This window comes from Coenobita brevimanus, chromosome 101 (assembly GCF_032717465.1).
Source record: "Coenobita brevimanus isolate Jiangsu-jjx chromosome 101, ASM3271746v2, whole genome shotgun sequence".
Lineage (NCBI taxonomy): Eukaryota > Metazoa > Arthropoda > Malacostraca > Decapoda > Coenobitidae > Coenobita > Coenobita brevimanus.
Window position 1 is genome coordinate 24602187 of NC_137054.1, and position 72089 is coordinate 24674275.

Genomic DNA, 72089 nt, shown 5'->3' on the forward strand with positions numbered 1-72089 from the left:
CGTCACACACGAGTACGATGCAGCAGAGGAACAGCAGGGCCTGAGCAGGTAGGGCACAGCCACAAAGGCAAGCACGTGGGCAGCTTTAGCGACGAGCACGCAGTCATGACAGTAGGTGGCAGGAAGTGGGAAGGATGCAGGGGCGTTCTACCGGATATCAGGAGAACTATGCGCCAAAACACAGCTGCTCGTTACCACGCGGCAAATTCAAAGTAGGATTGAAAACTTTTTTTTTTTTTTTTTTTTTTTTTGCATTTTTTAACGTTTTTTTTTTTGGCCATTTTTGGTGTCTGAGGACCTGAGCCCAAAGTGTCCGGGTCTTGGGGCGTCCAGGACTTGGGTATCCGGGTCTTATAGGGATTATTGTATTACTTTACATGCATTCAATAGAATGAAAAATATGTAATGACGTGATGCGATGCTATGTATGGTTAAGTTTACGGAGTGTCTTAGAAGAGGAATGAACTTACACATAGCTGGTAAAGTAAGTTATTCGGGCAGAAAAAAAGTTAGCTGAGGATTATCATGCAAATATTTGTCTACTTAGATTTTAAATGTCTTAGTCGGAGATACTGTTCATGGTATCTGAGGATAATCTGTTCCAGATATTTACGACTCTGTTGAAGAAGTATTTTGCTTCATGGGATTGGAAACGTTTTCCAATAATTTTGCAGCCATTACTCCTGGTTTGACTAGACTGGTCTATTTCAAAATATTATTTCATGTTTAAGTTGTCATATCCCTTCATGATTTTGAAAACTTCAATAAGGTCTCCTCTTAACCGTCTCACGCACGGTTAAGTTTTAGTAAGTTTTCCAGTGTATGATTTTATTCCACCCTCTCCCTGCCTGCCCCCCCATGCGCTGCTGAACACATGTATTCTCGTCTTATTTTCCCCACCCAAACATCTATACATTGCCATGAAATTTACACCATCTTATTCACCGATGTTTGTTCTAGCCGATAAGCCAAAAAAAAAGAAAAAAGAAAAAGAAAAGAAAGAAAAGTACATTAGGCCATGGTGAATAAACATTTCAGAACATCAATCTCACTTTCCAACATCCTACTTTGAATGTTTTCCATCATACAAAAATAATGTTATTAAAAGTTTTGATAGAGAATTTCATCAGCTTTCTAATGAGATTTGTCCAGTTGTGATACGATTTGTAGTTTTCGGGAAATAACAAAAAACTAAAAGCCATTAAAAAAAACTGATTTTTATTCAGGGAGCTCTACCGCAGAAGTTTTCTCGCACAGGTTATGTTTTTATTTCATGATCTTGTGTAGAATGTAGAATTTCATGAGCTTTCTCATGGTAACCGCAGATTTTTCATGCACCTCATAGTTTCCAAGAAAATCGCAAAAAACTGCTGGGTACCCACGCCTGTGCCGCACTTTTGTCATGCACACAATAACAGTTATATTCCCGCCTAAGTAACAACGATTTTTCATCAAAGATATTACATTATGTCCTGTACATACGTAGAATTCACTGATCTTTATCATGGTTCTTACAAGAAATTGATACGTCCAATACTTTTCAAGTAAATGGATGACAAACATAGAATACTCCTCCTCGCCTGCAAATGAGATAAAAACACTCTCTTGCCTTGTCTCACCCACACCTACATATTTTCGCTTGCTTGGTTTTATTATTATTATTTTTTTTTTTTTAACGCAAAATATACACTTAAAGTATCATAAGCCTTTGGATTGTGCTCTCAGAAACTCGACATGACCACTAGTCCTTTTGTTAGGTACTGATACTGAAGCTGAACTTTCTCCATCTCATATGTGTATATATAAAAACAATACTTATTTGTGTAAAAAATATAGAAATATAGAAATAGGTCAATATACAAATCAACAAAATACGGATAACTCACTTCCTCCAGAGGTGTTGAGATGATGGCAGGACCTTGAAGGGTTTGAAGATGAGGAGTTACATAGTGTGTGTGTGTGTGTGTGTGTGTGTGTCGTATTTTGTTCTCTCCTCCTTGCGCCACAATTGCCTAGCACATGCAATGCACACGATAGATTTCTCCACGAACATTTGCTGCACGACATACGTATATAGCCTATAGGTGGCTGTGTGGCGTATTTCATGTCTCTGATCCTTGCGCTACATTTGTGCTAAGTCAGTCAATGCATGCAATATTTTTGAGTGAACACTCCCTGCACTGTTTTATACGTATGTTTCACACTAAACTATAAGCAATATAGCACTCTTTCACAGTAAACTAGATGCAATATGGCACTGTCTGAGATTGGTACAATACTATTTCACTGAAGTCTGTGATTGTGTGGCGTTTTTGTTGTCTCCGATCGTTGTGCTAGGTTTCACTAAATCAATGCACACAATATTTCTCGACGAACACACACTGCACTATTCTATACATATTTTTCACAATAAACCATATGCAATGTAAAACACTATCACATGATTCCATCCCAACCTCCTCTATTATTCCCTTCCCAACTCTATGGCGTACATGACCGCCTGTTCCCTTAGCGACTGTAGCATATCTCTATGTTGTACATAATGCCTGCCATGGTAGGCGAGTTATTTCACAAATTCAGGCACTAAATGTTTCGCAAACGTAAGTACTGGCTTCACAATAAAGGTAAAATACTCACATCATTTACAGGCAGGGTGAAGCCGACTGGAAACCCCGCTATGACAAACCGGACCCCTGCCTTTAAGCCTAACAACTGATAACGGGCCCCAGTGCTTGACAAACAATATATCTATGTTCCATTAACACAATCACTTCACAGTATAGTAAAAAACACTTTACAATCATAATGTTTCATTAATGGCTTCTGCCTTGGGTGGGAGGAGGAAAATGGCAGATTTAAAGAGACGACTGACAGCAGCACTACCCTTCAGCCCAGCTGGTCGTGAGGTACTGAGGTTTTTCTGCTGTGCATTGTTTCATCAGAGTATTTACTTTGGAGGCAAGACTGGAATGCTAGAATGCACCAAAATTTGATGCAAATCAGCTGAGAACTTATTTTGGGGCAAATTTTTTTCTGCTTTTTCGCGTGATTCGCGTGAATGTGCGTTTATCAGAAAAAACAAAAATGGAATGCAATTCATGTCAATGTGCCTGGGAGGGTTAATCCATGTTTTGTTAGGATAAATAATTTAAGTTCTTCAAGGGGTCCTCATATGGATTAATTTTCAGTTGTGGTATAATTTTTGTGATTATTCACTGTTTTTTTCGCTAGTTTTTCTATGTCCTTTCTGTAGTATGGAGACCAGAACTGCGCACAATACTCGAGATGGAGGTGCACTAGCATGCTGTGCAAGGAAAATATGACTTTCTCCGATTTATACTCAAAAGTTCTTCCAATAAAACCCACCAGCTTATACGCAAATATAACCACCTCAGTGCTCTGCTTACTCGGTTGTAGGTCATTTGATATTATCACACCAAGACTTTTCATTGTCCGTACTTGATAACTGGATATTGTTCATTATGTAATTTGCATGGACGTTGTTATTTCCAATATGAAGTATTCTGCATTATTTTGCGTTGAATTTCATTTGTCATTTTTCTGCCTAGCTTGCCAAAGTATTATGGTCATTTTGTAACTGCTGCCACTGTAACTTTGAAGTTACTTTATTGGTTATTTTAGTATCGTCTGCAAATTTGGATATTTTCCAATTTAGAACCTCTTCTATGTCGTGTAGATTTTAAAAAGTATCAGACCCAGTACTGAGTGCTGGGGAACACTGCTAATCACATTACGCCATTTGAATTCATTTCCGTTTATCACAACTCGCTGTTTTTGGTCTGAAATCCAGTCTTGTAACCATTTCTTTGTATTTCCTTTTATTCCAAGGGTTTTTATTTTACTTACGAGATGCTTGTGAGGGACAGTGTCAAGTGCTTTTTGAAAGTCGAGGTAAATTATATCTACTGCTCTTGAGTCTTCATATGATTAGTAAACATCATGGAAGAAGTCCAGTAAGTTAATCAAGCATGAACAACGATGTCTGAATTTGTGCTGCAAGTCTATAATTATATTATTTTCTTCTAGATAATTAACTATATTATCTCTTATGGTTGTTTCCATTAATCTGTACACTACTGATGTGAAGCTGATTGGTCTGTAATTTCCTGGGTGTGACATACATATTTCCTTTTTTTGAATATTGGTGTTACATTTGCATATTTCCATTTGCATGGGACTTTCCTAGTGTAATGCTGGGTAGAATTAGGCTCGACTTCTCGTACCTATTTCACCCAAAGTGGAGCGGGGTCCTCTTTCGAGACCGGAGCTAGTGCAATAAAGAGAGGCAGGACATAAAAACCTTCGGCAACACCATACACGTATATTACCACAGTCAGACACAGGACACTTCAGCAGATATTACAACACAATATAGAGCAATACAAAAACCTTATCTAAGATATGTGTATCTCGCAGGATACTAGCTTTCTAGATACTAATGACAATACAATACTAGGAGTGCAGTAAATACAGGTGCGCGCGGAGCGCGTAAGGGGGGAGGGGGGGAGGGGGTTTGGTGATCCACTAGGAGGAGGTAGGGGACACGCGGAGAGTGACTTAAAACGGCGAGGAGAAAGTTATGGTAATATTGGAGGATGCCCGATATTAGCAAGGGAGTTTAGGTGTTTTCTGTTGGCGAAGATTCTTTGACAAATAACTCTGATTCTTACTTTGGCTTTAACCCGCCCAGTCCCGGCCACTTTTTGACCACTGGTACCCCCCAATCCCGGGCAATTTTTGACCTTTTTTTTTTTTGCTAAAACTTTCGCTTTTGGTGAGAAACATCGAAAATTTATAGAGAAATCGCTCACCTGAGGTTTAAAATACTCATTACAGGTAGGAGAGCCTCCTTACTTTACTGGGTTTTCTATCAGGCTGGCGCCAAAGAAAACGAGTTCTATGGGAGGATAACTATTTCACACCACTCATAAACGGTATTTATTTATTTACTGTTACGAATTTATATGTAGTACAAAAGTATATTGGTTTTCAAGCAGTAATATAGGCATTATAAGCATTGTTTCACTCGCTAATACCTGACCTTTTTTTGCCACATTACCTGATCATCATTTCTAACTGTTTCTTCCTCTAATGCTATGTAAAGTTTGTCCTCCACATTGTCATTGATTGGGGAATCACTCTGGCCCTGAATTTCGTACCGTGGCATGACATGGCTATACTGGCCAGATCACTGATAACAGGTGAATTGCTGAGAAAAGGGCATGCAGGGGGGGGGAGGAGGTCATGCTGGGTAAGGCATTGTCTCTGCCTGGCATCTTGTTGAGGCAGGTGTCCCGTGTATACGTACCAAAAATGACTCGCGAAAATTGAAAATTGTGGAAATTATGAACCTTGCAATTGCAGGACGTTGAAGTACGTCCTCGGGATTAGCTGTGACAAAACGTGAGGACGTGGAAGTACGTCCTCGGGACGGCACGGGTTAAGAGCGTGAGCGAGGAACGGAGAGGGTTTTTAAGAGTAGCGTGAGGAGGGAGGGAATATCGTTAATACTCCCCTTTCTTGATATTTAGGGTGGGAACATGTTTCTGTAGGCACAGGCTTTTTAATTACACATCTTCTAAATATGATATGTAGACTCTCGCTTCACAACGCGTAACAAAGTCGGAATACTTGTAAATACTATTTCACAATATTACTTAGAGACTAGCCAATAGAACTCCGATAATATTTTAGTCTTTCTTCTGGTTCTGGAGATATGTCTTTAGAAAGATTCGGGGTGACACTCGCACGTATTTTCATCTTTAGATCTCAATCCACATTCTCGTCCTTCAACTGGATATTGTGTTCTGATTTACCCCAATAGAGATTGCATAAATTCATTGCACAATACTTATTCTAAAAGAGAGGGAGTCGCACTTAACCTACTTCACGATTGTTAAAGGGTCACCGGTATTTCCTCATAGGGAGAAACAAGGACACGTCATCGGTGATCCGGTCGGACTGAGGACGTCGTCAGGGCGGGGCGAGCTGAGAGGGCACGGGGCGGCTCGCGAGGGCGTCCTCTCGCGTCCGGGGGCTTCCGGGCCGGGCTCCAGCGTAAGGCCCGTAGGACTGGGGCCGAAGAGGTCTAGGAACCTCTGGGTCAGGTCCCGGCGTCGCGGGGGCGTGGTGAGGTCTCGCCCGGGTGTCCTAGGGAGGGCCGGAAGAGGCGACAGGCTGCGGTCTCCCGCGACCAGAGGCGCCGTCAGGGGAGGGCTGCGGCAGCGGTTGTCACGAGGGCCCGACAGGTGTGTCTGCTCGAAGGACAAACGTAGGGAACAGAGACCGGGGGAAACAGGGAGGTCTTTCCGGGATATTCTGGAACGAGACCCCTGAGGTTCAGTCTCCGGTTGGGGGGACGTCCCTTTCCTAACTACGCCCTGGGAGCGACCATCGATCGTCTCCGCCTGGACACTGGGGGAGCGACCATTGATCGTCTCTACCCGAATATTGTGGGAGCGACCATTGATCGTCTCGACCGGAGTGCTAAGGGAGCGACCGTTGATCGTCTCTACCTGGACACTGGGGGAGCGACCATTGATCGTCTCTACCCGAGTACTGTGGGAGCGACCATCGATCTTCTCGACCGGAGGGCCAAGGGAGCGACCATTGATCGTCTCTACCTGGACACTGGGGGAGCGACCATCAATCGTCTCTACCTGAATACTGTGGGAGCGACCATTGATCGTCTCGACCGGAGGGCTAAGGGAGCGACCACTGATCGTCTCTACCTGGACCTTGGGGGAGCGACCATTGATCGTCTCTACCCGAACACTGTGGGAGCGACCATTGATCGTCTTGACCGGAGTACTAAGGGAGCGACCATTGATCGTCTCTACCTGGACGTTGTGGGAGCGACCATTGATCGTCTCGACCAGAGCCCTAAGGGAGCGACAATTGATCGTCTCTACCTGGGAATTGTGGGAGCGACCATTGATCGTCTCGACCGAATCTCTGTGGGAGCGACCATAGATCGTCTCTACCAAATCACTGTGGGAGCGACCATAGATCGTCTCTACCAGAGGGGCGCTGCCTGGAGTGTTATTTCTGACTCCACCCCTAGCTAACTCAGTGATTCCGCCACGCAAAGGTAGTGTCTTTCGCCTACGGTGGCGGCGGCGTGGTGGTTGAATGTCACAGGGGCGCACGGCCCGGGCTGACATGTGTCGTTGTTGCCCGGAGTGGTGGTGGCTAGTGGCGGCTACCCCGTGGGGTCCGAGTGGGGGTGTCGGCATTCTCGTGGGCGAACTCCGTTGTTTCTGGTTCGCCCTGTTGTCGGGGATACTATGGTATTTTCCGAGAGTTTCTTCGGAGTACCGTATATGCGTCTGTTAAAGCCACGCATTTCACCTAGTATTCAACGATTTAATGAATAAGGCAGAGAGCGGCAGCATCAACGAATTTTTTGCTTCTTTTAGAATTCTAGGTGATATTTTATCAGGGCCAGGGGTTTTATTTATGTTTGTACTATTTATGGCTGAAAGGATATCACTATTGTGGATAGTATGGTTACTGAGGACGGTGAAGCTTTGTTTATGGGTGACAGTAAGCTTTTGGTGGTGGTTTCTACTGTAAAAACAGATACAAAATAATCGTTAAGAATGTTCATCATTTCAACCTCATTTTCTGTGTTTGTCATTGTTCATTTCTATAGGGGCTGTTGATGTAATCATAACCTTTTTCTTTCTAATGTAACTGAAAAATTCTTTAGTATTTGATTTGCATGTATTAGCAATGTGGATCTCCAGTGCTCTCTTGCTCTGATAAGTCTTTTCGATATGCAACATAGATTTTTGTACTGTAATTTATCATCATTATTTTGTGTAGTTTTATATTTATGGTAAGCCTGTTTTTTTACTATTAAGCAACTTTTAATTTCCCTTGACCACCACTTTGGTTTACTATTACCAGCTGGGTGCTTGTTACATTGTGGCACACATGACTTTACCACTTCATTAAATTTTTTGGTGGAAATTTCCCACATTCTGTTTATGTCATCACATTCAGTTATCTTATTCCAATCTGTAGTTGTAAGTAATGCTCTGAGCTGGTTGAAATCCGCCCTTCGATAGTCTGGGGCATTTTCGTTTCTCTCTGTTTCTTTCACTTTTTCAGCAGCAGTATTAAACTTTATAATTCGATAATCGCTGGAACTAAACTTAGGTCCAATTTCAACATTGTTTACTGGGTTATCATCTGGTGTTAAGATGATGTCTAGGATACTGTTTCCTCTTATTGGGTATTCTACATGTTGGTAAAGGGCACCTTCTTGATGTTTCATATAATACTCTTGTCCTGAATGTGCAGTTAGTGATTCACCCCACTTTGTTACTGGTAGATTAAAGTCACCCAAAATTATGCTATTGACAAAATATTTCTGCAAATTGATCATAAAGTTTTTCATTTGTGTCAGTTGTCTATGCTGGAGGACGATAAACGAAACATATTTATTTTGTGTGATTTAATATTCATTTGAACATAAGTACCATCTATGTTGGTCATACTGGGTTTGGATAGCACAAGGGGGTGGAGACTAATTTTCATGTTAGTAAAACACTGCCACCAGCTTAGTGTGATTCCTCACAGCTGAAAATATTGTACCCTGCTATTAAGTATACCACTAAAAAGTCACGGTCAAATGTGTTAATCCACGACTCTGTGATGCCAACAATGTCATAATTTTCTAGGTAAATATGAGATTCTAAATTCTCAAACTTGTTGCGTAGACTACAGTATATGCATTAACAGAGCAGACCCTAATTCTGTCCCAAACAGTTGATGAACTTACTTTACAGGTATTTACGTTGAATTTACTGCTCCCGGACACTCTGCATTTTTTATTTGAAGAAAGCAAGTTTCTCATGTAAAAGTCTGCTTAGCTGTGCCGCCCTACTGAGTTCAAATGGAGACCATCTTTCTGGAAATGAGAATGTTGCTCATAGAACTGGTCCCACAGATTGACAAAGTCAACTCTTTCATATGTGGAGACAGATCTGAGATGGTTATTTGTTCTGAAGGCATTATCATAAAAAGTATTCTCTTCCTTGATCCTTGGGAGTATGCCGGATATTATTACGTTAGTGGAAATAGCTTTAAATTGCTTGATCATCTCATGATATTTTGCTAGCAGTTCCTCCAACATGTTGTGCTTCAAATCATTTGTACCAGTTTGAATACATAAAGAGTTTTATCATTTGCATCTTTTGTATCCTCATCACAGGCTTCTATTATATCACATGGTCCACTTGGAAAACAGTACATCTTTCTGCTGCTGGGGGCACATCCACAAAATTCCTCCAGTTGACCGGGTACAATGGAATCCCCAATAAGACTTGTTTCTTCAGTCTCATTAACCACTTCAGCAAAGATCTGGTAACGATTGTAGGTAGTTATGTGGAAGTATCTCCTCATACATTTTACTGGTTTTGTGCCATTACTTATCGTAGTAAAGGGGACTTCACTTGGCTAGGGAAGTACAGAATCGCTGGGTGAGGAAGAAGCACTATAATTTGCAACTGCTTGGTGGGCGGAGGCTAGTATGGGTACAGTTTGTATGCATCTTCCCTCTTGAGTGTTGTTGCTGACTCCTACGTTTGCTGCTACGAACTCTTTCAGTATCTCAACTCTGCCTTGAGTTCCATGTGATTTCTCCGTGATTCAGCTAAACCAGTTTCTAGATTTCTCCTTATGATACTTTGTTTGCATACTGGTGTCGAAAAGTAATCCGAAAAATACTGAGAAGCAAAACAACCAGTGCACTCCTGGCCGATCTTCAGTACAGATGGCAATTTGCAGCAATATTTTCAAAATACCACAAATTGAAAAAAGAAAAAGAAAATTCAACTGGCTAAGGGATCTTATTACAAATTAATAATTTACTCTGTCATTGAAATATTGAAATTCTAGGGAGATTCACTTTCTGTATAATAACTTCCTTTACTAGTGTAAAATGAATAGAAAATCTACTTGCTCTGATACTGTCTAGCTTACCATGAATTGTAGAAATACACCATAAACTTATTCACTGGGAAAAAAATAATAATAATAACAATGCAATGGAAGAAAAAATCAAAATAAAACTTAGCTTCACTCAGTAAACAATTGCTGAAAGTTAAATAGAGGGGGACAGGGCGACGTGGAGGGGATTTTTTTTTTTTGTGGCCACCCTGTATGGGACTATGGCATCTGGGAATAGATAGACAGAGAGATAGATAAACCTTAGCTTTTTTACAGCTACATCCAAAGCAAAGCCAATGTTAAAGGTAAAATACAGTCCATTACGGATGATGGGATCATCTGTAAGCAAGGAAGGATATTTGTCAAGCACTAAATAAAAACTTCCATTGAGTTTTTACAAAAGAAAGTGATTTTGAAAGTGATGATATGAACCATGCATGCCCACACGGATTACCAGATTTACAAATATCAGAAAAAGAAGTACAGGAAGACTTAAGTAAATTAGACAAAGAAAAATCAAATGGTCCTGACGAAATTTCAGGTCGGGTGCTACGTGACTGTGTGGTAGACCACTGTATTTAATATTCAAGGAATCCTTAGGTCAAGGTAAACTACCCGATATTTGGAAGGAAGTGAATATTCTTCCCTTATTCAAGAAAGGGTGTAAACAGAATCCACTCAATTACTGACCAGTATTCCAGACCAGTGTTGTAAGATACGGTACTACGAGTAGTGAAGCTGATAACAAGTTTGGGCAAAACATCTTGAAGAACACAGTATGATAACAGAGAGGCAGTTTGGTATTAGAAAGGGAAAATCATGTGTTACCAATCTATTAAGCTACTATGATAGAGTACAAAAACTTTACAGAAAAGAGAAGGATGGATGCACAGTATCTATTTTGATACGAAGCATTTGACATTTGACAGAGTACTGCACGAAAGACTTTTATGGAAACTGTACCATCAAGGAGGTATCCAAGGCAGTCTGTACTGTAGGATGCAGGATTTTCACAGAGAACAGGAAATGAGAATAGTATTAAGGCGAAATTATTCATTATGGAGGGAAGTGGTTTCAACGACTAGTGTTGTAAGATACTAGAAAAGCTGACAAGGGAAGTTAAGGTAAAACATCTAGAAGAATACGGTATGATAACAGAATGGCAGTTCGGTTTTAGGAAGGGAAAATTATCTTACTAATCTTTTAAGTTATTACGACAGAGTTACAGAAACATTACAGGAAAGAGAAGGATGGGTAGGCAGTATCTATTTAGATTTTAAGAAAGCATTTGACAGAGTACCGCACGAAAGACTTTTATGGAAACTGTACCATCAAGGAGGTATCCAAGGCAATCTCCACTGTTGGATGCATGATTTTCTCAGAAAAAGGGAAATGAGAACAATATTAAGTGGAAATAACTCATCATGGAGGGAAGTGACCAGTGGAGTGCCACAGGGCTCAGTGCTGGCACCAATTATGTTTTTAGTATTATATAAATGACATAGACAGTAACATTGGAAATGGTAGCTATCTGATTATGTTTGTGGATGATGCAAAAATTCAAAGGAAAATTACTAACATAGATTTTTGCAAAGAGCTGCAAGAGGAATTGAACAAGCTTCATGAATGAATGGAATTGAATGTGGATAAGTGTCATGTAATTAAATTTGGTAAAAGTGAGAAAAGACGAGATTGGGATTATAAGTTAGGAAGATCACCCCTACACATATCAGAAAAGAAGAAGGACCTAGGAGTAATTATCAATATCAGACTATCAACAGATGATCACATCAGTGGGAAGGTATGAAACATATATACACTGCTTGCTAATATGAGAACAGCATTCACATATATAAATGAAGATACGCTGAGGAAGATAATAACATCATTCATCAGACCAACCCTGGAGTATGCATTAGTAGTCTGGAATCCTCATCTAAAAAAACACATAGATAAGACTGAAAAAGTACAAAGGGCCTCTACAAGATGGATACCAAGCTTAAGAGATCTAAGCTATGGAGAAAGACTGGAAATATTGAATCTACCAACGCAGCAGGAAAGAAGGAGATGGTGAGACATGATTATGGTATATAAATACATCTCAGGGAAAGGGAAGATAGACATAAGTAATTATATATAATTTGGTGAAGCGTCACCAAGAGGACATTGTAAAAAAAATGCAAAAAAGAGAGAAGTGATAAATATGTAAGGGAATTCAGTTTCCCAAATAGGGCAATTGATCAGTGGAATGCACTACCAAATGAAGTAGTGTGTGCCAAAACTATTCATAAAGTCAGGGATATATATGATGAAAATGGTTTAATACACGGGACAGTACCAGCTTGACTCATTCTTGTAAAGATACAATAAGGTAAGAACACGCACAACTAAAGGTCAAGTACAGTGCCTCTGAGTGGTGACAGGAACTGGTGATATACTTGACGACAAGTCCATCTCAAAGCTAGAAGAACTCGTGTTCCTTTCGCGATCTCATCAGGCTGGTAGACTTAGTTTGTTTTTTCCATATACCTTATCACTGTAATGTTGGGAGAGCAGGGGAAGAGGTAACAAAGTTTGCCTCTGAGTCTGGTCAGATTCTAGTGTTGTAGTCTTCCATTTGCTAGCTTTACATGCTACCACTGAACTAACAGCTCCCCACTATAATAGGTATACTTTCATGACGCATTATGTATTTTAGTCTTACTAATACCAAGCAATTTCATTCAATGACAAAGAACATCCTAATAATACAGGTGTTAATAGAGATGATCAAAGTCTGAGTAACAAATAGTTGTCTTAAATGCAGGAGAATGACCCTACAAGGTCTCTGATAGAGTGAAAATGGATAGTAAAGGGATAATTCAAGTGTGACAAGTATACCCTGTTCACTCAGCTCTGCAGGCTAGAGCCAAGAAACGTTTGAATTAAGGCTACTCATTGGTTAATGCAACACTGAGGAGCATGGTAAATCTACAGCTCTTCTTATTTTAACATATATGTGTTAATATTTGTAAACTCCTTGCAATATGAGCAGCCACTTTATATATGGAATAGTTTCTGATGCTGAAAAGGTCAAAGTTAGCTTTAAAAAATGCTTGCAATATAAGCAGCCAGTTTAAATATGGAAAAATTTCCAAAGCTAAAAAGGTCAAAGTTAGCTTTAAAAGTTTACCGTTATCAAGGAAAATTAAAGCTGACTATAAAGTTTTATATAGCAATGAGTGACTTTTGAAGTAAATCCAGGCATGTTTATAGAGCAACATGCGGACATAGGTGTACACTGTGGTTGGATAATTTATTTCAAACGACACTCATCTTTTATAAAACTTCATAATCTTGAATTTTCTTTGATAAATGTAAACTCTTAAAGCTAATTTTGACCTCTTTAGCTTCGGAAATAATTCCATATTTAAACTGGCATGTTTTCAAATGCAGCACATTTGAGCTTCCTGCATGAATGAGAAGAGACTGAGGGTAAACACATCTGCTCCCTGCCGCTGCCCTGAGCCAGCTGACGGTGACAGCTGCGGGACCCTATGACGTCAGGCGTGGGCTGCACCAAAATTTGAACCAAGTGTAAAATGACTGTACATTGAATAAGAGCAAAGTAATGGCAAATTAAACAATTAAACAATATATCAGTCATGTTAACCTGCCCCACCCTGACCACTTTTCCACCACTGACTCCCCCCAATCCCGACCATTTTTGGAAAAATTTTTTTTTGGCTCAAACATCCGCTTTTGGTGAGAAACATCGAAAATTCATAGAGAAATCGCTCACCTGAGGTTTAAAATACTCGATACAGGTAGGAGTACCTCCTCACCTTACTAGGTTTTCTAACAGGCTGGCACCAAAGAATACGAGTTCTATGGGAGGATAACTATTTCACACCACTCATAAACGGTATTTATTTATTTACTTGGTACGAATTTATATTTAGTACGAGAGTATATTGGTTTTCAAGCAGTAATATAGGCATTATAAGCATTGTTTCACTAACTAACTCATCACCATACCTGACCTTTTTTTGCCACATTACCTGATCATCATTTCTGACTGTTTCTTCCTCTAATGGTATGTAAAGTTTGTCCTCCACATTGTCATTGATTGGGGAATCACTCTGGCCCTGAATTTCGTACCGTGGCATGACATGGCTTTACTGGCCAGGTCACTGATAACAGGTGAATTGCTGAGACAGTGGCGTGCAGGGGGGGAAGGAGGCCATGCTGTGTAAGGCATTGTCCCTGCCTGGCATCTTGTAGAGGAAGGTGTGACGTGTATACATACCAAAAATCACTCGCAAAAATTTAAAATTGTGCAAATTAGGGACCTTGCAATTGATTCGCGTTTATGTACGTCGATGGGATTGGCAGTGACAAAACGTGTGGACTTTAAAGAACGTCGACAGGATGCCGCGGGTTAAGGATCTCAAGGGATAGTCTTGAGGAAGGTTAAGTGATCTGAGCAGCAGCTGATTTGTTTATCACTTCCAATCCCTCATATATTTTTTTTCCCTTCATATCACACATTTCTTCCTGAAGTGTAGGTAGGATACATACTATTGCTTGTTTATACATCATTCCATCCATCATCCAATCCATTAGTGTCCCATTATGAGCACAGGGGTAAACATTACACTCTAACATAAGTACCTACTCCCCCCAAAATATAACTTCCTCGCCATCTCAGCAGGACAAAACAAGGGAGTCTCTCCCATTTATCCACTGGACCCTCGGCTACAGTTCTTATTCTTCCGGCACGACACTTACTCGTACCCCATCGATCACACTGGTATTCTGTCATTTCATTATTTCCTTATGCAAATGACTGTTTCCTTATGATTTTATTTTCAAACCATTAAAATTGTACTGTGATGTCATTATGCCAACTAACCTTCACCGCACCTTCCTTGTTTCAACCTTTTCTTTTGCGTTCAGACTACCCCAGATCTCTGTTCGCTGGCAGACTGGTTTGTATGTGTGTTCACCTTCACAACCTTTTATTCCAACCACACCCATTTTTGTCTTCATCCTCCAAGTGATCCTGTTCGACATAATTGTCCAGTATGTAGGCTACCTTCACCTTCACCACCCCTACGTTGCCCCAGCCTTATCCAGTTGACTTTGGTCACCCACAAGTGACTATGCAATTGTGGTGTGTATGTGTATGCAGTTTCTCCATATATTCCCTGATACAAGCCCAACTTTTATATTCAGTCTACTCTCATAAGAATCTGTGCATGTAAAGTGATCAGCATCTTTATTCTAATCCATCACCTCGTCTCACCCCAGCCTAAACCATTTGGTTCTGGTCACCCACAAAGACTCGGCGCAGGTAAAATGGTGTGTCTGAGAGTTCACCTTCGTTACTCCTTCCTTGCTCCAACATCACATATTTAACTCAGTGTGCACCAGACTGTAAATATAAAAGTAAAGTGCTATGCATACTCAACTTCTTGGCCCCAGCCTCATCCCGCCTTTAATGCCACCATCCACTTACCACAAATGTAACAGCACCCTTTAGGAAAGCCATGTGCACCCGAAGTATAAACAGCTATTTTTTGTAGCATTTTTCAGGTATTACTTTAACCTTTTTGCTGCATTTGGTGTATTTGGTTATTTAACTGAAGTTAACATCAAAAGATTTTGTGCAGCAAAGAGAAATCTAAACAGTCAAAGACTTCAAACACTAACCCAGATGGTAATTCCATAGCCACTGGTACACGTGGAAATTCTGCTTACTCTAACATCAGATGACAATGTTCAGTCGACAGAATACTAGTTGCTAACAAATTAACCTGTTCATTTCGATGACGTCGTTTGTAACCTACAGTATACCACTAACGTAGCCATCTAAGTGATGGTATTTCAAGTCTCCTTCATTCTCTTTAGTATTTGGGCATCTTTTATTTTTTTTCTTTTCCACCATACACTCTGCAATACTTTAGGGAGATTTTCCGTCATGGTTGACTTTGCTACATTTGTTTTCATCTTCATTACCGCCAGATGCTTTGATTTAATTCAAGGAAGGCTATTTGCAGTGAAGAGGTTCGTAACAATCTCCACAAATTCCTTAGCAGGTTATTGTGGGTGTTTTCTTCAAATTGCAACTATTAACCAATTCAAAATGTCTTAGTGCAGAACTCTAACGGTAAATGCATCAGCAAAAGTGTTCATTATCTCGTTCTTCAGTGCAGAGTAATATCTATACCTAAATATGTCCTAGTCGTAAAAAGTACCTAACACTGATACTTAAACTAAAATATTATTTCATTTACAAAAGTTTACTCAAGTTAAGAAAAAGCATCACTAAGTAAATCTGCCCAAGTAATAGTAATGATGTACCTTGTTTCTAAAGCACTCAAGTACTGAAGGCAAAAGATGTCTACTAGTTTTTAGTCATATCCAACCGATTAGGTAGTTCATTATCTGGTGCCAGAAATGTGACACTGTCAAAAGTGAAGACCGCTGTTCAGAGGCTGAAGAACTGGAAGCCATCAGGTGTTGATGAGGTCTATGCAGAGATGATTATATGTTGTGGAGAGTGGACTGAAGTATTTCTTGGAAATTGTTCCAGGAGCGTGAAAGAAGGCCGTGACTTTGTACAGTCTATCTAAAACAACTGAGACGGAAGTGAGTGTACACTAAAGTTTACCTTGATATAAGGCTACTGAGAGTTCTATAGAAGGTATATGGAAAAATAATCACCGAAAAGGAAAAGGACACATCAAATGTTTAGTGACTAACAGGGTGGGTGTAGGAGTGGTAAGAAATGTGATGATCACATTTTGCAACTGTACATCATGGAGAGAGCAAGAGAAAGTGACTATAATGTATTTATGACAAGTATGGAATTGAAAAAAATGAGTATGATAGGGTAAAGATAAGTTAACTCTCAATTAACTGTTGTAATTCAGCCAAGCCCTACACCAAATAACGTGAAATGCCGAATAGTGCATATTTGACCCAAAATTCGGCACTGAGCCGGATATTGTGCTACTATCCATCACATCCCTCTATTCTATAAACTTTCCCATGAGTAAAAAACGAAAACTAACCATAAAATACAATACAGTAATGATACGGCACAGTAACAATCAGTACATAGTGCACTACTATATGCACTCACCAAGCGCTGTCATCAATGGAGGGTAGAGTTGTACACCATGAAGCACAGTACTGTACAGTGGACTTAGTCCCATGTGGACTAGTGGCGAATGGCTCCCACAGTTAATCAAGGTCCGCCACCTCAGGCTCGATCTCCATCAGGGGTGCTGGAGCAGGTACCCAGCAAACATGAAATGCATCGGCCTGTATTGTTCCAATGCTGGCACTCCGACCTTTAATATATTGGACCGATGAAGTAAACCCTGGCTTCTGATGTTGGTCAGACTTTTATCAGTTATCCATTTGCAACCTGGAATGTATCGGTACAATACAGGATTCGTAATGGGCCAATAATGGAAGGCTTAATTGTGCCTTAATTGGGTGTAAGTGATCAGGCCAACTTACCAGTAAGTGTGTCTGGATGGCTCGAAATTTACAGATCTTGAAACTGACATTTTCTTCCTTTGAGAGAATAACATCGTAATCTGTAGCCTTTAAATGCATCTTAAAAAAAAAAAAAAAAAATCAGGATTCGAACTTTCGTCCTCTGAAACACCTACCCTACAGTCCACACATCTGACAGCTGATTTAGTGAGTGGAGTCTCTCTTACCCAAGTTACATACAGCTATGGATACTCACTATGTTGCCAGCTCAGTATATCTTTATGTCCCGAACTGCAGCCAAGTGATGGAATGTCTGAAATGTAACAAATTAAATTAACTGCTTGGTATGGGGCTTGAACCCATGCCTCCAGCACATCAAATATATACACGTTACCACTGAGCAATAGTGCAACTCTGACCATTTTATAGACTAAGCTGTATATCTTTTGTGTGTATACCAATGCCCCTTTAACATTAATTTTATCATTTATAATCTACTAAGCTGAATACAAGTTCAGTTGCACAAAGACATTATTAAAAATTAGACGTTTCTTGCATGACAAGACAGTTGCCGGTGGAAAACTCCCGTCTCTGTCGAAATTTCTGTATTATATAAAATATATTTCAATTATCCAATGTATGAAAATTTTCTCTGTTGGATGATGTATAATTATATCACTCAGTTGTCACCTTCGTGATTGGCATGGACACCAATACACAGATTGGGCTAACATCTTATTACCATTCTTGAGCCAGTTTTCCATAAAAGTTATAGTTATATATCCGTTCAATACATGTTTTACATTAATAGGCCCTTTATACAGATAGATAGATAGATATAGATAGATAAATATACTGTATATATATATATATATATATATATATATATATATATATATATATATATATATATATATATATATATATATATATATATATATATATATATATATATATACTGTATATATTTGGGACAGTGTGTAGGAGGAGGGAAGCTGAAAGTTAATGTAAACAAAAGTAAAGTTATGGTGTTTGAGAGGAATGAAGTCACAGTGTGTGCAGTGAGGTTGGATGGTGAGGATATGGAGAATGTGAGTGCATTCAAGTACTTGGGTAGTGTGATGAGTAAGGATGGAACTTTGGGGGATGAAGTACGTGAAAGGGTACAGCAGGGAAGAAAGGTTGTTGGTACACTGAAAGCAGTGATGAGAAATAGGGAGGTGAGTATGGAAGTTAAGAAGTCACTGCATGATGGTATTGTGATCCCTACCCTGACGTATGGAAGCGAGGCGTGGACCTTGCAAGAGGGGAACAAGTCAAGAGTGAGAGCAGTGGAAATGAGTTACTTGAGAGGAGCATGTGGAGTGACGTGGAGGGACAGGTTGACGAATGAAGAAGTGAAGGAACGTTGTGGGGTAGATGTGGATGTGGTTGAAAAGATTAGGAGAAATACACTGAGGTGGTTTGGACATGTGGAGAGAATGGAGGATGAAAGACTGACTAAGAGGGTGTATGTAGGTGAGGTGGAGGGAGGGAGAGGGAGGGGTAGACCGAGGATGAGGTGGAGGGATGGAGTTGAGAGGTATATGAGGGAGGGGGGGGAGTTGGGGGGAGGGGAGTCAAATGGTGGGTGACAGAGTGACTTGGAGGCGTTTTGTCTGCGGCCACCCTTTGCGGGATTAGGGCGTCGGGCTATAGATAAATAGATAGATATATACTGTACATATATATATATGTGTGTATATATATATATATATATATATATATATTAGGCCCAACACCAGTTTTACATCAATTGGCCCTCTATCATCAGAATATTATGGCCAGGAATCGGTCCAATCTATGGCTGACGTTTCAGCCCAGTGTCGAAAAACAAGTTTTATTTATATATTGGCCCAAACCAAGATTTACATCAATTGACTCGATATAAACAGAATATTATGGCCAGTAATTGGTTCAGTGTATTGATGCCATTTCAGTCCAGTGTCGAAAAACAATCTTTATTTATATATCAGCCCAACACAAGCTTTACATCAATTGGCCCAGTATAAACAGAATAATATGGCCAGGAATGGGTACAGTGCCTGGTTGCCGTTTTACCTTAGTTCCGCTGGATGCCAGTGCTGACCCATCTTTTCATTTTTTGCTGGAGAGAGGAGATGGAGCGGCAGAGGATGTTAAGTGGGATTTCAGTTAGGCATCCAACTGAGGTGAGACCTCAGGTAAAGACACTACTGTCAATGAGGCTGAAGATGGTGCCATCGCCGAGATGCATGGCTGGGGTGAAGAAGAAGTGGCTGTGGTGGTGCCTGGCTGGGGAAAGCAATGCCAATATGAGGAAGTAAAGGGCTGTAGTGTCAGAGGCCAGTTCAAGGAGATTGATGGCTGAAGCAACAGAGGATGATGTAAGGAGGTCGAGGGTTGTAGTGAGGATGTGGTAAGTGTCAATGGATGGAAAAAGACGTGATGGAAGGCTGCTTGGGGATCCGTCTCAATTGCATCTTTATCAGATTCTCACAGCCCTGTTACTGGTACTTGGCCATGGCATCGGTAATGATGGGCTGTTGAATAGGATGCTCGCAGAAGTCGAGGACATCCAGTGCATCATGAGTCTGCTGGAGTCTTGGGAATTTCTGCCACTTCATTGTCCTCCTCCTGCTCTTCATCCTCAGTGACCCTGCAGACTCCACAAATTCCCGGTTGGACAGAGTCTGGTACCCAGGGTCTCACTCATCCACTTCCAGCCAATTGTGGATGGTTTCTTCGGTAAATGTTCTCCTGTTGCTCCATATACCGGACTAAGTCTTGAGCTCTCTTCACCCATGAAGAGCTTGTTCCAACCATGCTCAAGGATGAGTTCAGAAACTTCCCTCGAAGCCTGTGCCTAGTAGTAGATTGCAGACTCGAGGGAATACCACTTGAGGTTGGCCAAGGCCCTCTTCCCTCTACTGTCCAGGCCTTCACCTGCCTCCTCCTCATCCTCGAGCACAACCATCATGTCTTCCATATATCTCTTCTCGTATAGCCACTTCTTTGCCTCAATAATTCCCTGGTCCATCAGTTCCAAGACTTAGATCAAATTAACCTCCTCACATACGATGATGCAATACGAGTCAAACTGCTTGCAGACTGAAGAGTAATCAATGATGCACTACGATGCAATTTCCATGTAAATGCAGCTGAAAGAGCATCAAATTTTGGTGAGTCAAAGGTTAGGGTGGCCAGGTCTGAGGGAAATATATGGCAACACTCACAAGCCTGTCATAAGGACAAGTGGCCTATTATTAGCTCAGTGTCCTCTCAGCAGTCAGGCAAGGAGGGTGTGTTAGCACGCAGGTGGCCATTTTATTCCTCATTTTGTATTATGTCACTTGTCCATACATTAGGTGTATTATAATGATGGTGTGTTATATAGAGCAGTGTGTCAGTGAAGATGTAAAAGTGTTTTTTAAATTTTTTCAGAGAAATCCAAATTTCAAATCTATAACCACTCATGACCACTCCCTTTCAATACTGAAAGTAACCACGATGGTAGGGAAAGGTCTCCCTCACTGAAAGTGAGGGGGACACAGACAAAGAATTTGAGGAGTGATTTTGAGAGTGACTGGGGTGGGGAGGGGAGAGAGAGAGAGTGAGGCAACTTGATAAACCTCCCTCTGTGGTCAAGGTCACCTCCATTATCACCACCACTACCACCATCACAATGGAGACAGCTGCCTCTTATTGCCACCTCAAATACACACACACACACACACATACACACACATAGACTGTGATCGTACCTTTCCTCCTCTCTGCAACTCCATCTCTGCATTCCGGAAGTATTACAACACTACTAGAGGATAGTAATAATCAGCTTATTTGTCTAGCTTTTATACTATGTGTATATAAGGTATAAATGTCTGTGTTTACTATATATTCTCATAGCGTAAATGTGGTGCATTTCATTGCTTTTCTCTCAGGTATTTTTCTTGGAAAGTATGGGTCACATCAAAAATCCAAAGAAAGGATGAGCAAGCTGATGATTTTTTATGCATACTTTTATAAAGGAAACTTTGTGTGCAAATTATTTTGGGAAAAGTTTCGAAACACAAGCATACTGTTTACAGGCACGAGCTTCCATGCTGTTACCGCGCCCAACCGGTCCTAACTTTTCAAAACTTATTTTAACAATAACAATAAGGGTTATAAGACTGTCTATTATACCACGGGCTTCCTTAACCTTTGGCCTACAAAGCTGTAAATAATTTACATATATGTTTGTTACAGTGTCAATAACATACGAAATGATAAACAAATCGCACATTTTTAGGTGATTTTTTTTTTTACTTATTTTTTATTTACTTGAAAACTATTGGGCGTAGCAAATTGCCATGGTGCTCATTAGAAAGCTCATGAATTCTGCATATTGACATGTACTTTGCAACTGCACGTCCTGGGAAAACTTTTGTGCAGTGATGTTGGGAATTTATTAGAAGCTAGTTATCACCTAAATAAAGTTTATGGTCACTTCATTTCTGTACATTTATTCATCTAATAAATCACACATTTTTATGTGATATTTTTTTTTATTTTCGATTTACTTGAAAACTATTGGGCGTAGCAAATTGCCATAGTGCTCATTAGAAAGCTCATGAATTCTGCATATAGACATGTACTTTGCAACTGCATGTCCCAGGAAAAATTTTGTGCAGTGATGTTGGGAAGTTATTAGAAGCTAGTTTTCATCTAAATAAGGTTTATTCTCACTTCATTTCTGTACATTTATTCATCTGTTTTATTATTATTATTATTATTATTATTATTTTGCTTATCTTATAGTATAAACATTAGTGAAGATTATATGGGCTACTGATTATTTTCCGAGGGTAAATTTGGCCTTAGAATTTTTTCCTTTCCGCACAAGCAGAGGCAGCCTAAACAACGTTTTGGTTTTGTGACTGGCATGCAAACTTATTGGAAACTTATGGTGCGCAAGAGGGTTAAGGGGCAAAAACATGACCCCAATACGACCTCCATCTCCAACCAACTCCTTCTCAGAAGCATGATCAGGAGTATTGTCAAGGAGTAGCAGAGCCTTCACTTGGCTGCAGGCAAGGCCAATACTTTCTGTTCGATAACAGATAATTATCTTCACAGCATGACTGTAAAATCGATTTTTGAAGATGTTGACTGTAAACCAAGTCTTCAGTGAGTCGAAATAAATCACTGAGAGATGAGCCATTAACCCCTGGAAACAACGTGGCCATTTGGAATGCCCCACTACAATAGAGATTAGATGATGGGAACCTATTGCACTTGTACAGCAAAAAGCAGACACACACACTGTTTGCTTGTCTTACGACCAGGCATGAGTTCCCCTTCTCATCAGCCAAGGTATTTGTCAAGACTGACCTGAAGAACAGACTAGTTTCATCAGGGTTATATTATAATCCTAATTGAGACATAACCCTTTGTCATCAATCAGATTTTTCAGCATAGAGTGAAACTCATTAATTCTTACGGTGTCTGTATCCAGTGCTTCACCATAGGTAATCTTGTTAGACAGACCATTTCGAAGTTTGAACTGAGTCAGCCAACCTTCAGACACCTTGAAATCCATGAACCCTAGTTGCTTTGTGAACTTGGTGACTGCAGCCGTCAGCTCAACGAAATGCACAGTTATGCCACTGGCACTCTGTTGTTGAATCCATTTCAGGCAAGCCTGGTTGAGTTTACCACAGCATGGCTTGGCCATCATTTTGCATATGTGCTGTCCCACAGTAATGTCATGTTCCCCCTGGAAGAACATCTTGATGGAGTGCTTGTTCTTCCGCAGATCCCACAATGTGGTCCTGGGAACATCATTGTGCTCCATCAGTTTTGTGATGATCCAGCCTTGCTCCATCATCTCAGTTAACTCCATCTTCTTATCCGTGGAGAAAATTATATGAAGCCGGTGTGGAGGTAGTGGAGGTACCTTGGAGACAACAACCAGAACCATACACAAGGCCAGCAGGACTTGGAGTACCCAGGGCACTGCCATAAAAGCCACAAACTCAGTCATCACACACAACCAAGGTCGAGTACAAAAGTGAGCACTAGGCCACGGAACACTATGGGGCCACAAGTGAGGCATGTGGGATAAGGAGGCACAGCACTAGGGGTTTGCACTATGTGCAGTCATAATTTCAGGATCAGGAAACACAGCACTGGAGGGTTTGCACTATGTGTAGTGCTAATTTCAGGATCAGGAGACATAGCACTGGGGATTCACACCACATGCAGTCACAATTTCAGGATCAGGAGACACACCACTAGAGATGCACATCATGTGCATTTGTAATTTCAAGTTCACATTACAGCACTAGGACATGAGCACTGACAGGCCATAAGCTTTGCAACACTGAGCCTATGACACCAAAAAGTTAGTCAAAGCACTAGGGTTTTGTGACCACGTCGTCAGAAGAGCAGAGTGCACAAACAGGTTTTACTTTACGAGGTCAGCATGGGAGAATGACAGCAGGACAGTATTCTCTGTATGCCGGGTGAGCTGCTCCTGCAACAGATTCTGAATGCCTGGTGCTCTGGCACATAGCGGGTGTTTTCATCATCGGAGCGTTTCGGGGTTTTCCCAGGCACTAGTTGGCTAACGCTTATGGGCTAGTTGATATACCTTGTCACTGGATATTGCATAGAACCGTCGGTTACATCCCGTTCCGGTACCAGCTGTTCCATAATTTCACCGCATATTGCTTAAATAGAGTCATGCAAGCAGCAATGAATATAGCGTTGGACCAAATAGTGCGACGATGGATGATTGAGAGTTTACTGTATTATGAAAAGTTTTACACATGTATGGTGTGCTGAAACCTGCTGAATGTTGTCCAAGGATTTTTTTTTTTTTTTTATGGGAGTGATGTTGGAGAGAGATGCTTATTCCCTGCTTACATAAAGATGTTTTAGCACTGACATCAGTGTTGGAGAGGGACGTATCCATGTGATGACACTGATATAGCCAAACAAATGTTTAGTTGTCTAAGTGTTCTTTAACACCCTCACTGTCCCTCGAAAGGGGGATGGCAAACTGCCATCGAAGGGCCACTTGAACCTGGAGTCCACTGGATAAATTAACACCGGATGGACATGGAGCTTGTACTATCACTACTACTGCTATCACTAAAACAACAACAACGACTACTACTATTACTGCTTTTACCATCACCATTACTACTACTACTACTACTTTTTTTTTTATTTATGCTAACTTTTATATTTTGTTTGGATCTTTTATTTTTTATTGATGCTAACTTTTATGTTTTATTTGCATCTTTCCATTTTTTATTGGTGCTAGCTTTTATATTTTATTTGTATCTTGTTATTCTTCACGACTGCTAGCTTTTATATTTTATTTGTATCTTGTTATTCTTCATGACTGCTAGCTTTTATATTTTATTTGGACTTTTTTTCTTTTTTGTTGATGCGAGCTTTTATATTTCACCTAGGACTTATTTTTTATTGTATTGATGCTTGCTTTTTTTTTTTTTACCTTGGACCTTTTTTATATTTTACTTATGCTATGTTTTTTTTAAATATGATAGGTAGTTTACTTTATAATGTGTATGTGCACTGTGATGTCCTCAGACCTTTATCATTACTTTTAATATGTTTTTTTTTTTTCTAATGTATATTATTGTACAACACATCACTTAATATATATATATATATATATATATATATATATATATTGCTACTACTACTCCTACTGCTACTTATACGGTACTGCTACTACTACTAATACTGCTGGTACATTTATGATGATAAAATATATTATTTTTTATGTATCGAGAGATACGAAATAAAGCAGATTGATTGCTTCTACCACTACTACTACTACTACTACTGATGTTATGCTAGGTGTTTTTAGACTGGCTTCCCGTCCTAGCAACACCTAGAGGATAGCTGGGTTCCCTTTCTAGACCGGAGCCAAGACACAGTGTGAGAGGAACAGGACATAAAAATGCAAGGCAACAACCTTACATGTATATTACCAAATTATTAATGCCAGACAGCTAGATATTCCACATGACTCTATACAAAGGCAAAGCTCAGACTGGCAGAGATATAGGCATCACGCAGGATACGGCCATCTCGAGAATAAGCAGACAGACACCGCATTTAAGTGAAATTGGGAGTACACTTAATTATTGGGCTGCATATACTTTGTAATGATTATACACATGTCCTGCGTTCACTGAGTGGAGCAGGACTGCAGTGTAATATTACTGTCCTGGCTTACACTTGGTGAATTTGGAATAGTTAACCTCTGTCACTGTGCTCCAACTGTCACTTTCACTTTCACCTCACGGGCATGGAAGTCACAGTCACGGCAGGGGTGTGGGGCAAGGGAACGGCCACTCAGCAGCGCGCAGGTGTTAGCTCAGGGTCGGCTGAGTCCCCTCAGATGCCTTCTTGTCTAGGGGACACGGGGCATCGTCCTCCGGGGTGGGCTTCGATCGGGTGTGGTGAAGGGCCCTGCGCTAGAGGGGCTGGGTATAGGGGTTTGGCCCACGGGGCTAAGGCCTATAAGCTCTTGTAGGCTCTCCTGCAGGCACCCTGTGTGGAGAGAGGGTCGCTCCTCGTTAGGACTGGAGAGGTCGCACCCCAGGGTACTAGGGGAGGTGTGGAGAGCTCGTTTGCTGCAGTCTCGCTGCCGCTGCTTCACCGTCAGGGTAGGGCTGCAGTGTTGCTGGCGACAGGAGTCCGACAGTTGCTGGTTGCCCACTGGTGCTGGCTGGATGGAGTGCAGCCCCGGGTTCAATACAGGTCCTCTCCAGCAGTCCATGAATGGGAGATCCTCCTCATGGAGGCTGCCTCAGGCTGAGGATATAGAGGTGGGACCTGCCTTACCACCAATAGGGCGGTTCGAGCAGGGTTCTCCCTCTGATCATGGAGTCACAGGGGGTGAGGGACTTTTGGGGCGTCCCTCCCTGGCACAGCTACTGGCCGTCACCGAGGTCCCTTGGGCAATGGGAGGGGGGCAGCTACCGGCCATCCCTTTCCCATTGGTACAGCAACCGGCTGTTACTGGGGTCCAACTCCCTGATGGGACTGCAGACAAAGGGTGACTGCAGACGCAGCTACAGGCCATCGCCGATGTCCCATATGAGGGGCGATGTGTAGGCGAGAGGTGGCTATGGACCGTCCCCTGTCTACTGGCACAGCTACGGGCCATCACCGGTGTCTTACCCCTCGAGGCAACTGCAGAAGAAGAGAGGGCGTGCCTTTCTCTCCCCATGTGCGGCAATCGGCCATCATGGGTTCTGCAGGAGAGGTGGACAGTACTGTGAGCGGCTATAGGTCGTCTCTTAGATGCACGGCTACTGGCCGTTGCAATTGCACAGCTGCAGGCTGCTGCTGGCGCACGGCTACCGGCCGTTGCTGAGGCACGGCTACAGGCTGCTGCTTGGGCAGAGCTACAGGCCGTTGCTTGTGCACAGGTATGGGCTGCTGCTTGTCCATGACTACAGGCTTTTGCTTGTGCATGGCTATAGGCCGCTGCTTGTGCATGCCTACAGGCTGTTGCTGGAGTACTGTCTGGAGCTGGTTTATTAGCTCCACCCTGATCCTGATGAAGGGTGGATCGGTTGGAGGGTAATGCACCTGGACTGAGATGTTCGTGCTGGGTGCACTCCGTGGAACAGGGGCACGCGGCTATATGGGATATGTGCCCATGTCGCACGGACGTCACACGTGTCCTATATACCCCTCCATTGTCACCTCCTGGAGGTGTTGTGATGCCCTCGGTTACCACGGCTGCTATTTCAACTACTACTACTACTACTGGTAATAATAATAATAATAATGGTATACTACTAAAACGTCTTTCCTACGTGTCAACCGGTGGGTTTGTGGAGGGTTGGTGCCCCTTCCCAGGAAACAACTAATTAAAAATACAAAAACGAAGTCTCACATCAGGACAAACAAAGAGGTGGCAACAAGGACTGGACGGATTGCAGCGTGGAATGTAATGGGTGTGCAATATAAGGTGAAAGAGAGAGAGATTGTCCAGGTACTTGAGTGTGCAAAATTGGACATATTTGGATTAACTGAGACGGAGGTGAGAGTGTGAGGGAGTGGGAGTATGGACTGGGTATATGCACGGGAGTAGGTGAAAATGTGACGGCAAAAGAGGGTGTATGTATTGTGTGCAAAAGATGGAAGGAGAATGTAAGAGAGTATGGATCAGTTGGTTCAAGGACTGTGTGGGTAAGACTAAAAGTGGGTATACAAATGAGCGATTGCGTGTATGCATGCGCCAACGCAAGTTTGTGCAGGTAGAGTTCTGCATGGAAAAGTTTGAGAGGAATGAGGTAGGGTTTTGACTGGAGATATGAAGAGAGAAGTACAGAATGTGAAGGGGGATGAAGTAGCTGGTGAGTGAAGTGTGCTGCAGAAATGAATGAAAATAGCAGTGTTGTACTGAACAGCTTTGTGGGGAGGGTGGTGGTAACAAATACCCTTTTTAGGCACAAAATGACCCACAGGTATACATGGTGAGTGATGAGAAGGGTAGGTGGTGAACTGAATGAATGGAAGGCAATGACTGATTATATGTGTGTGGATGAGAGAATGAATAGGTAAGTAATGGATGCCAGAGCATTATAGAGGTTGGAGAAGTGGACTTTCTGACCATCACATATTGTTGGTGAAAATCAAAGTACAAATGCGATGGTTGAATAGGAGAGAAAGGCAGGAGGATGTAGCCCATGCAGAGAGGGTGAAATGGTTGCAAGAGGATGGAAAAAAGACAAAGTGTAAGAGAGACCTGGAGAAGCGATTAAATAAATATGATTCGGAGCAGATGGGGAACGTGGAAAGTGTCTGCAAGATATTCACAAACGAAATCTGTGTAGCACGTGAGGTGATGTGTAAGGTGAAGAAAAGAGAAAAGGGGGTGCTTGGAACAGCTTGGTAGAATGACGAGGTGAGACAAGCTGTGGTAAAGAAGAAGAGCGCATATAGTGACTGGATGGTATGCAGAGGCATGGAGGAAATTGAGAGGCAAAGGAGAGAGTTATAAGCAGGGAAGACGAGAGTGGTGAAAAGATTAGTAAGAGAGAAAAAGAAGAGAGAGGATGAGGAATTTGGAAGGAATTTGAATGTAATGTTGAGGGAATGTAAGAAAATGTTCTGGAAGGAGGTATGGAGACTTAATCAAGGTAATAAAGAAGTTAGTAAGGAAGTGAAAGACAAAAATAGTAGACTGATATTAGAGAAGGCGGAGAAAATGAGCAGATGAAGAGAGCATTTTAGGATATTGTTAAACATAAAGAATGAAAGTAGTGCGAGTATAAGTGGATAGGGAATGGCTGGGAGAAGGGGGGAGGCGAGAAGGGAGGAAGAGATCAGTAGGATGGAAGTAGTGGAGGCAATGAAGAAAGTCCAAATGGGGAAAGCCCTAGGAATTAATGGAGTGTTTGATAGTAGTAGAACGGATATGGATGATCTGTAGATTTGCCTGGGAAAAAGGTAAAGTCCCGGAGAACTGGAAGTCCGATATAAGTATTCCTCTGTACAAAGGAAAAAGGGAAAAAGAAATGTGTGGTATTCATAGGGACATTTGTCTTCTTAGTGTTATAGGAAAAGTATGTGGTAGGATGCTTATGCGCAGAGTTAGGGAAATAACAGAGGAATTAGTTAGAGAAGAACACTTGCGTTTTAGGAAGGGAAGAGTTTGTGTAGATTAGATATTTATCCTTGGGACTTCAGTGGAAAAGTTTCCAGAGAAGGGACAGAAGGTGTATGTAGCCTTCATGGATTTCGAGAAAGCATATGACAGTGTGGATAGACTAGGAATATGGAAAATGTTAAGAATATATGAAGTAAATTGGAAGTTGTTGAATGCCGTGAAGAATATGTTTGAGGGTTCTAAGGCTGTAGTGCATGTAGAATTGAGTGAATTTTTCTATACTGTATGTATGTTGGATTGAAGCAGGGATGTGTTATGTGCCAATGGTTGTTCAGGCTGTATATGGATGGGGTTATAAGAGATAAAAGTTGGGGACTGTTTGTTGGAGCGACCCTAATGAGAGATGGCAGCGTTTGGCAACTTCCTGTACTGTAGTTTGCAGATGATACTATATTGTTAAGTGAGGACGAAGGGGAACTGCAAGGCTTGGTGAATGAATTTGGGAGAGTGTGTAAGAAACGGAACCTAAAGGTGAATGTAGGGAAGGATAAAGGTATGGTCTTCGAGAGAAATGAAGTCACTGAATGTACAGTGAGGCTGGAAAATGAGGTAATGGAAAATGTGAGTGCATTAAAGTACTTGGGTAGTGTGGTGAGTAAGGATGGAAGTTTGGAGGATGAAGTGCTTGAAAGAGTACAACAGGGAAGAAGGTTGCTGGTTCTTTGATAGCCTTGATAAGAAATAGGGAAGTGAGCATGGAAGTAAAAAAGCCGCTGCATAACAGTATTATTATACCAGCTATAACAAATGAAAGTAGAAACTTGGAGTTTGCTGGAAGGACACAAGTCAAGAGTGAGAGCTGTGGAAATGAATGATTTGAGAGGAGCATGTGGAGTTACAGTGAGAGACAGACTGACAAATAAAAAAGTGAAGGAGCATTGTGGTGTGTGTGTGTGTGTGTGTGTGTGTGTGTGTGTGTGTGTGTGTGTGTGTGTGTGTGTGATAGGAAGCGATAGGAGAAATATATCGAGGTGGTTTGGCCATGTGGAGAGGATGAAAAGCGAGAAACTAACAAAGAGAATGTATGTGAGGGAGGTGGATGGGGAGAGAGGGAGGGGGAGGCTGAGGATCAGATGGAAGGATGGAGCTGAGAGGTATATGAGAATGGGTCGTATGAGATGGGGGGAGGGCAGTACAATGGAGGGGGACAGGGCGACCTGGAAGCGATTTTTTTGTGGCCACCCTGTACGGGATTAAGCGTCAGGCAATAGATTGACAGATACAGTATATAGATTACCGTACTGTTACTGCTACTACTACTACTATTACTACTGCTCCTGCTACTATTGCTACTACTACATCTACTACTACCACTACTTCTGCTACAACAATAACAACAACAACAACAACCACTCTTGCTACTACTACTAGTGTAGTGGTGGTAGTAGTAGTTGTTGTTGTAGTAGTAGTAGTAGTAGTATGAGGAGGAGGAGGATGTGAGATTTTGGTGTGGTTTGAGTCAGGAGAAAGATCAATCGATAAGGGATATTTGATTAATGTTGGAGGGGGTAGGCTAAGAGCTGATGTGATTTGTGAATAATGTTCAGTGGAGATTTCTGCTGATCACAGAGCTGAAGAGAGTGTGCTTGGATCCAACAGTCATATTGGGGGAATGGATAAAATCAGAGTGATGAAAAGGTACAGTACTTGAGAGAATGAAGCTGGGAGGAAGCGTGGTAGGCTAGGAAGGAGGTGGAGAGTTATGATTACTGAGTGTGTAAGAATGCAGTGGATGGAAGTTGAGGCTAATTACTTTGAGGTCACAAAGAGGAAATCGAGTTCTATCTATCTATTTATTGCTAGACCCCTCAATCCCACACGTGGTGGCCACAAACAAATCGCCTCCACGTCACCTTGTCCCCCGATATTTCACTGCCCCGCTCCCAACTCATACCCCCTTCTCTCATATTCCTCTCGACTCCATCCCTCCATCTCATCCTCGGCCTCCCCCTCCCTCTCCCCCCTCCACCTCACTCACATACACTCTCCTCATCAGTCTCTCACCTTCCATCCTTTCCACATGGCCAAACCACCTCAGTGTGTTCCTCCTAACGCTTCTTATCACATCCACATCCACACAACAACACTCCTTTATATCCTCATTTGTCAGCCTGTCTCTCCATGTGACTCCACTGGCTCCTCTTAACTCATTTCCACTGCTCTCACTCTTGACTTCTGTCCTTCCAACAACGTCCAAGCTTCACTTCCATAAGTTAGAGTTGGTATCACAATATTATCATGCAGTAACTTTTTCAATTCCATGCTCACTTCCCTGTTCCTTATAACTGCTTTCAAGGAACCAGCAACCTTTCTCCCTAGCTGTACCCTTTCAAGCACTTCGCCCTCCAAACTTCCATCCTTACTCATCACACTCCCCAAATACTTAAACGTACTCACAATTTCCATTTCCTCACCATCCAACCTCACTGTACATTCATTAACTTCACCTCTCTCAAAGACAATCACATTACTCTTCCCTACATTCACCTTTAGATTCCATTTCTCACACACTCTCCCAAACTCATCCACCAAGCCTTGCAGCTCCCCTTTGTCTTCACTTAACAACACAGTATCATCTGCAAACAACAGTACAGGGAGTTTCCAAACACTCCTCTCTCTCACTAGGGCCACTCCAACGTCCACTGCCCTACCTTGTATCTCTTTTATTACTCCATCCATATACAGATTGAACAACCATGGAGACATGACACATCCCTGTTTCAACCCAACCTTCAAAGAGAAAAATTCACTCAGTTCACCATCCACATGCACTGCAGCCTTAGCACCATCATACATACTCTTCACAGCATTGAATAAATTCCCATCTACTCCATAAATTCTTAATACTTTCCACAATCCTTGTCTATCCACCCTGCCATATGCTCTCTCCAAATCCATGAAGGCTGCATACAACTTCTTTCCCTTCTCTAGAAACTTTTCCACTAAAGATCGAAGAATGAATATCTGATCTACACAACCTCTTCCCTTTCTAAAGCCTCCATGTTCTTCTCCAACTAATTCCTCTGTTATTTCCCTAACTCTGTCAATGAGAATCCTACCATACACTTTTCCTATTACACTAAAAAGGCAAATGCCCCTATGATTATCACACACTTCTTTTTCCCCTTTTCCTTTATTCAAGGGGATAATTATACCTGACTTCCAATCCTCCGGGACTCTACCTTCCTCCCAGGTCAATCTGCTCATCTTCCACGTCCATTCTACTACTATCTGTTCCCCATGCTTCAGCATTTCACCACACACTCCATCAATTCCTGGGGCTTTCCCCAGTTTAACTTTCTTCATTGTTTCCACAAGTTTTATCCTACTGATTTCTTCCTGTCTTCTCACCTCCCTCCTTCTCCCAGCCATTCCCAAACCACTTGCATTACTTCCATTCTCTGTGTTCATCAATTCCTTAAAATGTTCTCTCCATCTGCTCACTTTTTCTCCCTTCTCCACTATAGTCGTTCTATTTTATGAAGGCAGTTTGGGTGGGGCGCTCTGGGACTTCATTCCGTTAGCTCTGTTGCCACATTGTCGCCACACACGTGATCTCTCTCTCTCTCTCTCTCTCTCTCTCTCATATTTATATTAACTACTACTAATTTTATTTTCTTTATTTTTTCTCTTGTTTTTGACTATTTTTCCACACCACCCCTGTGGTAAAAGTCTAAAGGTGCATTTTTTTTTTATAGAGGTTTCCCCAGTAGGCCTAATCCTCTTTCTGATGTTTTAATAAGATAAATCATCATCTGAACTTTCTGATAAGTGGATAACAAATGAATCCACAAACTGGTCCACTGCTCTATCATTCCTTCCATCCTCTTCCTGGAGCTGCTTGGCATGCTTCACTGCCTGCATCCAGTTTTGTGGTGTGACCGTACTTAAACCTTTAGATCTGCCATTTTAAAATTGTTCTTCTTGGCTACATATCCCGTCACCTTAGCCTAAATTAGTTCAGCAGGGTTGTGCTTGCAGTGGTATGGGGGTAACCTTACAACCCTATGTCCTGCTTCTTTAGCAATTGTATCAATCAGATATTTTTTGCTGGTGTTGCAAAATTTATTTGCTATCTCATAGAGCTCTGCTCTCAATAAATCATCACTGGGCTGAACTCCCTTATGAGCCAGTCCCTTATCTCAGCTTTTTTCCATGATGAGCTTGACAATCTCTCAAGCTGCACAGAATGGTATGGAGCATTGTCCATCACAGTAACAGAGTTGGGTGGAATGTTAGGTAATAATTGATTCCTAAACCAGTTTTCAAATACTGCAGCATTCATCTGGCAGTGATAGTCGCCGTCGTTTTTCGCTTGAAAAACTAATTCAGCATTCTCCAAAAATCCATCCTTCGTTCCTGCATGGAGAATGATTAGACGTTTTCCTTTTCCAGTGGGTGGCTTTATTCCTGTTGCATGTTGGCCTGCAGTATCTTTCCAACATTTGTCCACAGCGTAGTTTTTGTTCACCCAAGTTTCGTCTAGATAAACAACCGTCTGGAATGACTGCTTGAGCTGCTGCATTTCTCGCAAAAATCTAGACCGAACTGCAACAATATCACTCCTTTCCATAAGAAATTTCCGGCCATCAATCTTTGCAAATCTGAATCCTATTTGGAACAGAACCTTCCGAAGAGACTCAGTGCAACCATTGAAAGCGATTTTTTCTGAGTTCTTCCCTTATTTTATGCAAAGTAGAGATTTCTTTCCTCTCATAGAATTCTAAGACGGTTCTTCTGAGCACACACTTGTCAAAATAATCTAAACTGGTTACAGTTGAAGGGCAATTATTTCTTGGTGAAGAGAACGCAGGCTCTTCTGGTATATTTTGTGTGTTACAAGCTTTATTTAATTATGTGCAAATTCTTAGCACTGTCCTTTCGCTGATGTTAGTGGCTTTCGCTGTTCGAGCAACTGCTTTTGAGGGGTCTATTAATGGTCTGTTGTTTGCCTTTTCATCTAAGAAATACTTATTTACATTGTAAATAATTTCTTTGGCCTGACTGTGGAGAACGTGAGAGTGGGTTGATGGGCAAGCTTCCATGGCGGGAGACTGACTGAGTATGGCCCGCTCACGCAGGGCTATCCCTCGTGTCAGCAACTGACAACGTCGCAAAAGCAACCCTGACAAGTCTTATGAGATTTATACCATACTATAGCTTTTTTATTGAATTACATCTATACAGAGTGTTTAAAATTCATTTATAAGTAGTTACTAGCTTAAAATAGGAGAGTGAGGGAGAGAGAGAAAGAGAAGTGAGCACAAGTAATTACACGTGTGTCGGCGGCGATGTGGCAACAGAGCTAACAATATGAGGTCCCAGATCGCCCCACCCAAACTGCCTTCATAAAATAGAACGACTGTAGTAATCTACCAATTTTATCTTTCACTCCCCTTCTAACTTTACTACCACCCTGTCTTAATCTCTTCACCTCTTTCCAGAACATTTTCTTACAGTCCCTCCACTTTACACTCAAATTCCTTCCAAATTCCTCATCCATCCTCTTCTTACTCTCTCTTACTAATCTTTTCACCTCTCTGTTCCTTTCTACATGTAACTCTCTCTTCCACCTCTCAACTTCTTCCAAGCCCCTATTTCTCATCCATTCATCATATGCTTTCTTCTTTTGTGCCCCAGCCTGTCTTACCTCTTCATTCCACCATGCTGTTCCTTGCACCCCCTTCCATCTTCTCTTCACCCCACACACCACATCACATGCTGCACATATTTCTTTCATGAATATCATGCACACACCTTCCACATCCCCCACCTGCTCCAATTCATATTTACCCAATCGTTCCTCCTCTTCTCTCTTATATTCTGCCTTTTTCTCATCCTCTTGTAACCTTCCCACTCTCCTTGCAACTACTCCTTCCTCCCGTCCTTCCCTTCTTCTATTTCTCCATCTTACTTGGGTCTAAATTCTGACCACCACCAGGCAGGGGTCAGAAAGTCCACTCCCCCAACCTCTATAATCCTCTTGCATCCATTACACATCTTCGCATCCTTTCATCCACACACACATAATCAATCATTGCCTTCCTTTCATTCAGTTCACCACCCACCCTGAAATGTGTGCAAGGGAGCATACATCAATAGTTTGCCCCCCCCCCTTTTTAAATAAATAGTAGTTGGCTATTTTCTAATAGATAATAAGCGGCATTTATAAACAAAGATAAATACTACACATAAAAAGGGCCGGATGGCCATGCCTTCGAGGCTGACTTAGTATTCCAGGGGCTTCAAGAGTAAGTGAAAGAGTGTATGGCCCATTTCACTGGGGATGATGCTATTAGTTCTCCCACCATAGCGTCTTTCATTTTCATTGCCTGTCTCACCCTACCTCACTCCGTCGCTTGGGTTAGATGATGATGGTCAGGCTAGAGAAACTTGGTGGAGCTTGTTTAGTGGGAAAGTAGCGAGGTGGATCGAAACAAAAACATGTGAAAGAAAGCACGATAGTGTTTCAGACACGTTGAACTGATTGATTGGTCAACATCCATGTTTGCACTGTCCCGTGCTGTCAGTAACCAGTGACCATAGTCAAACCTCATTACATGAATATAATGTAACGAGTATTTCTCAAGTGAAGTAGTATAAAAGTACTTGAAAACTATACTTAACGATAAACGTCTGTACTTTTTATAAAGTAGATTATCGCAAAAATTATGTAAGTACAGTACCGTACTCATGTAAATTTACTCCGTTACACTACAACTCTGATTCTCTCTCTCTCTCTCTCTCTGTATATATATATATATATATATATATATATATATATATATATATATATATATATATATATATATATATTGATAATAAATGGAGGAAGGAAAAACAAAGGAAAAAAAATAAGGCCATGTGCCTAAAGGCATCCTCCATTCATAAAATATTTATAACAACTGGATTAAAATTGAAGTGGATTAAATGTTTGTAGGAAACAACTCCCGGGAAGTGAATTCCAGAGAGTAGTAGATATGAGGATAAATTAATTTTGATAAACAGAGGTTCTGCATTGCGGGGGGAGAGAGAGAATGAGTTCATGGGCGCTCCCAGCTGCCTGGGTATTTCGGGAGAAAATGTGAACGGGAGGCAAATTGTAGCCAGTTCGTCAGAGCACTTGTGGTGAAAGAATCGATAAAATAATGCTAAAGAAGCAACATCTCTACATACTGATAATGGAGTCCTGCGTAATGGCAGGATTATTGATTAATCTAATGGCTTTATTCCGAATTTTGTCCAACTGCCTCAATGCAACCGCTCCACATCCACTCCACAGTGGTGAGCAATATTTGGTCTGAGAACGCATATGACTTTTGTACAGTATATTGTGGCCATCTGCTCGTCAGTGAAGAACTCACGAACTCTGTACATAAGTCCCAATTTTTTGGAAGCATTTTTAGCAAGGGATTTAACATAAGCTGACCAGCTTAGGTTGGGGTTTAGAGTAACACCTAGGATATCAATTGTACTGGATATGGGAATATTTACATCACTTAAAATTATGTGAGAGTCCGAGGGATTCTTTCTGTTGTAGAAATTAATGTATTTAGTTTTCTGAGCATTAAATGAGACCAGATTTGTTTGTCTCCATTGATTAATTTTAGAAAGGTCCTGGTTCAGAGAAATTGCTGCGTTCATTTGGGAATCTATAATATCAAGTTGTGTAAAGGAGGTACTAACTGTGAAAGAACTATGAAGGGTCGCGTCATCAGCATAAGAGTGTACTGGATTGTAAGTGACAGATAGGAGGTCATTTATATGAATGAGAAAGAGGGTTGGCGCCAAAACTGATCCCTGAGGTACGCCAGCATTCATGGAATGAAACTGAGAATAAATTCCATCTACCATGACCCATATTATTCTATTATGAAGGTAAGAAGAAATTAGGGGAACCAGTGATGCAAAGTCATAGTGTGACATCTTGGACAATAAGGCCCGGTGCCATACTCTGTCAAATGCTTTTGATATATCATGCGCTATTGTGTGTGTTTCACCATGTTGGTCTATTGTTTTGTTAATCTTATGGGTAAGAAGGCAAAGAATGTCTACAATTGAACGTTCTTGTCTAAATCCATACTGCCGATCATTGATTAATTTATTGATTTCTAGATGCTTGATTATGTGTTTGTTAATTAGTCTCAAAAACTTTACCTAGAATGGAAGTTATTGCAATTGGTCTATAGTTTGATAGATCAGAAGTTGCCCCCTTTTTAGGAACAGGGTGGATATTTGCTTCTTTCCAAGAGGCTGGAAAACTTGAGGTACGGGTGCATAAACAGAAAAATTTTGCCATTACAGGAGCCAACACTGAGGAGCAATTTTTAAGTACTATTGAAGGAATTTCATCTGGACCAGTAGATTTGTCTACTGAGAGATTCTGTAATACAGCTTGTACGTATCTGGTGTGAATCGTGAAAGGAGGTATTTGAGGGGAATCAAAATCAAATACAGGAATATTGTGATTTTCTGTATTTAGGGTTGAGTTTGTTGAAAAATATGGCAACAACAAGTTTGCTTTTTCCACGTAGGTCATATACTAGAATTCCATTGGGGGACTGTACAGGAGGAATGGAATTAAGGGTTGACAAGAATATTTTGTTATCATTTGGGTTGTTTAGTGGTTTGTTAGCCTTTATGTAGAAAGTTTGATTTAGAAAGATTGATAATAATTTTGGCATGTTTTCTGATATTTCTATAATAGTTAAAGGCTTCTTTGGTTTTGGTCCTAGTATAAGTGTTATAGGCTATTGTTTTATGTTCTGTTACTCTAGCACAAGTGTGGTCAAACCATTTAGGAGAATTACATCTTTTTCGATGATGGGGAATGAATGTTTCCATGCCGACTTTAATGAAATCCTGTATGCGGCCCAATGCGGAATTTGCATCTTGGGAGAAAAAAGCGGTCCAAGGAACATCCATGAAGAAATCATTGAGTCCCTCCCAGTCTGCCCTGTCATAGTGACAATTAGTCACCGCGACAGGCTCAGAGCAGGAGGGTGTGGTAGGTGTTAAACTGGTAGCATGAATCAGACAATGATCCGAGGATCCGAGGGGGGACGTCACTTCGACATTATAATTATCTAAATTGGTTGTTAGAAACAAGTGCAGAAGGTGGGGATTTTGATCGAGGTTGTCTGGTACACGGGTGGGTTGACTGACTAACTGGGTGAGATTAAATAAGTCTGCAAATAGCTCACATTCAAGACCAGAGTCATCAGTTCTGGCTGAATAAGTGAGCCATGTAACATTATGGACATTAAAATCACTCAGAATAGTAATTTCTGATACAGTATTAATGTTGAGGACACTTAGCTGTGAAGACTGAGAGTCAAATAAACTCGGCTCTGGTGGGGCATTAGGGGAGCGATAAACACAACAGAAATACTTAGCTTTACCAGAAGAAATTAATTCATATAAGGAAGAGTCAAAATAAGGACAATTTAGTAATCTCTTCCAGGGTAATTTCTGATTTAGCAAGGCAGCATACACCTCCTTTGGGTCTGAAATTTTGAGTCAAGATATAACCAGGAAGTTAAATCTAGCTAAATCAGATGTGGAGCTTACTTGTCTCTGTCAAAAATAGCAGATCAGGGGATTCAACCTGGAGGAAATTTTGAACAGAGTTAATGTTGGAGTGAAGTCCCTTAATATTGCAAAGGAAAATTTTACTGCACTGACGAGCAGATTTAGGGTGCCGTAACACTGGAGGTGGCACAGTCGCTTGATGACGACCGGGAGGGCCCTGTGCAGATGACCCAGCCCTGCCGGTGGCGGTCACCCAAGAATCAACTGCACTAATTCCCAGTATAGCAGCAGCCATGGTTCTTTTAATGGGAGGGAGAGCAGGGATGTGTCGTGAAATGTGTACGATATGTAATGACAAGACTGGTGTTTTATGGAGAGAGGATAGCTGGTTTAAGGTGTGTCGGTTTGTATGAATTCCTCAACTGGTTACTAATATATCAGCTTATTGGAACCCCACAACTGATCACCAATTATATATCAGCTTAGACATGACGTCACTGTTCCAAGCAAGGTTAATAATGTTCCGCCTGGTCGAAGTCACTTTTGGCTGACACTCTCCACCAAATGTTTTCTCACACACTGGAGATGGTGGGCATCGGTGTAGATCCTGTTGAAGGAATTGTAGAGGTGGGTAGCGTGTGTAGGTTATTTGAAGACTGAGCAGATTTATCTCTTTTTTTAGGCCACAGTAAGATACAACTGCGACACAGAGAGCTCAGAGTTAATACGTCCCTCTCGTCTGAACGATAAGTGCATTCTGCCCTATCTGGCCGGCGTCCCCTCTGGGAGTGGCACTGAGGTCAACACATTCAGAGGTGCCAAACCCCACAGACAATTGGGATTTATACATGAACAGAAGCATCAGAACTTTACCATGCACATTATACACCTCAATAAAGTAGTATTGATTACATGAAAGTATACCAACAGGGTAAGCATTTCCCCCAAGACCTTAAAGATATATACAATTCATATTTCTCTATCGCCTTCCCTTTTCCCAAGTTGTTTATGATAGAGAATGCTGGGCTCTGCAAAATCCAGTGCTCATGTCGTTCCCACACCACACTATAGTAAGTGGTATTTGGACTCTTATCCCAACACTACAACACATTTTCTCTAAATATGAATAATATAATGTGTACAGTAGCGAGAGAGATGCTCCAATGTGGAAAAAATGTCAGACACTAGAACAAAGACGATGTGATATAATGTGGATGTATGTATTGTGTAAAGAGGGCAGCCTGATCCCCTCTGATGTTTGAGGCAGAAAAATGTGTAACCAGCTACCAAGGCTTAAGAGAGAAAATTATATCCAGGCTATTCCCTGAGTTTCCCGTTACCTTGGCGGTAGTACTTCCCTGGGCGAGGTTGCCTACCCTTACTAATATATATATATATATATATATATATATATATATAATCTGAAATCATGTCGCGAAATTTTATGAAAACATCTGCTGACAGACTGAAGTATCGGTAGTACTGACTTGAGTAGATATTAATTTTGCGTCAGCTGATCAGCCTGTGGATGCGAGTAAGCTATATGTTTGGTAACTAAACGAAACCGGACTATGTACTATGCCTTTCTGGTTTTTATTTCTGTTTCTTAAATATGATGCGTGTCTCATGTTTTCTATTGTTTATTACCACGTCAGCAACATTGCAATTCATTTAGCTAAATACAGTATGGGTCCGGAAGTCAGGTGTCCATCTTAATTAATTTAACTCGTAAATTAGTTAATAAGTGTGAGCTGGGATTCCCTTATTTGGTAGTTATAAAAAAAAAAAACTAAAGTATTCTACAAATGAGGACAAAGTTACTGTATAATGATAACCGATATTTTTTTTTTTTTTTTTTTTTTTTTTAAGGGGCTAACTGAATCCCAATGACGAATTCGAACACATAAACCACCGACCGAAATCTTCGCACAACTGTTCGTGTGCTTGATTCTGGATGTAGTTCGTCTATCTCGCCATAAACATTGCTTGAAGGTGCTGCTTCGATCGTTGTGATTATTTCCTGGTCCTTTGGTCATATGGTAACGCAAGGACGACATGAAAGATGACGGTTATCCATTGTTCCTTCCTCCCGAATTCGCCTAATTGACCTTTGTACGATTCTGCTTACACCAAATGTTTGAGCTGTCTGTTCAGGATTCGTTTCTCGTTTTGTGGTAAGGTGTAAGATCAAATGGCGAGAAAACATTGCCTGGCAGTTCGCATTTCGTCTCTTATACGAAAATCGGACAAAGTAATTCTTGCGAGTCGATGCAAAGGCTTTGGGATTTCCTGGGTTCATTTGTACCGTCATCCCACCAGTAGCAGATATGAAGCTTGAGGAAGTCAAGCTAGTCAACCACGAACATGTACTACCTGTGATAGAAATTTCATAATGGTTCACGTGTTGCACCTAATCTTCGGACTTATCTTTGACTACATACTCTACCGCCAAACAGTTTAGTTGATCTTAGAGGGGACACCTTGTGGTAAAGAGATTTGCTTCAGCATTCCAACACTTTACTTAGCTGAGAAAAAGTCTCTCTTAGAATGAACAGTATTGCCCGAAGGAAGCAGGGCTGAAACCAATGTTACGTCCTCTGGCGTAGGGGGTTAAATTATTCCATGTGGTTCCCTTCATCGCATTTTTACCTGTTTGCCAACTTACCTACTGAATTAAACCTTCAACCAGAGGAGGACGTCATTATCTATCAAATTTGTTCTTGCTCCTAACGCTCTTGTTTATGTTGGCATACCTGGGGGTGCATATACAACTCTTCTTGTATTGTACACTCCGTCGGCGATTTCTCTTGTGTTACGGGACGACTGAGTTATCGTTAGTAATGACTACCCTGCATTATCTATTCATTTCCTGTTGCCCTTGCCATACCTTCACCCACACTCACACAGAGCCGCAACACACACGATACCATCAAGCAAGTTACTAGTGGAGTGCTAGTTACGGACCACCCAGTAGATTCTTCTATTTCATAGGAATATGCATGGGATTCACTGACTTTTTCTGTACCAGTGAGCTTTATTAAACCGAATAAGATAATTTCTAAATAGCCACAATAAAGAAATTTGGAACACAGCTTTCTCAGACTCCTGTGGCTCAATCTCAACTAAATTAGCTCATTTGCAGTTACTTAGAGGAAAAAATCCTTATCAAGAGAGGGTTACTGGTACCATTATAAACACACTAAAATTCCTGTACTCATCCTCACGTGAATAAAATTTGTTATGGAAGAAAATAATAATTTTATTTACTATGAGAGGACTAAGCTCCTTCTTGTGATTTCATCCCTTTCATTTGTTCCTAGTTAAGATTTCTCTCTAATGTAAAGAAAAATCAACGCAATCACCAACAAACGCCTGTCTTCCGCCATCACTAAGACGCTTGATAAATAATCCTATGGCAATCGAAGGAATATCATCGCACCTTCACCAAAATTATTAACAAACAAGTCATATATCCCGGGATACTGCCAACAAAGTTTGGGTACAAGTCGCCTCTTGATTTGGACATATTTTAGGAACAGCATACAGACACACAAACGCAGAAGCAGGCATCATTATCACCTCCCAAGGTGGGCCAGTTAGTCTCATAATTCCTACGATTTTTTTTTTTTTTTTTTTTTTGCCCTCTCAGTTCGAGGGTGCATTTCTAAATATATTCTTGCTTTCTTCAGACGAATTATTTACCATAGGTTTCAAGTGTAAGAGTTGTAAAAGTTGGATACAGCCTTGAATTGCCCTTCCACTGCTGAAGAGTTTTCCTTTCTGAAAAGTAATCGTCCGGCGGTAGCAGGAAAAAAAAAATCATCTGATTCAAGGCGTTAAGGTACCACCAGATGATCGTTTTCCATCAAAGAAAAACTCCGGTACTGAAGGGATTCATGAAGGCTATTTCCCTTTACAAGCGACGGGTACAGTATGTATCTCCGCCACTGAACAGAACTGAAGTTAGAGAGAAATAATAATAAAAGAAAGTCGTTGAGCTTAAGCTGTTAAACCATTTTCTTTGCTTCTCCACAACCTGTGTTATCAACTTGCAAACATCTGTATACAAATAAAGAGTGTCGGTGAAGCACGTCTGAGCCCCACTTACTATTGCATGACTGTATGGCTCGTTTTTCTCATCTCAACCGGGATAGTGTTCCAGTTATAATACAACTGTGCTCTTTGATGGCCGAATTTTCATCAAGGAGTCAGATTTATTGTCACTGACTCAGGGGTAAGTTAGAAATTTGGGTAATGCAAAAAATGTGATTTTACTCCAATATCTTATTTACACACGCTTTTAAACATTAACATTATCCTGTTCTCTCATACTAACACTGTCCTTCCCTTAAACAGATATAAATTACTGTCTCCTTCAGACACATTAATTTACACTTCTTGGCATATTGTATCCATAATTAATCATGTCTTCCTTTTTTTCTAAACCCTTTCCAACTCGTGCGTGTATATATGTACAGTACATATATATATATATATATATATATATATATATATATATATATATATATATATTGCCAGACGCCTTAATCCCGTACAGAGTGGCCACAAACAAATCGCCTCCACGTCGCCCTGTCCCTTGCCATTTCACTGCCCTGCTCCCAACTCGCACCCCCCTCTCTCATACTGTATACCTCTCCACCCCATCCCTCCATCTCATCCTCGACCTCCCCCTCCCTCTCCCCCCCTCCACCTCACTCACACTCTCTTCGTCATTCTCTCACTCTCCATCCTCTCCACATGGCCAAACCACCTCAGTGCGTTCCTCCTAACGCGTCCTATCACATTCACATCCACACCACAACGCTCTTTTATATCCTCATTTGTCAGACTGTCTCTCCATGTGACTCCACAGGCTCGTCTTAAATAACTCATTTCCACTGCTCTCACTCTTGGCTTTTGTCCTTCCAAAAACGTCCAAGCTTCACTTCCATATGTTAGAGTTGGTATCACAACACTGTCATGTAGTAACTTTTTTCACTTTCATGCTCACTTCCCTGTTTCTTATCACTGCTTTCAAGGAACCAGCGACCTTTCTTCCTTGTTGTACTCTTTCAAGCACTTCATCCTCCAAACTTCCATCCTTACTCATCACACTACCCAAATACTTAAACGTACTCACATTCTCCATTTCCTCACCATCCAAACTACTGTACATTCACTGACTTCACCTCTCTCAAAGACAATCATTTTACTCTTCCCTACATTCACCTTTAGATTCCATTTCTTACACACTCTCCCAGACTCATCCACCATGCCTTGCAGCTCCCCTTCGTCTTCACACAAGAACACAGGATCATCTGTAAACAACAGTACAGGGACTTTCCAAACATTACTCTCTTGCACCAGGGCCACTACAACATCCTCTGCCCAACTCGTACCTTGTATCTCTTTTGTTACCCCATCCATGTACAGATTGAAAAACCATGGGGACATGACACATCTCTGTTTCAACCCAACCTTCGAAGAGAAAATTCACTCAGTTCACCATCCACACGCACTGCAGCCTTAGCACTGTCATACATACTATTCACAGCATTGAACAACTTCCCGTCTACTCCATATTTTCTTAATACTTTCCACAATCCTTGTCTGTCCACCCTGTCATATGCTTTCCCCAAATCCATGAAAGCCGCATACAACTTCTTTCCCTTCTCTAGAAACTTTTCCGCTTAAGATCTAAGAATGAATATCTGAACCACACAGGCTCTTCCCTTTCTAAAGCCTCCCTGTTCTTCTCCAATTAATTCCTCTGTTCTTTCCCTAACTCTGTCAATAACTATCCTACCATACACTTTTCCTATTACACTAAGACGACAAATGCCACTATGATTACCACACACTTCTTTTTCCGCCTTTTCCTTTGTTCAAGAGAATAATTACATCTGACTTCCAATCCTCCTGGACTGTACCTTCCTCCCAAGCCAATCTGCACATCTTCCACATCCATTCTACTATTATCTGTCCCCCATGCTTCAGCATTTCACCACACGCTCCATTAATTCCTGGGGCTTTCCCCAATTTGACTTTCTTCATTGCTTCCACAAGTTTTATCCTTCTGATTTCTTCCTGTCTTCTCACCTCCCTCCTTCTCCCAGCCATTCCCCAGCCACTTATACTCGCATTACTTCCATCCTCTATGTTCAACAGTTCCTTAAGGTGTTCTGTCTATCTGCTCACTTTTTCTCCCTTCTTCACTAGTAATCTACCATTTTTATCTTTCACTCCCCTGCTGACTTCACTGCCACGCTGTCTTACTCTCTTCACCTCTTTCCATAACATTTTCTTACAATCCCTCCACTTTACACTCAAATTCCTTTCAAATTCCTCATCCTTTCTCTTCTTTTTCTCTCTTACTAATTTTTTCACCTGTCTCTTCCTTTCTACATATAACTCTTCCGTCTCTCAACTTCTTTCACAAACCTATTTCTCATCCATTCATTTTATGCTTTCTTCTTTTGTGCCACAGCCTGTTTCACCTCTTCATTCCACCATACTGTTCCTTGCACCCCCCTCCGTCTTCTCTTCACCCCACACACCACATCACATGCAACACATATTTCTTCTGCGAATATCCTGCACACATCTTCCACGTCCCCCATCTGCTCCAATTCATATTTACCCAATCGTTCCTCCACTCCTCTCTTATACTCTGCCTTTTTCTCATCCTCTTGTAACATTTCCACTCTCCTTGCAACTACTTCTTCCCGTCCTTCCCTTCTTCTATTTCTCCATCTTACTTGGATCTTGATTCTGGTCACCACCAAGTGGTGGTCAAAAAGTCCACTCCCCCAACCTCTATACTCCTCTTGCATCCATTACACATCTTCGCATCCTTTCATCCACACACACATAATCAATCATTGCCACCACCCACCCTTCTCATCACTCACCATGTAATCCTGTGGATCATTTGAGGCGCTGACTTCATTACTGGGCTAAGCGCAACACTACAAAATGCCAGAATATGTGTTTGAAGTCTTGCGACTTTAAAACTTTGATATCTCTGTAACCACTTGTGTTATTTTGATGTTTTTTTTTTTCAAATGTAGGTTATGGTATTTTGTTTATTACTAAAATCTTTATTTTGCACTATCTCATTAATCATGATGCTATCGTGTGAAGAAGTAAAATTTTGCCCCCCACTGCTGGACCGATCAGCTATGAAACTATTTTTATCCTACAAATAACTACAGAAATACATCATAAGAGGTCAATAATATAATAGTATAATGTCCCAGGAGTGTCATACTGTGGAATAAAATCGAAGTTCTGTGACGTAAGTATAATTATTTTCACAATAATAGCAGTTTAAATGTCGGAGTTTTTAATCACCAATAAACACGCACCACATCATAAACATCAAGAAAAACATAATAAATTATTTTATTGCCGACAATAGTAAAAAAGTAAGACAGCATTCAGTGTATGGGGACATTAATAGAAAACCCCTGTAACCTAAATGATAAAAAAAAAAAACGTAACCTGAAAAAAGAAATCTGCTACGAGTACCAGTAACATCACACACACAATGGCAATAATAATAATAGTAATAATGGTTAAAAAACATTATAATAATAATGAGAAAGCACCCGCAAGGCGGGTGAGAGAACCATATTGTCCCATCTCCTCTCCCCTTCACAGCTGCTGGTGGGAGCAGTGTCAAGCATCAGCTTATTGCCTAGCTGCAGTGCAACCTGACTATCTGATTGGCCAGCTTCAAGGGGGGTAAGGAAAAGGGCTGGGATATAGCCCAGTAATGCTCTCACATTCGCTTCAACACCACGGGGAGTCAACATAAGGAACATAGACAGGCTGAACTCATAGGAAAAGCCACCATACAGCTGGCGGAATTCTGGACCCAGTCGCCCGATTTGAGCACTAGTGCAGATCTGGGCAGGTTTTTTTGCTGTGTGGGGCGACGGCGCAACACACGTCTACATAACCAGGATTTTTACCCTTTTGTATACTGTTTCTTAGCACTTTTTTATTTCCAACGTATAGAGGGATGGTTTAGCTACCTGTTGGTGCATGTAGGTGCTTGGCGGCCGTTTTGATGCTTAGCCTGGTAATGAACTCAGTGCCTCATTTTGTGCCTGAAGAGGGTATTGGCTATCACCAACCCCCTCCCGGCACAAATGTCCACTAACGCACTGCCATTCTCATCTATCTCAGCAGGCACACCCCACTCAGCAACTATTCCATCCACCCTAACATTCACTACTTTACGATTCATATCACCGATCAAAAACACTCTCTCAATCCTTCCAAACTTTTCCATGCACACTTCCACATTTGTTCTGAACTCTTCTCTCACTCTGTTTGCAGTATTGATGCATACACGCACACAATTGCCGACATTTTTATTCCAACTTTCAATCATACCCACACAATCCTTGAGTCAACTGATCCATACTCTCTTATGTTCTTCTTCCATCTTTTACTCACAACAATACACACTCCTTCTTTTGCCCTCTTATTCTCACCTACTTCTGCACATATACCCCATCCATACTCCCATTCTCTCACACTCTCTCCTCACCAATTAGTTTCAGTTATTCCACATACATCCACTTTCGCACCCTCAAGCACCTGGGCTATATATATATATATATATATATATATATATATATATATATATTGTTACGCTGTCCGCCTTTCCGTTCCCACGGGTGCAGCCGTTACAGCTGGGCTAGGGGATTATTCAGTATGTATCCGTGTCATTTGCGGAGTTTAAATTAGCGAGTGTTACAAGTTCTTTTGTTTCTTTCGTTCCTGCCACTGAGGGCAATTTTATTTAATACCATGCTGAGAATGCATTTGATTATTTTGATTGTCTTGTGTGAGCTACCAGTATATTTAATAATATTTTGCTTGTATTAGAAATACCAATTTATTGTAGAGAGAGAGGGGCACGAATATAAGTTCTTATTAATTAATTTGATTCATGCGTTCGCACTTGGCTGCACACGAGCCTGGCGTCAGGGCAGTGTCTTCCCAACCAGCTTCTGTATCGTGTGTGTGTACACTCTCTCTCTCCCCAGTCATTTTTGTGCCGAGCTGGCGTTTTTATTTCATTTTATTCTTTTGTTTGCTGACTGAGGGAAGTAGTTATTTTATTTGATTTTGTGACCATGTTGTCTTTGGAGGGGCAGGCTGGCTCACCGTGGTCCTCTCGCTGCCTTTATTAACGTTCCCCAACACACGTACATACACACACACACCTAACCCCTACACAGTTCAATCCCATCTCCTTGCACAAGGCTAGTGAGAACTATCGTGAGCTATCAACTGCATTCCCCCTTGGACATGGGTTAAGTAGAAATTCGTCACCACCGGAAATAAGTGGGAGGTGTTCCTGTAGACTGTCTCGGGCGGTATTATTTCCGGTAGTGACGATAGTAGGCTAGATCCATAGGTAGGCTGTTCCGTTTGTTACTATCAAAGTACAGAGTGTTGCGTACTTAAATGATAATTCTTTCGTTGCGCAGTTTTTCTCTAGTTTACGGAGTGTGAGTGCCGGGGTCTGCGTTATTTTCACAACGCAGTGGAGGCCGATCATCAAAAACTACCTTGTTGTCTTTTTGTAATAGCCCTGGGCTGGCGCTACCATAACAGTGGCGACCTCGCATCAGGATATCCTAACAGTGCCTTCTTGCTAGGATATCGTTACCATGGCGTTCTCTGTGCTTTGAGGTGAAGTTGATGTGTGTGTAGTTTCTCAGTCAGCATTAGTATTTCATTATTCAGTACTGCCATTATTGTCGCCATGGAGTCACGCGTGTCTACACCAGATCGCGTACGTGCTGAGTCACCTGTGGATATGGAAAATATGGAACAACGAGAGGCACATAGCAAAGGTACTCCCCGTGTGAGCCCTGAGTTTGACTATGGTGCTGAGCTGCCTCGTTTCGCTACCCCACTATTACCATCTATGATGCCGCCGAGCCAGTTTAGAGCAGTTCCCCCAGGTATGTCTAGTGCTTTCCCTGGAGCTGTTCATTCCACTCCTATATACCCTGGAGTCTTGTCACCGGAGGCCCAGTTGCAGTTGGAGTTGAAAAAGATGGAGATGCAAATGCAGCGTGCAAAAGAAGAGAGGGAGATGGAAATGCAGAGTGCAAAAGAAGAGAGGGAGATGGAAATGCAGCGTGCAAAAGAAGAAAGGGAGATGGAGATGCAGCGTGCAAGAGAGAAAGATGAGATGGAGATGGAGTTGCAGCGTGAAAAAATGCGATTTGAGCTGGAGAAGACTCGCTTGGAGGTGACTGCTAATAGATCTACTTCAGATACCCAAACCTCAGGCCGTGCAGAGGATAGGGAGAGTTGGCTCTCAAGGAGTCTATAATTAGTGCCAGCATTTGATGAGTTGAAGGTGACAGAATGGTTTGTCAGGTTTGAAAAGAAGGCTAGGGAGTTTGAGTGGCCCAGGCAGCACTGGGTGGGCTTGGTATCTAATGTGCTGAAGGGAAAAGCTTTGGAAGCGTATAATAGGATGAGCCCTGAGGATGTAGAGGATTATGATGAATTTAAAGCAGCCATTCTGAAGGCATATGAACTTAGACCAGAGGCTTATCGGTTGTTGTTCCGTGGTGCTCGGAAAAGACCTGCTGACACCTATATGGCTTATGCCAGGTATCTGGAGGAGACGTTAGACGAGTGGTTGCTGAGTGAGAGCGCCACTTCGTATAATGATGTGCGTGAACTGCTTTTGATGGAACATTTTACCAACATGGCTGACAAAGAAATTGGTGTTAAAATTAGGGAGAAGAGATTTAAGACCTTGAAGGAAGCAGCGACGTGGGCTGATGACCGGGTGTTTGCCTTGCGGAGTATGGGGGTCAAGTATGCTAATTTTCAGCATTCCAGGGAGAGGAATGTGAGTGGCCCTGCCTGGGATAAATCTCCCGTGAATCAGTCCAGGGGAAGTTCAGAGGAGAAAAGGAATTCTGGGAGAAAGAGCCCCGTATCCAGTTCGAAGCTACTTTGTTACTTTTGCAAACAGAGTGGGCACATCAAGCCTAACTGCCCTAAGTGGAAGGCCTCCCAAAATGCCAAACCAGTGGCACTAATTGTAGGTTCGAGTCAGGTGAACGAGAGGAGTTGGGAGAGTGGTAACGGTGAGGGAGAAGTCTGTGGAAAGCTGGAGTGCAGCCGGCTGTGCTCGCTGCCAGCTCAGGCTGAAAAAGTTACCCAACATGCTACGCCACCTCTGGATGAACTGCCTCAGAAATCGTCCCTAGACTGGTGTAAACCTTTTATGTGTCACGGCACAGTGAAAATTCATGGGATCAGTTATCCAGTTACTGTGGTTCGTGATACCTGTGCACAACAGTCTGTGTGCAGAAACGTGACTGGAGGGCCTGTAAACTCAGGGAAGTATGTGCTGTGTAGAGGCATGAACTCAGATGAATACTATGATTATGTTCTTGTGGAACTCGATTGCCCCATTGTTCAGGCTGCAGCTCAGGTAGCTGTTGCTGATGTAATGCCAGTAGAGGGGGTTGATTTTCTGCTGGGGAACGACCTGGCTGGGGAGAAAGTATTTCCATCTCTTCCCCCACCAGTTGTTGTGGCAGAGAAGTGTTTTGACGCCCCAGAAATTGGTATTGAAGTTGATGCAGAAGTGGAAGCCATGTTCCCAGTCTGTGCAATTACAAGATCTATGGCACAGGTTGCAGCCCGGGAGGAAGAACTGGTGAAGTCACAGGTTCTTGGGGTCGACTGTGATGAGGCAGGGCCACCAATGGAGGAACCTAGTGAGCAGAGTGTTGCTGTGGTGGGTGAGGAGAGTGGGAATGTGTGCATGGGCTCCGCCCCACTTCCCACTCAGGACACTAGAGGTGGTGCTGAGTGTGTCTGTGTGGAGACTGAACCCAGCCCACCGACTGAATTAGAAGAATTTCAGGACGCTGGGGTCGACTGCGTGGATGCAGGACCACCGTCAAACGCGCCTGAGGAACAGAATGTCGCTGTTGAGGGTAGAGGTGATGATGTCAGTGTGGAGTCTGACATTCCTCCCTCTGTCGAGTGTACTAGAGGTGACGCTGAGATTGATCGCCCTTCACAATCCAGTGTCCCAACCAGTCCCTTATCTCAGTCCTCAGTAGAGCTGGCAGGTGTTGGGTCAGCAGAATTGAGGGTGAAGCAACAGGAGGATGTAACATTAAAGCCCTTGTTTGCTCGAGTAGGGGAAGAAAGAAGTATGGAGTGTGGTAAGGAGGAGTTCCTGATTAAAGACAATGTTTTACATCGCCGATGGACGCCCACTGGCGCCACGGTGGATGGAGGAGTGGGTGAGTTAGTGCAGGTGGTGGTGCCTGTGCAGTATAGGATGCCGTTAATACAGTTAGCACATGAGGGACCTTTAGCAGGTCACTTGGGAAACAGGAAGACAGTGCAGCGCTTAAGATATAACTTTTGGTGGCCAAGTATGCCGGGACAAGTTGCTGCGTACATCAAGAGCTGTCGCACGTGTCAGATAGTGGGCAAGCCTAATCAAGTTCTTCCTGTGGCCCCTTTGACTCCCATTCCTGCAGTTGAACCTCCGTTTACCCGGGTAATCGTTGATATTGTGGGCCCTTTACCTCCTACTTCTGCTGGAAACAAGTATTTGTTAACCATAATGGATGTTACAACGCGATACCCAGAGGCTATACCAATCAGAAGCATGCAGGCAAAGTCAGTAGTCAAGCAACTTATCCTGTTCTTTACTCATTTTGGCCTGCCCAAGGAGTTGCAGTCAGACCATGGAGTGAATTTTACATCTAATTTGTTTAAGCAGACAATGACAGAGTTGGGCATCAACCACATTTTGTCCAGTGCCTACCATCCGCAGTCACAAGGTGCCCTGGAGAGGCATCATCAGACCTTAAAGACAATGCTGCGCACCTTCTGCTATGATACTGGAAAGGATTGGGACCTAGCGGTACCCTTTGTTATGTTTGCAGTGAGAGAGGTACCAACTGAGTCGTTAGGGTTTTCACCCAATGAGTTAGTGTTTGGGCACAGAGTTCGTGGTCCCTTGGATGTGGTGCGAGAGGCCTGGAGTAACAACAAATCTGGCAACCAGGAATCCATGCTTGACTATGTCTGCCACACTCGGGAGAGACTGCATTGCGCTTTAGAGCTTGCCCGTGACCATCTAATCGGGGCTCAAGCGAAAATGAAGGCTCATTACGATAAGAAGGTCAGAAGTTGTGAGTTTAAGCAAGGAGATGAAGTTTTGGCACTGCTGCCCATGCAAGGAAAACCTCTGGCGGCTAGATTCAGTGGTCCTTATATTGTGAAGAAGTGAGTTGGGGAACTTGACTATCTAATTGTTACCCCAGATAGGCAGAAGAGTACTCAGTTGTGCCACATTAATATGTTGAAGCCATACTACTGCCCAGTTGATTCTCATTGTGGGATGACTGCTGATGTCTCTCACCTGGGATGTGAAGGACGGGGAAGGGAGGACGTGGCATCAAAGGAACGTGCTGTGGAGGGAGCTGTTGGTGCCGGTGATGTGAGTAGTGGACCAGGGTTACAGCCACAGTCCCTGGAAGGTGACTTTGGAGTGGATATCGAGGGAACCAGGGATAAGAGCGCTCCTGTAGTTTTGGCGGTTGGTAGTGAGTTGGAGGAGCAGGAGGAAGTGCTTAGTCGTGGTGAGATGTTACCAGCTGACCTATGGGAGAGCAATGGTTATACAGCTCTGGTGGAGAAATTGCGACACCTTGATCCAGTAAAGCGAGAAGAGCTATGCAACAGATTATGGAAACATCCGAAAGTTTTTGGAGATTCACCAGGATTGACAACTTGGGCTACTCATGACATTGACGTTGGGGATAGTAAGCCTGTAAAATTAGCTCCCTACCGCATCAACCCTATCAGACAGAAAGCTCTTGATAATGAGATCAAGTATATGTTGGACCATGGATTGATCAAGAGGAGTTTCAGTGAGTGGAGTTCACCAGTTACCTTGCAGCCGAAGCCAGATGGGAAGGTTAGGTTGTGTGTGGACTTCCGGAAGGTTAACTCACTGTCTAAGACCGATGCTTATCCCTTGCCTCGGGTCGATGACTCCGTGGACAAGGTGGGAAATGCCACTTATATCACCAAACTTGACTTAGTAAAAGGATACTGGCAGGTCCCGCTGACGGAACGGGCTAAACAAGTGGCTAGCTTTGTTGTCAGTGGTGCAGTATATCAGTGCCAGGTGATGCCTTATGGATTGAAGAATGCTCCAGCCACTTTCCAGAGGCTTATGGATAAAGTGGTGGATGGCATACCTAATTGTGTCGTTTACATCGATGATGTCATTGTGTATGACATCAAGTGGGAGGAGCACCTTGATCATGTGGAAATGCTCATTAAGCGGTTGGAGGAAGCTGGCTTAGTAGTCAACTTGGACAAGTGCAAGTTCGTACGTGCTAAGGTCCAGTACCTTGGATTTGTTGTAGGACATGGGCAAGTGCCTCCACCTCGGGCTAAGGTGGATGCCATTTCCAACTTTGCAGCACCCCAGTGTCGCCGTGCCCTCCAGCGATTTTTGGGCATGATCGGCTATTACAGAAGATTTATTGGAAATTACTCCAAAAGCTTGCCCCTCTTACTGACTTATTGCGCAAGGATAAGAAGTGGCAGTGGACAGCCGAGTGTGAGCAAGCTTTTATTACTGTTAAGTCTCTGCTGTGCCACCACCCTATATTGCGTGCACCAGATTTTGACAGATCTTTTGTGCTGGCAGTTGATGCTAGCCGAGTAGGGGTAGGAGCAGTGTTGATGCAGCCGGACGAGGGCCAAGTTGAACATCCCATATCATACTTCTCAAAGAAGTTTAATAGAGCCCAGAAGAATTATTCCGTCATAGAGCAGGAGTTATTAGCGATTATCCTGGCCCTGCAACACTTTGCTGTCTACCTGCCCCCTTTTGGCCCTGTGATCAAGATTTATTCAGACCATCATCCCCTGCAGTTTTTCAACAAGTTTAAATTTAAGAACCAGCGTTTGACCCGCTGGAGTTTGCTTTTGCAAGAGTACAATTTAGAAGTTAGGCATATTAAAGGGACTGATAACGTAATTGCTGATTGTTTATCCAGGGAGGGGTCAGGGTCTTGATTCGAAAATTTTGATCCAGGGCTCAAAATTTTCCCTTGGGGAAGGGCGTGTTACGCTGTCCGCCTTTCCGTTCCCACGGGTGCAGCTGTTACAGCTGGGCTAGGGGGATTATGCAGTATGTATCCGTGTCATTCGCGGAGTTTAAATTAGCGAGTGTTACAAGTTCTTTTGTTTCTTTCATTCCTGCCACTGAGGGCAATTTTATTTAATACCATGCTGAGAATGCATTTGATTATTTTGATTGTCTTGTGTGAGCTACCAGTATATTTAATAATATTTTGCTTGCATTAGAAGTACCAATTTATTGTAGAGAGAGAGGGGCACGAATATAAGTTCTTATTAATTAATTTGATTCATGCGTTCGCGCTTGCCTGCACACGAGCCTGGCGTCAGGGCAGTGTCTTCCCAACCAGCTTCAGTATCGTGTGTGTGTACACTCTCTCTCTCCCCAGTCATTTTTGTGCCGAGCTGGCGTTTTTATTTAAGTTCATTTTATTCTTTTGTTTGCTGACTGAGGGAAGTAGTTATTTTATTTGATTTTGTGACCGTGTTGTCTTTGGAGGGGCAGGCTGGCTCACCGTGGTCCTCTCGCTGCCTTTATTAACGTTCCCCAACACACGTACATACACACACACCCCTAACCCCTACACAATTCAATCCCATCTCCTTGCACAAGGCTAGTGAGAACTATCGTGAGCTATCAACTGCGTTCCCCCTTGGACACGGGTTAAGTAGAAATTCGTCACCACCGGAAATAAGTGGGAGGTGTTCCTGTAGACTGTCTCGGGCGGTATTATTTCCGGTAGTGACGATAGTAGGCTAGATCCATAGGTAGGCTGTTCCGTTTGTTACTATCAAAGTACAGGGTGTTGCGTACTTAAATGATAATTCTTCCGTTGCGCAGTTTTTCTCTAGTTTACGGAGTGTGAGTGACAGGGTCTGCGTTATTTTCACAACGCAGTGGAGGCCGATCATCAAAAACTACCTTGTTGTCTTTTTGTAATAGCCCCGGGCTGGCACTACCGTAACAATATATATATATATATATATATATACATACATATATATATATGTATATGTACGTATATATATATATATATATATATATATATATAGTTTTGAATGGTGAGTTGCTTGAGGAGGTAGAGTGTTTTAAATATTTAGCATCACATATTGCTGTGGCTGGAAGAATAGATGCAGAAGTGAAGTTTAGAATGAATGAACTAGGAAAGGTGCTAGGAGGAATGAAAAAAGTGTTTAGATGAGGCTCACTTTGAATGGATGTAAAGAGAAGGCTGTATGAGGGTGTTGTGGTACCAACTGCGTTATATGGGGCTGAAACATGGAATATGGGTGTGGCAGAGAGGAAAAGTTTGAATGTAATGGAGATGAGGTGTCTGAGGAGTATGTTTGGAGTGACGCATATAGATCGAGTGAGGAATGATGAAATGTGAAGGAGAACTGGAGTTGTTCGGCAGATGGCTGATCGAGTTGAGCAGAAGGTGTTCTGATGGTTTGGGCATATGTAGAGCATGGATAATGAGCGATTGGTGAAAAAGATAACTAGATGTGATGTGAGAGGTGTAAGGCTGAGAGGAAGGCCACGAATAGGATGGATGGACAGTGTGAAGGGAGCGTTGGATGCGAGAGGGATGTCTGTTGAGCAAGGAAGAGTGGCTGTGCGTGATAGAACTGACTGGAGAAAAGTTGTGAATGGATAAATGATGACGCAGCCCTGAGGGGATATTCTCCCTCATTTGTCTGATCAGTTTATCCTGTCAGGTGCGGGTAAGGGGATGGGTTTATTATGATGTGGTAGGGGTAAACCAGCTCTGCTGTTGGGCCCTGCTGCAGATGTCACTGATTGCACTGCGCAGTTGACCCTCGTGCGGTCTGGTGCGGTGAGGATCTGTCCCTTCTCCCATTTGGGGCTGAGATGTGAATGAATGTGTTTGAGTGGATGAGTAAATTGAGACTGTGTCGACCTGTCTCGGCTGCCTCCCTTTCCTTGGGGGAAGCAGCCTAGGTATATATATATATATATATATATATATATATATATATATATATATATATATACTTTCTTTATATTATTTCCGTCCTCCGTAACATCCTATTCTTCCTCATTTCTCTCTTAACTTATATACTCATATTCCATTCCCTGTTTTTCTGTATCTTTAAACCGGTGCCTTTGTTCATACTTATCTTCATTCTCTATTGAAAATTTTCCCATTCTTCTTGTGTTTTCTCTCTCTCTCTCTCTCTCTCTCTCTCTCTCTCTCTCTCTCTCACGCTCCATTTCCACTCACTGCATCTCCTTTATCACTGTATCGTCTTCTGTTCTTTCCTTACATATTAAACATTAATTTTTTCAAGCACTTCATCCTCCAAACATCCATCCTTACTTATCACGCTACCCATTTACTTGAATGCACTCACGCTTTCAATTTCCTTATCATCCAGCCTCATTGAGCATTCAGTTGCTTCGTTTCTCTCGAAGACCATAACTTTTCTCTTCCCTACATTAAACTTTAGATTCTGTTTCTTACACACACACACACACACACACACACACACATATATATATATATATATATATATATATATATATATATATATATATATATATATATATAGACACACACATACATACACACTCACAAACTCATTCACTAAGCCTTGCAGCTCCCCTTCGCCTTCATTTAACAACACAGTATCATCTGCAAACAACAAAACAAGATGATTCCAAACGCTGCCCTCTCTATTAGAGACGCTCTAATATCACTGCCCTCCATTGTATCTCACTTATAACTTCATCCATAAACAGACTGAACAACCAAGGAGACGTGACACATCCGTTTCAATTCAACATTCAAACGGAAAATTTCACTCAGTTCACCATCCACATGCACTGAAGCCTTAGCACCTTCATACATACTCTTCACGGCATTCAACAGTTTCCAATTTACTTCATATTTTCCACATTCCTTATGCATTCTCCAAATCCATGAAGGCCGCATGCAACTTCTATCCCTGCTCCAAAAACATTTCTACTAAGACATTAGGATGAATATCGGATCTACGCAACCTCATCCCTTCCTAACACCTCCATGTTCTTTTCCAGCTAATTCCTCTGTTATTTCCTTAACTTTGTCATTATGTATCCTGCCATAATATGCATTTCCTGTTACACTAAGAAGGCAAATGTTCCTATGACTACCACACATTCCATTATCTCCTTTTCCTTTGTACAGGGGAATAATTATATCTGACCTGGAGTTGAATAGTACATTTACTTAGGGTAAACTGTAAAAGTAACGAAAAACTGCAAGAACGTAATAAAGAGACACATTACTGTTGAATAGAAAGCTTTCAGCAAACAAAGAGACATCATGAAAACAAGCTTGCCAGAATGTATGAAACAAAAAGTTTACAAGGAATATATAATTTCAGGTATGACGTTCAAAATCAGTGGAAAACAAATTAATGCGTTCGCAAAGAGCAATGGAAAGGTCAGTGTTGGGAATATCTACGAGAGACTGGAAGAGATCAACTTGGTGAGAAAGCAGCCTAAAGTGAATGACGTCACAGAAGTTATGAAAGAACAGAAATGGAAATAGGCTGGTCATGCAGCAAGAAAACGGGATCGGCGGTGGAGCAAGAGGCAGACTGACTGGACTCCAAGAGATTGCAAGCGTTGCAGAAAAAGGCCAGACAGAAGGAAGAGAGATGAGAGAAGAAGTTTGCTGGCAACACCTGGAAGAGATTGGCTTAGTCAAGGAATTCGTGAAGAAGGTTGGCGGAGGCCTTTGTTCAGTATTGGACTTGCAATCGCTGATATTGATAATGATGTTGATGAGGATGAGGATATTTATCCATCTATATCTACTTCTATCTATCTATCTCTGTTGATAAATAGATTGATTTACTGACTGAATTATTTAATGATATGTAGGCACCTTCCGGAATAAAATCGTCGAGTCGGTGTAGTGAACAAAGTTTCTCTATTCACTTATCCATCCTATACTTTAAGTAAATTGAATAGAATGATAATGAAACAAAGGTGATGCAGTTTGATTGTACATATTTGACTTCTAGTTACGAGTATTCCCCATTCCACCCTTGGCTTACTCTATCTCTACTGTTGGATATGGCAGGCCGTCAAACTGTTTTGCACATTATAAAAACTTTTTTCTTTGTGCTAGGAAAAAGGAACCAAAGGCCATGAGCGCATAAACTGTTTCTTCCAAGAGAAAAACCAGATACAAGAGAGAGCCAAATTCAAGATCAGATCATATCGAGATGCTTGGACACACTGCGTTTGAAAGACTGGAGATCATAGTTAGCAGAAAATACAGAGGGAGGCAGTTCCAAAGTCGAGCTGTTGCATAAATGAAGGACTGGGAGTAAAGGTTAACTCTTGCATTAGAGAGTTGGACAGAAAAGGGATGAAAGTTTGCTGCTAGACAGGTGTACGCGCCAGTCGTAGAGGTGGAGGAATGCATGCAGACAGTTCAGAGGAGCAGTGACCATTGAAGTAGCGATAGAAAAGAGATAAAGATGCAACAGTGTGGCGAAGAGACAGAGGTTGAAGGAAGCCAGTAAGAGGAGGAGACTTAATGAGATGCGAAGCCTTTGACTCCAACCTAATGAGAAGAGCTGTATGTGGGAGCCTCCCCACACATGAGAGTTGTACTCTATACAGGGGTGGATAAAACCCGTGTATAGAGTCAACAACTGTGCAGGGGTAAAGAAGAAACGGAGGCGGCTTAGCACACCTAATCTCTTGGAAGCAGATTATACAATAGATGTAATATGACCTTTCGAAGATAAGTCCCGAGTGAATGAAACCCCAAGCATAGTCAAGGATGATTCAGGATAAAGCTGAATATTATTAAACATTAGTCGGTACTCCTGTGGAAGATTTTGTCTGGTTGATAGGTGTAAGAACAGAGTCTTTGATGTATTAAAAACAAGATTATTTTTACCCCAGTCAGAGACACGAGCCAAGTCAGGCATTAGGTGTGCCATAGCCTCATCCCTTGCCTGCTGAAGTAGCTGCTGAAATGGACGTTACGAGAACCGAATGGAAAGGCGAAGGGTGGAATCATCAGCGTACAGCTGGATAGGATTAGATGTACAGCTTAGAAGATCATTGATGAATAAAAGGAAGAGAGTCGGTGATAGGACAGAGCCCTGAGGAACACGACTGTTGATAGATCTAGGAGAAGAACGATGGCCGTCTACAACAGCAGCTATAGAACGACCAGAAAGGAAGCTATAGATGAAGGCACAGATAGAAGGATAGAAACCGTAAGATGTCAGTTTGGAAATTAAAGGTTTATGCCAGACTCGATCGAAAGCCTTTGAGATGTCAAGTACAATGGCAAAGCTATCGCCAAAGTTCCGAAAGGTGGATGACCAGGAGTCTGAAAGGTAGGTGAGAAGATCGCCAGTGGGGTATCCCTGACGGAACCCATACTAATGATCAGAAAGAAGGTTGTGATAGGAAAGATGCTTTAAAATTTTTCTATTATAATTGACTCGAAAACTTTTGAGATACAGGATATTACAGCAATTGGACGATAGTTAAAGGGTTGGGAATGGTCACCCTTCTTTGGGACTGGCTGAATGAAAGCAAACTTCCAGCAAGAAGGAAAGGTGATAGACAAAGGTGAAAGAGTTTACCTTGGCAGGGTGTAAGCACAGAAGCACAGTTCTTGAGAACAACAGGAGGGACTCCATCAGGTCCATATGCCGTGTTACTATTGAGGCCTGTTATGGCAGAAAATACATCAGCTGAAGAAATTTTAATATCAGCCATGAGGAAGTCAGAGGGGGGAAGTGATGGAGGAACAGCACCGGAATTGTCTAAGGTGGAGTTGTAGGAGAAAGTCTGAACGAAGAGATCTGCTTGATCAGTAGAAGAAATAGCTACAGAACCATCAGAGTAGAAAAGAGGAGGGAAGGATGATGAGGTAAAGTTGTTAGAAGGGTTTTTGGCAATGTGTCAGAAGGAACGGGAAAAATTTGAGTTGAAGAGTTGACAGCATTTGGTACGGATGAAATTATTTTTAGCAGAGCGAAGAACAGACTTAGCACAGTTCTGGGCAGAAATGTAAAGGTGATGTGATTCAGGGGTGGGTTAGCTCCGGTACCTTTTATAGGCCCTCTCCTTGATGCGGACAGCATTAGAACAAGCGTGATTAAACCAAGGTTTTCTTGCATTGGTCAAAGGATATGAGAAAGGAATGTATGCTTCCATGCCTGAGAGAATAACCACCATAATGCGCAAGGCACACCCAGATGGCTCCCGGCCATGGAATCAATAATCATTCCAGGGAAAATCAAGGAAGTACTGTCTGAGGGCCTCCCAGTCTGCAGCTCCAAAGTGCCACAGACAACGTTTCTTTGGAGGGTCCACAGGCAGTACCGGAGTGATAGGACAGGTTAAGGTAATAAGGTTGTGATCAAAGGAGCCCAACGGAGAGAAAAGATTACAGTGTAAGCAGAAGGATTAGTTGTAAGGAAGAGGTCAAGTATGTTGGAGCTCTCTCCAAGGTGGTCAGGGATACGGGTAGGGTGCAGTACAAGCTGCTCTAGGTCATTAAGGACAAAGAAGATGTAGGCTTGTTCACCAGGTGGATCAGTGAAAGAAGAGGAGAGCCAAAGGTGGTGGTGAACATTGAAATCTCCAAGAATGGAGATTTCAGAGAAATGAGAAATTGATAGAATGCGTTCCATCATAGAAGATAGTTGAAGAATTTTTGATAGTAGAATTAGGGGATAAGTAAACAGCACAGATATATTTAGTCAGGGAATGACAGGACAGCCGAAGCCAGAGAGTAGAGAAATCAGAAGAATCAAGTTTAGGAACACGAAAGCAAGATAAGTTGTTGCGTATATATACACAACAGCTACCTTTGGCTTTGGAATGAGTATAGAGAAAGTAGGAGGATACAGAAAAGGGTCTGCTGTCAGTTGCCTCAGACAGCTGAGTCTTAGTTAGGAAAAGATGAGGTTTAGAGGAGGAGAGGTGGGGCTCAATAGAACAAAAGTTAGAGGAAAGGCCGCGAATGTTGTAGAAATGAAGAAGAAGTGAGTTGGATAGTGGTTCCAGGCATCTCAAGTCGTCACCGGGAGAGGGGCGGAAGGTGGGGGCATTTATGCCCCCCCCTCCGGGACTCCGAGGCTGTGTGATCTAAAGCCATAATTTGTTTTTAAATTTAGGAAAAGGAAGTGTAGTGTGTACTGTGCATGTAGTTTGGTGTTGACAGAGAAACTTGTACTGGAGAGCATGCTGGCCTACTCTGTGCCTTGACGGCGGTTTTCATTTATCTGACAGCCGAATCTAACCATACACTTTGTCTTCCTGTTTCGCAATTGTTGACCTTTTCATGAATAAAAAATTCAATGTTCCTTCCTTCCTTCTAGATCTTTCAAGGCTTCAATATGATAGCAAGGGGGGAGGGTAAAAGTTGGTGAAGGCAAGGCAGACTGGAGTGAAAAACAGGGGGTGCCACAGTGCTGGAATATGTACCCTCCCCTTGAGGCTCCTCAACGGTTATTTTCTTGTCATTTGAATCGGAAACATTTCCTCATGGATGACGAGTATTGCTGTAGGTGCATACCCCTACATTCTTGATATGTGAAATGGAATTTTAATGGATTAGTCTTCACACTCCAAGAATCATTTCTGCGTATAGATCGGTAATCAATGTGTCCATCTAACTATCTATCTTTTTATTTATCCATCTATTTGTCTATATAGATAGATTACACAACAGTAACTCATACACATATACATAACTTCTTTTTTTGTCATTTTTCGTTATCTCTTCATGTACTTGATTTCCTGATTCGACCTCTGTTCCTTTCATCTCTCTCTCTCTCTCTCTCTCTCTCTCTCTCTCTCTCTCTCTCTCTCTCCCTCCTAGGAGGTAAAATAACCAGGCAAACATATTAGGTTTCCTGGAAACCTTACTCTAGCCTCCTTTCAGTTCTCTTCCTCTTCCCCCCCCCCCCTGTTTCCCATCCCTCCGTATTAGTTCTTCTTTCTTACTTGGCATTTTACTCATATTCTCTTTTTCCTCATAGCCTTTTTTTCGCTGTCTAAGGAGATTCCAGAATTGCAATAACACTGAAGTGATTATTTATTTTATCTACCTACGTGAACACCAAGTCGATTTTACAAAACTTATTGAGGTACTTAAGTAATATTGATGTTAGAAAATCCTATATAAAAAATCACAAGTACGTTAAGTCTCTCCTAAGATGAATAAAGTCGGATGGAGACAGTAAGACTCAAATAAATCCGTCCTCACAGTGAAGCGTTTGACAATGGTACCTTGGATTGGTCGTCAAAATAACTGTCCTGTCTGACAGTAGAGCCAGGCATTACTTACTTTGAGATTTGTCTTACATCCATGCTTTCTGACTTTCACCTCACAACTTTCTGCAAAATCTTTTTTCTTAATCTTTCTTTCTTTCTTTCTTTTTTTTTTCTTTTTTTTTTTTTTAAAGAGAGAGAGAGAGAGAGAGAGAGAGAGAGAGAGAGATTTGTCTTACATCCATGCTCTCTGACTTTGACCTCACAACTTCCTGCAAAGTCTTTTTTCCTAATCTTTCATTCTTTTTTTTCTTTATTCTTATTTTTCTCGTCCTTTACATTATCACAATCATCATCTCCATCTTCCCCCTGCATTACCCTTTGTCTTCTATTTTTCCCATTCACTTTTCCTTCTTATTTTCCTTTCTCATTCCTTGCCTTTCCTCATCCTTTTTCTCCTTTCCCTGATACTCTTTCTGCTTCTCCTGCTCCCCTCCTCCTAATCTCCAAAATCTTACAGCTCCTCTTCCCCCACCTCCTTCCTCCTCTGCTACTACTACACGTCCTCCTCTTTCTAATCCAACTGCCCCACTCCAATTTTCTCTCCCACTTTCTGTTACTCCTTCTTTTTCTTCTTATTCATCTCCACCACCTCCTCCTCCTCCTCCTCCTCCTCCTCCTCCAGTTCGTTTCTTAATTATATCCTGACAGTAGAGATGAGTAAATGTTTCCTCTCTTTCCTTGCCCTTCTTAAGCTCTTCCGGCCAAGGAGGAGGAGGAGGAGGAGAAGAAGGGAGAAGAGGAGGGAGAGGAGCAGGAGGAGGTGGAAGATAAGAACGAGGGCGAGTAAGAGAATAAGAGGGATTGTATATAAGCAAGTGGTGCGGATGTATGTTTATATACGGTATTTACAAAGCGTTTTCCCTTCATCCATTCTCATTTCACTCTTTATCAGCTTACAGTACTTCTCATATCTTTTCCTTTCCTCTTTTCCCACTCTCTCTTTTCTAATTCACCTCCGTCTCCTTCCTCTCAGTTTTCTTACTCATCACTGCGGGGTTCGGATATTTTCTCCTCCACTCCACTCACTTCCTCAGGTTGTTCCTTCACCATTTTTATCTTTCTCATTACCTTTTTCTCATTTTGCTTTCTCTCTCTCTCTCTCTCTCTCTCACACACACACACACACACACACACACACACACACACACACACACACACACACACACACACACACACACACACACACACACACACACACACAGGCCAAAGCAGCATCCCCTCTGTACTGGTGGGAAATAAATGGAATGAAAGCAGGTAGGCGAGGTCAAACTTTATGCCACACTACCCTGTTAACGTTTCACTTCTCGTTCTCAGAGGCTTACGTGTGCGTGTTATGTAGAACTCTGAGAGAAACCTTGTAGTAAATTTAAATTACCGGTGTGTGTGTGTGTGTGTGTGTGTGTGTGTGTGTGTGTGTGTGTGTGTGTGTGTGTGTGTTCTTACCTAATTGTTCTTACCTAATTGTATCTTTACAGGAATGAGTCAAGCTCGTACTGTCCCGTGTCTTAAACCATATTTATCGTACATATCCTTAAATTTGTGAATTGTTTTGGCACACACTATTTCATTCGGTAGTGCATTCCACCGATCAATTGCTCTATTTGGGAAACTAAATTTCCTTACGTCTTTATCACCTCTCTTTTTATGCAGTTTTTTGCAGTGTCCTCTTGCTGATGCTTCCCCATACGTTATGTAATAATTTATGTCTATTTTCTCCTTCCCTGATATGCATTTATATAGCATAATCATGTCACCTCTTTTCCTTCTCTCCTGTAGTGTTGGTAGATTCAGTTTATTTAGTCTTTCTTCGTAGCATAGATCCCATAAGCTTGGTACCCATCTTGTAGCGGCCCTTTGAACTTTTTCAATCTTGTCTATGTGTTTTTTGAGATGAGGACTCCAGACTACTGATGCATACTCCAGGGTTGGTCTGATGAATGATGTTATTATCTTTCTTAGCATGTCTTCATTTATGTATGTAAACGCTATTCTCATTGGCAAGCAGTGTATACATGTTCCGTACCTTCTCACTGATGTGGTCAGCCGGAGATAGTCTGTTATTGACAATCACATCTAGGTCCTTCTCTCTTTCTGATGTGTGTAGGGTTTTATTTCCTAATGTATTATCCCAATCAGGTCTTTTTCCACTTTTACCAAACTTGATTACATGACACTTGTCCACACTGAATTCCATTTACCATGTATTACTTCATTCATGAAGTTTATTTAATTCTTCTTGTAGCTCTTTACAAAAGTCCGTGTTAGTAATTCTCCTTTGTATTTTGCATCATCTGCAAACATATTTAGATAGCTTTCATTTCCAGTGTTACCGTCTATATCATTTATATACACTAAAAACATGATTGGTGCAAGCACTGAACCCTGTGGTACTCCAATAGTCACTTCTTTCCATGATGATTAATTTCCCCTTAGTTCTGTTCTCATTTTTCTTTTCATGAGAAAATCTTGCATCCAACAGTACACATTGCCTCGAATTCCTCCATGATGGTACAGTTTCCATAAAAGTCTTTGGTATGGCACTGTGTCAAATGCTTTCTTGAAATCTGAATAGATACTGTCCATCCATCCTTCTCTTTCCTGTAATGTGTCTGTTACTCTGTCATAGTAGCTCAACAGATTAGTAACACATGATTTTTTTCTTTTCTGAAACCAAACTTTCTTTATGTTATCATACACTGTTCTTCTAGGTGATTTACCCAGACTTTTCTTATAAGCTTTTCTAATACCTTGCTTACAACACTGGTTAGTGATACTGGTCGGTAGTTAAGTGGATTTTGTCTATTCCCTTTCTTGAATAAGGGAGCAATATTTGCTTTCTTCCAAATATCAGGTAGTTTACCTTGACTCAAGGATATCTTGAAAATTAAAAATAATGGTTTACTTAACTCCTCTGCACATTCACGTAGCACCCAATATGAAATTTCATCAGGACCATTTGCTTTTTCTTTGTCTAATTTACTTAGCTCCTGTGTTTTTTTTTCTGATGTTTGCATATCTGGTAGTATGTGTGGGCATGCATGTTCCACATAATCCCTCTCAAAAATTTTTTCCTCCGTAAAAACTGATTGGAAGTGCTTGTTTAGTACTTCACAAATATCCTTCTCTTGTGTATAGGTGATTCTATCGTCCGTAATGGATTGTATTTTATCTTTTACTTTGGTTTTGCTTCTGATGCAGCTGTAAAATAGCTTTGGTTGATCACTACTTTTATTTATGATATCCTCCTCAAACTGTTTTTGAGCTTCCCTCCTTATTCTTGTATAATCGTTTCTTGCCTGTTTGTAATAATTATATGCCCTTTCACTATTGTGTCTTCTGTATCTATTCCACAACAAATCTCCTTTTTCTTTTGATTTTTTTACATTCTGTATTGAACCATTACTTTATTTTCTTTTCTGCTTCTTTGCGCTGTGGAATGTTATTCTGGAATCCTATTTCATAAAGTTCACAGAATTTTTCATATAAAGCATTTAAATCTTGTCCTCTAAGTTCTTTTTTCCCAGGCAATTTCTAAGAAGTACTTCTTTAGGTCATGATACTTTCCCTTTTTATAGTTTAGGCTCTTTTTGTAACTTTCATTGCTGTTACCTATGTTATATGAAATCATGAAATTGCAATTTAGTACTGCATGGTCGCTTTTGCTGAATGGAGGGTGATATATTAAATTGTCAATGACTTGCCCTGTGGCCTTGACTTTTGACTGTTTTCAGAACTGAATCTCTTCGTTCTCGCCTGATTCTTAACCCCTTCACCAAGTTTAGTTCAAATCGGATCAAAACTGTTTGAGGTGACTGCCCTCTGGTCTGGGTCTTTGGCCTTTTGCTGTGACCTTGACCTTTGACTGATTATTGTCAAAAGCAAAGTCTTTTATTCTGGCCTTGTCATCGGTTCTTCCAGAATAAGAGTTTGAATTCGAACAAAAAAAAAAGAAAAAAAGGCTTTAAGTTTACTTATCCATATGATGTTGACTTTTGACATTAAAAAAAAAAAAAAAAAAAAACAGATTTGCTCCATGCCTGTCCTCCAGTCAGTCGATCAAGCTTGTGTAAAAGCGTGTCAAAACTATCCGATTTTTTTAATGCATACAAACGGGACGAAATTTGACCTTGTCGTATAGCACTGATCTTTTATTGATTGTTCTCAAAACTGAGCCATTACTTTCTTGTCTTAGCCTAAAAATTATCTTAAACAGTTTAAGTTGATATTGCTACATCGGCATATGTAGCCACGTAACCTTGACCTGTTACTCAAAAAAAAAAAAAAAAAAAAAAAAAATAGCCGTTTTCCTTTTGGGCTATCCCTCTATCCTTCCATTAAATTTTGCTAAACTCGGATACAAACTGAGTTATTTCGTTAACACACACACACACACACACACACACACACACACACACACACACACACACACACGCACACGCACGCACGCACGCACGCACGCACGCGCGCGGGAGTATACAGTATACACGTGACTGTGCGTTTATTTCAGGATCTGTGTAAGTGAAGGTATCTGAGGGGAATTCTTGGAAAGAATTATGAGAGTGAGAGAATATGGATGTCGTGCAGTGTGTTGCATGAAACTGGTCTATCTCACATTCTTTATACGAATATTGTTGAGTAGTCACGGAAAAAAACAATGCTCGAACTTGTTTGTGAAGTTACTCCTTTCTTCACATTCTTATGGTTGCTAAAGGTACCGGCGACAGCATAATTCAGCAGTATTAAATCATAATAGCTACGCAATTGTCTGACGTTATACTTATAACTTTAAATTTTTAAATTGGTTATCTCTTCTATACTTATCTCTCATAACCGATTTATTGGAAAAGTTTTTTGATGTGGTCCTGTCCGGACGTAAGTTAGAAACCCTTTCCTGAGGTTCGTGCAAGCTTCATACATCTCTTGGCATTTGGAAACAAGTATCCACCATATACGAGTATGCTACAGAAAACACACTGACATTTAGTGTTTTGCTAGCAACTGGGTTGTTCTATAACTTACTGTTGTGGAAATAAGGAAGACGAGTGACTGAACATGGTAATACCAAATTCAGAATCGCACACAGTTTTCTTCAACGAATGGTATTAATATCGCGACCACACAGACCTCAGCCGACAGCTTCATCCGCTCAGCCACCTCACTACCAGCTCACACACACCACAAAGCCAGCCCTGAGACAGGACGTGTATGCTGGGTAATCCCCAGGTCCTGTCCTCCTCCCTTACTGTTTTTTAATCGGCCCGTATCGCACTGACCGGGCTAATGTATGGCCCGGCCTGCACTATAGGTGCAGGAAATTTTCAAACAACAACAACTACCAGCTGCAGTATGGAGTTTAATTTGTAATCAAGAAATTAGTCTGTCGTCAAACAATCTGAACGTGTTCCTTTAAGTAGATGTACTCTATGATGCACCTAGAACTATAATATATCTCTTTGTTCGTTATGTATTTGTTAAAATTCAGTTTCTTCCTTCTCTACTCATCACGCTTCCTCAGTTTCTTCTGCATAAGCTTCTCCCTCTCACTTCTCGCAGACTAACCTCGTTTCCTCTCTTATCTGACTCATTGTTTCTTCCCTCTTATCTCTCAGCCTTCCTCACTCTCAGTCTCTCACTACTCTTTCCCTATCTTCTTGTTTACTGTCATTTCGTCGGCGTGTCGTCTCCCACCCCACATCTGTGTGTGTGTGTGTGTGTGTGTGTGTGTGTGTGTGTGTGTGTGTGTGTGTCATTTGTTTTAATCTCTCCAGTACGATATTACTTTCCTTTTTTATTCTGGCTTGTCGAAGTAGATTTTTTTTTTCCAGTGGTGTGTGTGTGTGTGTGTGTGTGTGTCATTTGTTTTAATCTCTCCACTACGATATTACTTTCCTTTTTTATTCTGGCTTGTCGAAGCAGATTTTTTTTTTTTTTTTCCAGTGATGACTTCTCGTATTCTCAAGAAAAAGAATATCATCCTTAACACTTCAAGTTCGAGAGGTCGCCTGAGTTTTAAGCGAGAAAGAATGTACTGTAATACAAAATGCATCATCATACTGAGAGCTTCACCAAAATCTCACACAACATTGATCTTTCCTTTTTTCCCTTCCCCTCCTTTTCCTCTTTTCTTTACTCTTCATCTCTTTTTTTTCCTCCTCTCAGGCCTATTTTCTCTTCGGCTCCACATCTCTACGTTTTCTTTCCTTTACTTTTCCTTTTGTTCTGTTCTCTGATTTGGTCACCCTCGCCTTTTTATAAGTTTCCATACCTTCTCTTCATTTCCCTTCCTTTTTCTTCATTCTTCATAATCAGCCCATCCCTTTTCTCCCTTTCCCTTCCCTTTCATTTCTTTTTTCCTTTCCCTTTCCTTCCATTTCTTTTCTTTCCTTTCTCTTCCTTTCCCTTTCCTTTCCAGTCCTTTCTCTTACCTTCCTCATCTCTTCCTGCTCCTTATCTTCCACTCCCATCCCTTCTTTTCCCTTCTCTTCACTTCTCATCTTCTCTCTGCTCATCTCTTTTCTCCCATCTTATCACTACATTCTTTGCTTCATCTTTGTTCCCAACATCACTAACCCTCTGTATGGAAATTATTACCTGGTTACCTCGTCTCTGAATTAATGTCTTCTACCCCCTCTCCTTTGTTCCCCGTCCGTCTTTCTCCACCTTCCCCTCTCTCTTCCTTCTTCTTCCCCTCCTCCTCGCTTCTCTTCCCTACCAACGTTAAATCACCAAAATTTGTCTCCCTTTTCTTGTTTTATATTTCTGTCATTTTTGTATGTTTGCTTGATATTAGTCGTTTGTCCCTATTCTATTCCTCTTTGGGCTATTATTCCTCTCTCTCTCTCTCTCTCTCTTTCTCTCTCCTTCACTACTGGTATCACCCGCCTCCTACCCTCTTTCTGTTCTCCCTCTTCATCCCTTTAACTTGACCTCAGCAAACTTGTTAACAAACTTTGGACTTTACGTAGAAACTTGGCCAGGGGAACGGCTTGACTGACCACTGGAGTGAGACGCAATGTGCAGTGAATTGAACTGAATAGAGAGAGAGTTGACTCAGCTATAAGGGAGAGTCACTTAAACCTTTGTGAGCTGATGAGTGAATGGAGTCAAATTAGGTAAATAACGACCAGGGAAACGGATTCTCCCGCCAGTGGTGTGTGGTGGGCTAAGGATTGTGTTTAACACAGTAAAGGTTTAATTACTTCAGGTTTACATAGAAGGCAGCTGTTAATCCATTTACTTCAGGACGTATTTTATGATTGCCCTTGCAACCATGTGGCGATGATATTTAACACATGAGTATCTTTTCCAGCTGGAGAGTTAACCCATGGTGTACAACTTATCCCATATGAGTCAATTCTAGAGGTATGCGACATAAATATTATAAGCGTGATTTTTAACTTCACATTTCGAAGTTTCTCGTGGTTGTAGCATCAGGCAGTTTTTATGAGATATTAAGCATTTTACCATCTCCCATCATCACCCCCAAAGTTAAGTGCCATAATAGAGGATCAGTAGCGACTATGAACGATATTCATGCACATCCTGATTCATGTACCATGGCGTTAGCACCGAAAAAAACAAGGCTCAAACCTGTCAACAAAAACCGATTTTTTACTACAAAATCGAGTACATGGCCAACAGTGGCCGATGGAGAGAAGAGAAAAACTAAATAAACTAAAGTAGCACGTTATACTCATGTAATTGCTTAATAGACTACACTCAAACTCGCTGGGGCTCGTATAGTAACCAGTTTACCACAACTGGGATAATTTCGACCACAACAACTCCACTACTGCGGTGAGGTGAGCAAAAATATTTTATGCAAGGTATATAATATATTTTCCAAGATGACAATATACATATGAAGTCATTTTGCAATGGTCTCTAAATTGTTTATATCGCCAATATATGTAGTAAACAGTCCACTGCAATCCATGGGTTACATATAACTTTCATTCACCTCTTTACTACTGAAAGTGTTTTGTAAATTATACAATACCATCTGAAAAGGATACAATAAAATTCAAAACACATAATGGGCCTAAAATATATATGGGCATGAGACGAACCTAAAACAAGACAAAGGACACCATAAGTAGTTTCACACATCTCTACAATATTGTAAGGGGAAAGAAAAAAAATATTATTTGGGGGGAGACAGAGGGATGAACCCTGGGGGTCCTACCCTCAATAAACTCTGGTCCAGGTGTAGTTCTTCTACTGCACAAAATTTTATGTGCCACGTGAAAACTATGATGTTCCACCTGTGGACAAACCCTCATGTGGAGTGGCCATCAGTGCCCTGCGTGAATCCTACTATATGTCAGAAATTTTGAGGGTATTCTTCTACCAGGAAACATATGTTAAAATGAAAATAATAGGAGTCTCTTTGCTTGAATGGCGTGTAAACTGACACCCTCACTCACCTATTATTATCTCCTTTATCCTAGCTAGCTCCCCTTGATTTGGCCAAATGTTAAAGGATACATAGCTAGATAAGTCGGACTGAAAGATAATAACGGGCTGGCTGTCTTGGTTGAGTTGCATGGATCATATGCAAGTGTCCTGCAGTATATACAGTGCTCTCCCCTTAGCTAACTGACTTAAACAACTGAAAATGGTGTTTCCTTTCTCTTTTATTGGATTCAGAGATGCCAAATATTATTTAATTACTATTACTAAAATACAATGAATTACTTCATGAAATTTACAAGGAAGGTCTAACTTAACCCCATTGCATCCGGCATTTATTTCCGCCAACCCTTCTCCCACACGGGCATTTCTAAGAAAATTGTCATTTTTTAAATCTCCATATCTCGGCTAATACTTAACCAAAAAAAAAAATAATAATAATAATAAGTGTCATAATAGTCACCAATCCTTCAACATCGAGCTGATGGCCTCAGATTGTCCGTGAAGTGCATGCAGTCAGAGAGAGTGAGTGGGGAAAGCGGGCAATTTTTGTTTTTGTTTTTTGCCCGTGTCCATATGCGTGGCAGAGATGCTGTGACACAAATAAGGCTTAGACTAGCCCTCTAAAATAATAATAATTCCAGACGACCACAATCCACCACAAACACCATTTCTGTGTAGGTTTTTCAAATATTTTGAAAACTGAGGTGGTTTGGCGATGTGGAGAGGATGGAGGATGAGAGACTGACGAAGAGAGTGTATGTGAGTGAGGTGGAGGGGGAAAGAGGGAGGGGGAGGCCGAGGATGAGATGGAGGGATGGGGTGGAGAGGTATATGAGAGAGGGGGGTGTGAGTTGGTAGCAGGGCAGTGAAATGGCGGGGGACAGGGCGACGTGGAGGCGATTTGTTTGTGGCCACCCCAAACGGGATTGAGGCGTCTGGCAATAGATAGATAGATAGTTTTTCAAAAGTGTGACGTAATTGCTGCTGTGTGTCCGGTAACCATAGCAACGACCTTGAAGCAGGCTGCTTCAGGTACAGGCCCGTGAGCCTGCTTGCCTCACCACCGCTCCATCATTCCACCACCAGTGCCTTACACACACACACACACACACACACACACACACCGCTCGCTGGTGCAGTGGTAACGCTCTCGCTTGCCAACTGGTGGACGGGAGTTCGCGCCTCGCTCAGGTTGCAAAAAGTTTCACTGACGAAGTGGGTGGTTACTGTCCCCCTTGAGCAAGGGGACGGGTGTGTGCATGTGTGAAGGTCACAGCCTTGCCCTTAGATCGGACTATATGAGCTCTCAGCTCCCTTCCGGGAGGGTAAAAAGCTGACAATCACGACCATCAAGTGATCCTGACCGACCCGGTGAATTACAGATGTATGTCTGGCTTGCACTGCCGCTTGATTCTAGCACCGGTGTGCCGC